The 72,089-nt window shown below is 40.3% G+C and overlaps 6 protein-coding genes across 6 annotated transcripts; 1 reads left to right on the forward strand and 5 right to left on the reverse strand.

Annotated features, from left to right (window-relative positions):
- Window positions 1-3,618: 3,618 nt before the first annotated feature.
- On the reverse strand, window positions 3,619-4,875 carry LOC131648683 (uncharacterized). The gene has a single exon (XM_058918421.1). It carries the CDS (start codon window positions 4,873-4,875, stop codon window positions 3,619-3,621), a length of 1,257 nt encoding a protein of 418 aa, XP_058774404.1.
- A 1,323-nt stretch (window positions 4,876-6,198) lies between these two features.
- Window positions 6,199-7,260, reverse strand: LOC131648688 (uncharacterized). The gene has a single exon (XM_058918426.1). The coding sequence runs from the start codon at window positions 7,258-7,260 to the stop codon at window positions 6,199-6,201; it is 1,062 nt and encodes a 353-aa protein (XP_058774409.1).
- A 20,518-nt stretch (window positions 7,261-27,778) lies between these two features.
- LOC131648696 (uncharacterized) lies at window positions 27,779-29,050 on the reverse strand. Its single transcript, XM_058918434.1, has one exon. It carries the CDS (start codon window positions 29,048-29,050, stop codon window positions 27,779-27,781), a length of 1,272 nt encoding a protein of 423 aa, XP_058774417.1.
- A 16,363-nt stretch (window positions 29,051-45,413) lies between these two features.
- Window positions 45,414-46,685, reverse strand: LOC131648701 (uncharacterized). The gene has a single exon (XM_058918436.1). The coding sequence runs from the start codon at window positions 46,683-46,685 to the stop codon at window positions 45,414-45,416; it is 1,272 nt and encodes a 423-aa protein (XP_058774419.1).
- A 7,632-nt stretch (window positions 46,686-54,317) lies between these two features.
- On the forward strand, window positions 54,318-54,792 carry LOC131648706 (uncharacterized). Its single transcript, XM_058918439.1, has 2 exons — window positions 54,318-54,452; window positions 54,547-54,792. Exons 1-2 carry the CDS (start codon window positions 54,318-54,320, stop codon window positions 54,790-54,792), a joined length of 381 nt encoding a protein of 126 aa, XP_058774422.1.
- A 7,522-nt stretch (window positions 54,793-62,314) lies between these two features.
- LOC131648711 (uncharacterized) lies at window positions 62,315-64,539 on the reverse strand. The gene is made up of 5 exons (XM_058918447.1): window positions 64,502-64,539; window positions 63,437-63,635; window positions 63,290-63,394; window positions 62,856-63,194; window positions 62,315-62,752 (listed from the first exon to the last, which is right to left on the reverse strand). The coding sequence occupies exons 1-5, from the start codon at window positions 64,537-64,539 to the stop codon at window positions 62,315-62,317; spliced, it is 1,119 nt and encodes a 372-aa protein (XP_058774430.1).
- Between the last annotated feature and the right edge of the window lie 7,550 nt (window positions 64,540-72,089).

A 72,089-nucleotide genomic window follows, 5' to 3' on the forward strand; every position in this document is an offset into this window, starting at 1 on the left:
CGACATCGGCCTCAAAGCATAACGCTGGCTCATCCAACCTGTTGATGATGATGTTAGGCGCTTCATTGGCCCATTTCACTTTGAACATGGAAGCCAAAGTAGCGAGAGCATCTGCAAGATTATTCTCTTCTCTAGAAATATGCTCGAATGTGATCTCATCAAAGTATGGAATGAGTCTCATCACATGCTCCCTGTATGGAATCAGATTTTGATGGCGAGTTTCCCAATCTCCATTGATCTGGCTAATGACAAGATTGGAATCCCCATAAACTTTCAAGTACTTGATTCGCAGATCGATCGCAGCTTCGATACCATAGATACAAGCTTCATACTCAGCCATATTATTAGTGCAATCAAAACAGATTCTGGCTGTAAATGGAATATGAAAACCTGAAGGAGAAGTAATCACAGCTCCGACACCATTCCCAAGTGCATTAGAGGCACCATCGAACACGAGTGTCCATCGCGATCCTGGTTTGGGTCCTTCCTCTGGTCCGGGAATATTACAATCTCTGATGTACAAGACATCCTCATCGGGAAATTCGAAATTCATCGATTCATAATCTTCGACCGGCTGATGCGCAAGATAATCTGCCAACATACTACCTTTGATGGCTTTCTGGGTAGTATACTGGATATCATATTCAGTCAAGATCATTTGCCATCTCGCTACTCTTCCGGAAAGAGTGGGCTTCTCAAAGACATATTTGATAGGATCCATCTTGGAAATCAATAAGGTGGTGTGAACTAACATATACTGCCTCAGCCGGCGAGCAGCCCACACCAAAGCACAATAAGTTTTCTCGAGCAGTGAGTATCGGGATTCACAGTCGGTAAACTTTTTGCTAAGGTAGTATATTGCATGCTCTTTTCGGCCAGACTCGTCATGTTGACCCAGCACACATCCCATTGAATTTTCAAGAACTGTGAGGTACATAATCAAAGGCCTTCCTGGAACTGGAGGCATTAGTATCGGAGGTTCCTGCAGATACTCTTTCACTTTTTCGAATGCTTTTTGACAATCATTACCACCTGGCCGTTTGATCTTTTCTTAATAATTTGAATATTGGTTCACAAGTGGTCGTAAGATGAGAGATGAATCTAGCAATGTAGTTCAATCTCCCTAAGAAACCACGAACCTCTTTTTCTGTTCTCGGCTCAGGCATCTCTTGTATCGCTTTTATTTTTGCAGGATCGACCTCAATACCTTTCCCACTAACAACAAAGCCCAACAACTTTCCGGATCGCACTCCGAAAGTGCATTTGTTTGGATTCAACCTCAGTCTAAATTCCCGAAGCCTTTCAAACAACTTCTGCAAGTGAACCAAGTGCTCTTCTTCAGTGTGAGACTTTGCAATCATGTCGTCGACATACACTTCAATCTCTTTGTGAATCATGTCGTGAAAAAGAGTCACCATGGCGCGCTGATACGTTGCCCCTGCGTTTTTCAACCCAAAAGGCATGACTTTATAGCAGAAAGTTCCCCACGGTGTGATAAACGTTGTTTTCTCCATATCTTCTGGTGCCATCTTGATTTGATTATACCCAGAGAAGCCATCCATGAAGGAAAACACTTTGAAAGGAGCAGTATTATCCACCAACACATCAATGTGAGGAAGAGGAAAATCATCTTTCAGACTCGCCCTATTCAGATCTCTGTAATCAACACACATCCTGACCTTTCCGTCCTTCTTAGGCACAGGAACAATATTAGCGACCCATGGCAGGTAATTCACAACTTGCAGAAAGCCAGCATCAAACTGTTTCTCAACCTCTTTCTTAATCTTCTCAGACATATCTGGGCGAGTCCTTCGAAGCTTTTGCTTGACAGGAGGACTACCTTCCTTGAGAGGTAGACGGTGTACCACAATATTTGTATCAAGACCTGGCATATCCTCATAAGACCAAGCAAAGATATCCGCATACTCTTTCAACATATCAATAAGCCTTTGCTTCACACTATTCTCAAGCGCAGCCCCTATCTTGACTTCTCTGACTTTCTCTTTAGTGCCAACATTTACCATCTCAATTGCCTCTTGATGCGGATGAATCGCTTTCTTTTCCTGTTTCAACAATCTGTCCAACTCGTCGGGTAGGTCACAATCTTCATAAGCTTCCTCCTCGGCTTGGTAGATCGGATTGTCAAAATCATAATAAGCAATAGCGGAACTGTTACCAATGGAATCCGTGGTGGTGGAACATCTTCATGATTGATGTTTTCATTTTAGTTTTATTTTTAAGCTATGTGCAAGTGTGTGCGAAAACGTTGCCATTTAAAGGAAAAAGTTAAAAAGAAAGACAAAGAGCAAAACATTTGAATGCAAAAACGTCCTTTTATTTCATGATTAACTTTGAAAATGCGAACTGCATGGCCCTACAAATGATTCACTACGCCTTGGGCAGAGCGTAGGAATTATAGCATGATAAGAAAAGTAAAAACAAGGAATTTACTCCTGAGTTTGTGTAACTTGAATGACATCTTCGATCGTCCAGTTGCTGATCTTCTCTCCAAGAGCACTTGGTCGAATCCAGCTATCAAGAACACAGTCACTATCCACCTCTTCACCATTGATAATGGCATTAACCTGACCATCTTGAATGACACCACCACTCACAAACTTGATCGGGCTAAGGATATTAGGCTTTGGCGATGCATTCTGCTTCCTAGGGCTGAAACCAAGACCATTCTTGTCAAATTTGGGACGCACGTCAATTACTTGCCCCCAACCTTCCACCTTTCCAGTTTCAACAACAACCTGTGCGTCTTTCAGGGAAGACATAACCGTTTCTGGCTTCGTTATCTCATAAGGAGGAGTTCTCACAGCATTTACAGCTTCAAACGCTTGGAATGGCGTCTCATGTATTTCACCTTCGATCTCTACATAGCGGAAAGAGGACAAGTGACTCACGATATAATCTTCTTCACCACAAACCGTCACCACTTTACCGTCAACCGGATACTTCAACTTCTGATGAAGAGTGGATGTCACAGCACCAGCTTTGTGAATCCACGGTCGTCCCAACAGACAACAGTAAGCAGGTTGAATATCCATTACGTAAAAGGTTGTGGTAAAGACCTGGGGACCAACCTGGATTGGTAGATCTACCTCTCCGAACACAGACCTCCTTGAACCGTCAAACGTGCGCACCACCAATTCACTAGGCCTTAACTCCACACCAGCATAGTCAATTCTCATTAGAGCTTGGGAAGCACGTTTAAAGAAGACCCAGTATCAACCAAAATACGGGACAAAGTCGTCCCCTTACACTCAATTGAAATATGCAAAGCCTTGTTATGGTTTCTCCCTTCTGGAGGAAGATCATGATCCGTAAATCCCAAACCGTTCCTAGCGGAGATATTATTGGCTACCGCCTCTAGCTGATTCACAGATATTTCATGCGGGACGTAAGCACCATTCAGAATTCTCAAGAGAGCATCTCTATGACCTTTTGAACACATCAGCAGTTGCAAGATGGAGATCTTTGACTGGGTCTGACCCAATTGCTCAACAACTTTGTAATCAGATTTCCTGATAATTCTGAACAATTCTTCCACATCCTTGGAAGGCACAGCACTATCAGGTGGTCCATTCTGAATCGGAGAATTCTGGACATCAGTCACCACTTGTTTGCCTTTGGCCTTAGCCAAAGCATCTGCATTGTTTGAACACGCTGAGGGGAGAACACCCTACCACTGCGAGTGATTCTACCAGTACCAGCGAAATTATCGGCGTTTGCAACTGCAGTTTCCACAAACTTCTCTTTAGATGGCTCGCCCTCCTTCTTCGTGTCATAGTAATACACGTCTGAACCATAATGCCAAGGGATGGTCTTCTCACTCTCATATGGAATTGGCCCTGGCACGGTAATCATCAATGCCGCTGGTTGTTCCTCATATGGAATACTGACAGGTATCTGAATAGGCACTTGGATACATATTGGAACAACAGGCTCATAAGGAATTGAAATCACTGCCACTTCACCATCCTTATTTTTCGCACCCCTCAACCTTCGATAAAACTGAAGAGGACCCTCGTCAATCAGCTTTTGTACCATACTTTTCAAATCATCACATCCTTCGGGTTGACTCCTGCAATTCTCACAATCAACACCACAGCCCGGGAAGATGCTGCTATTAACCAGATGTTGCTTCACAGACACAAGAGGAAAGGTCAAACAGCCCACATCAGATACAACACTTATCTCTTCTCTCTCAATGGCATTCACACCCGAACCTCCGTGAGTAGGCATCGGATTATTGACAATATTGGGTGTAGGAGTGAACTTGATTATCTTTTGATCCAACAAGTCATGGACTTTGTTCTTCAACGCAATACACCTCTCTGTATCATGTCCAGCGGCACCCGAGTGGAAAGCACATCGTGCATTTGCATTGTAATTCGGAGACTGTGTGTCCGGAGCATTTGGAGCATCTCTCAAAGTAATCTTTTCAAACTTGAGCAAATGTTGTAGCACTTGAGCATGAGTCATAGGAATTGGATCAATCTTTCTGTAAGGCCTAGTCCTGGGAGGATAGCGATTATTATTGGAATGTTGTCCCTGCTGATGCTGTTGTTGTTGCAGCGACACTGGGATCATGACAGCATTAACCTGTGAATTGTTTCTTCCTGAACCCCTTCTTCCATATATGGCATCCGCATTTCCTTCCTTCCTTCTAGCATAACCCTCAGCTCGTTTCTTACCACTAGGAGTATTAGAAGAAGCTCCTAACTGAATTTTTCCCATCTTTAGACCCATTTCAACACGTTCGCCATATCTCACCATTTCAGAAAAGTTGGCTGAAGCACTAAAGGCCAAGTAATAGTGTCCAGACAAGGTACTGGTGAACATGTCAATCATCTCACGCTCAGTCATTAGTGGCTGAACCCTTGCAGCTAACTCAGGGCCATTTCTGAGCGTACTCTTTGAAAGACTCTTTAGACCCCTGAACCAAGCTCTGCAACTGAGTCCTATTGGGTGCCATATCAACATTGTACTGATAGTGCTTAATGAAAGCTTCCACAAGATCTCTCCAAGAATGGGTATGAGTGCTATCAAGTTGCACATACCATTCCAAGGAAGCTCCAGCCAAGCTATCCTGGAAGAAATGCAACAGAAAGCCCTCATCCTCAGAGTATACCGACATCTTGCGATAATAAGCCTTGACATGTGTCATAGGGCAGGTCGCCCCATTGTATTTGTCAAAATATGGAACTTTGAATTTCGGTGGAATACTCACACCAGGGACCAACCCCAAGTCATTGATATCCATGCCTAACACCCCTTTGCCTTCAACAGCTCTGAGACGTTCTTCAATCAGACGATACCTTTCAACTTCATCATGTGCACCCTCAGCACTATGCCTCGATACCTGATCAAAGTTTTCAACATTGAAATCCAAATTACCACGGTTCTGATTATCTCTCCTTCCCAACAGACGAGATGGAGGTGGAGGTGGAAACCCGTGATGCTGATTGAAAGGATTATAGTGCCCTCCCACGTGGTCAAACTCATTCAGATCATGGTGATCATCAATCCTACCAGACACATCGTCAAACAGCCCTGGATGTCCTCCATTCTCAACCCTTCTGGAGTTCTCGACGAGAACCCGCAAGTCATCCTGCCCCTTGGTCACATTAGTCAATGCTTCCATAAACTGTGCCATCTGCGCATTCATATGCTCTGTCAGTTAAGCTCTCATCTCTGCCATTTGTTCCCGAATTTGTTCCATAGGCCTTCTTTGATTGCTCCTAGTCGGATACAGGTGATTAGCCGTCTTAGAACTCCTTCTGGTAACAAAACAGCGAGACATAAGATATAAGCCCTGCAAAACCTGCAAATATATGACATGTATGATATATGAATGATATGCATGAAATGTTTGTCAATTTTCAGGTATCCAAGAGTTCATCCCACTTTCAGATAGGACATAGAAACCCTGATACCGAATATATCTGAACAGCAATCCACACACGAGAATAATTCATCAAACTGAGCATATTTCATTCAAACATAACTGAGAATTTGAGTTCATACAAACAAAACACATAACCGTGTCACCATGTGCTCATAAGGCATACAAAAGAAATCCAGAATATCAAAATGCCACCCCATCCAATAATCCTGGATATGGGCGACAAACATCAAAAATAAATAGCAATTCGCCCATAGGCCAAACAAGTCCACTCCACAGCAGCACTAGGACCGTCTGATAACAGAGTGAGCTCCTCCAACTCCTCTCCGTTGGGCTCGGAGTCTTACGAGCTCTTCTTCAAGTCGAGCTGACTTGGCTTTTTCTTCCCTGAATTGCTTTTTTGAATCCTGCACCTTTCTCTTGCTATTGTTTTCAGACCTTCGCAACTTCGCACATTCCTGCTGTTTTCGGTACAAGCTTTCCTCCATCAAGTCATGAGATCGCCTTTGAGCACGTGTCATGTTTGAACCTTCACCTTGCGCATGCTTGAGCTTACGAGCCAATTCCGCCTTTTCGTGATCTTGAAAATACCTCTCCAAGCCAACCTCTTTGTCTTTTGCTTTTAGCTTGATATTGTCCGCTTCGGCTTGAATATAGAGTTCAGCCGCAACTGTATCAGATAAAGCCACAGGAGGTTGCTCGTACAATGGACATGACCTTGCAAATGGCAGCAACAGATTTGCCACTCTTGTCTCAACCCACTTCCTCCTGTAAGGACCCATAGCAATAGGAACGTTCTTGCTCAAAGTAGTCTGATCTCTCTTGTGAAATTTAGTCCAAGCATACGCTATCTTTTCTAGCTCCAGAGGATCTTTACCATCGGCAAAATACACTGATTCAAATGCTTCTACATGCTTCTGAGACCCTTCCATTGTATACCCCAATTGACGGTAGGCGAGCGTGGGATTATAACTAATACAACCTCTGGTTCCCATGAGAGGAACATTGGAATATTGACCGCAACTAGTGATGATGTTCCAAACCTTCCCCACACAATAGTTCCACCTGATGTCATAAGATGTGAGGTTGACAATCCTATCGGACCACTTAAGGGAACTCTTCTTGAGCATAAAAGGTCCTCTCACCGGCAAATGCAACATGAACCACTGATACAACAACGGAAGGCAAGAACCAACAACATATCCTCCCTTCTTACTTCTCGAATGGATCGAAAAATAAGCATCTGCAAGCAACATTGACACGGGGTTTTTGTTCATGAAGACACAAATCGCCGCCAAACTCACAAAGTTCTCTCTTGATGGGAATAAGACAATGCCATAGATCATGATATCAAGTAAACGACTAAAATCAACTCAATGCTCTCTCCTAGCCGCATCCTCAGCCTTACCAATCAAAAAGCAAAGATAGAAACCAGAAACACCGCCCGATGACTTCCAATTTCTTTCCACCTCCTTTATACCCATGTGAAGAGCTTCAACTATTTTTTCAAATCTCACAACCTTGGGAACTCGAACAAAAGGTACATCATCAGTGATTCGGATGTTGAGTATGTAAGAAAATTCCTCGAGCGTTGGGACCAATTGATAGTCCTGAAATGTAAAACATCTCAACTGCGGATCATAGAACTGAAACAGGGTGATCAAAGCCATCGGATCAAAAGATGTATTGAGGATGGAGAGCAAATTGCCATAAACATGATTGAAGTCACAGAGAACTTCCCCTTCCAACCGAGAACTCAAACCTATCAACCCCGAAACATCAATATCTGGAATCTTGTAAGCGTTGGTATGCCTCGTACGTTCTTTGATGGTATCAGTGGGAATGTCCATCTTCAACTTGGGCGAACTCCTGAATATCCCTGAAAATATGACATGCAAATGCTTGTTATTATATACATTTTTTTTTTGCGTTTCTTTTGGGAAATAAATATGCTATGATGCAAAGTGGTGGGACTTGTTGCCGCCCACCAGGCATTCTGGACTGTCGGTAACACACATAATACAGAGCCAAAGGTTCGGTCCCAAATGGTATACCATGCGGAACATAGAATCTCAATTCACGGAACCAACACCCATAGTCAACAACACACTGGAATATAACACAGATCACCACTCGAACAAGAACCATAGTACCCCACGAACTAGAACCAATAGTACACTCGAACGAGAACAGCGGTGACCCATGAACGAGAACAGCGGTAACCCACGAACAAGAACCAAAGTCACCATCAATGTACCTGTTAAGAAATGATTGATTCCCGCCCCACTCACGGGTAAATCTAGGCCAGGGTAGGTCAAAAAGCCAACAGAGGATCGAATGTAGGCGTTATCATACGATATTGCCTCATTCCACCAAGCTCTGCCCGTGGATACGCGATCAGATCAATCAGGCATACGCCTTCTGTCCGTCACAACCACTCTAGTCCTAGTTCCTATGGTATCACTCATGACCTGGGTATTGGGTCTTTTACCTCTTGAAACACCCACCCAACAGACAGAAATCCAGACAGTCCAGAATAAGATGCAGAAAAGTAAAAGCGCACATAGAATGCAATGCAAACAGGCAAATATGCAAAGCAATAAAACACCCAAAGATAAACACACAAGCGCTAGGATCGACTCGCTAAGTCTGGACCCGCAATAGGTCGAGACGTCCCCAGCAGAGTCGCCAGCTGTAGGTCCTACCGGGAGAATTAACAGAGTCACCACTAACATATTTATCCTGAAAAGGAAGGGAATGCCAGCAAAACACAAAACAAAACAACAGTCTCACGACCATAGAAAAAGGGTAAGGGAGTCGGTTACGCGAGGGGAAGTTATTAGCACCCCTCGCGCCCATCGTACTCGATGGTATCCACGCTAGTGTCTAAATCTATGGGTGTGTAACAAATCTACGCTAATTTGGACTAAAATGAATGCAGAATGTAGGGAAAAGAAAGGATTGTGCTCGCACGGGCCCTACCCCGCTGCCTACGTATCTGTTTTGCAGAATCAGAGCTACCGTAGCTCGGCTAACTAGTTTCTGTTTGTTTTGTGTCTTTTAGGTGAACGAGTTACATTCACACTCCGCTGCTCGACCTTTGGAGACTTATGCTGGGAATGGAGCGGAGATAACAAGCTCTTAAGAAAAGAAAAAAAACAAAGAGTGTGGTTTGTGTTTTAAAGAATGCATGAGTAAAACCTAAACCAAGGGGGAAAGCTTGCTACCTAATGTTATCATACAAAGGGTAAAAGTCTAAGCTAAACTAGCAACCTACGGGAAAGAGGGAAGGCAAACAAAGATAGCACACAAACGAGCTCCGCTTGTAAAGCAAACAAAACCAACGGTACTGACCGAGTGGTAGAAAAGCGGTCCCGCCATAGCCAACGGGAGCAACTCAACCCAAGTCAACCAAGCATTAGACCTCGCGAAAATGATCGGGCCATAGACAAGAGGAGCGAATCCCTCTCAGCAACCAAGTCGTCACGGATCTGAAAGGAAAACGGTGCGTGCGTACACCGAGCATCAACGTCGAGCGACGCACACTATAAGAAAGGCGGGGGTCCGGCTACATGAACCCTTTTCCTGACATACTCGATAACAAGATCTTGTGCATGTTCGGAAGTGAGCGACGCGTAGCGTGCGCATACCGAACGGACTCGATGAGACTAGGGGGGGTTGATCGCTAACCCTTTCCGCATGCCTACCATGAGGACTTAACGGAGTGCCATCTAGGACTTATTACACCGTGACTCCCTGCCGCGAAGCACAAATGTAAACACACCAAAAAAAATAGAGCCTCTTTCGAGGACTTGGCCAGATGTATGTCTAAGTCCTACTTCTCATGTTATAGGATGATGCGGAAAGCGATAAAGTGCGAGAAAAATAAAATGAAACGGGATCAATACCAAACGGATGATGATCCGTAAACTAAAGAGAAGAGATCAAGGAAACTAGAATCCCGCGAGCGAGCTAGCAAAGCAAAAGCAAATAGTCAACACACCGATTAGCCATGAAAGCACACAAAGGTCGGCATGCGCGTCGAGCATAATCACAATACACCTGCAAGAGGAACAAGTAAACCAAACAAGCAGATATAAAGTAATAGAATCGTGTCTCCAAGACGAGAGCATGATGCGAATGAAGGAAATCGTGTCCCACAAATAAAGCGGCACACTCAAGCAATGAGCGCCGGTCGGTGACTATCCAAAAGCCTTGCACACTAGCACACAAGTTAGAGATAACAAACACTGCAATCGGAATTGCGTTATTGCTATAAACCAAAAGAAAATGGACAAGTAATGCATACATGTGATAAACAACAAATGTCAAAGGGAAAACAAACATGAATAACCTAACAATCAATCAATAACAATCATCTCATGAGATAGCACGTTTCACAAGCTTTCAAACGATATAAAGAACGTGCAAATCAGAGTTACGAGCAAAAAGTTATGAAAGATTAAAGTTAACAAAGAAAACACAAAAGTAACACACAGGAACCGGTTCCTGCACAGGACAACCCGGTTCCTGGTACAAAAAACCAGAGGCAGAAAACTGGGAACCGGTTCCCACCTAGGGACAACCCCGTTCCTGGTACTAAATCACAGAGGCAAACATATATCAAATACTGGGAACCGGTTCCCGCATAGGACAACCTGGTTCCTGGCGCACAAACCAGAAGGCAAAAACAACGCAGGAACCGGTTCCCACCTAGGGACAACCCGGTTCCTGGTACTAAAATACAGGGAGACAACAATTTTGGATTGAGTGGGAACCGGTTTCCGCCTGGGACAACCCGGTTCCTGCTGTGGAAAAATAGGTTTTTATGCATTTTTAAAGCCTTGGAGCCATTCGCACTCAATCCAAAACCGTTCCATATGCAGTCATCACACGCAAACATTCAATTATGAATTAAGCACGAGTCTACAAGTCAAACGAGCCTAATTATGCAAAGTGCGACGCGTCAAGCAAGGCAAATATCAAGCAAAAGTGCTACACATGCATTCGTACAAACACTTTGAGTGCGACACAAGTAACATTCATGAACATCAACAATTATGCACGTAAAATCAACACCGAATCATGGATTCAAACACGAACATCGCAATTCATCATCAACGGACATCAATTATATGCAACAAACATTAAATCCAACCGCAATTCACATGAACACGACTAATTCGAGCAAAAGATGCACAAATTCACTGATCAATCATCACCAATCATCCATTAATCAAGAACAAGAGGTAGATCTAGGTTCGAATTCACATAATCATCAACAATTAAGCACTTAATTCAAGATCCGAAGGCTTACCGGATGAAGATCTAAACTGAAGTACGAACACGAACATGATATGAACGCGAACACGACACGAACGCGACACGAACGTGAAAGCGAAATCCGAAGGGAGAGAGAGGGAGGGCGCGCGAGATCTAGTGAGGAGAGGAGAAGAAATTCGAACTCTGAATCTTGAATCTTCAATCCATGTTCTTGATCTTGATGAAGATTGATGAGTTTTGATGAAAGCTTTATGTAATTTGTGGTTTTGATCCAAGAGAATTAAGAGAAAGTGTTTATGAATTTTTGGGTGAAGTGAAATTATGAGAGTTCTCTCTTGATTTGTGAAGAGCAAAATGTTTATATATTGTCAACGCGAAATGTCCAAATTGCCCTCGGTGCGTCTAATTTTGCCTCGTTTTTAAGGAAACTCGGTTCGGCTCTAAATTCCGAAACGAAACCAACGCCATTGTGAAGATGACCAAATTCTTGACTCATTGCCGCGAGAATCGTCTCAATCCGATAAGCGATGAAGAAAATACGCCCGTTTGAATGACGAGAAACGTCGATTCATCTGGTGCGACTGTGCAGAATTTTGTGCGTGCCGCTCAAAGAACTCGATAAAACTCCATCTTCGGCTAAAAATCTGAACAGGCGTGTGTGATGAAGAATCAAAGCTAACGAAATTTCCGAGAAAATGCCGCCGGAATGGACTTCATACGATAAAATTCGAAGGAGTTATGAATTTTCGAACTCGACGCGACATACTCGAAAACACACTTTTTACCGAAAGATTGCGCCGTTCTTGAAAATGCTGGGAGTTTTCAGTGCATAATCAGCCGACGGTCCGAACATATGAAATCTTGGTAATGATGGTACGGAGTTTCAGTTAAATTTTCAAGCGAATCCGACAAGCGGATTGTGAGATATGAATTTTCCGAGGCCCGAAACCCTACATTCAGCACCGTTTTCACTGCGAAACCTCAAGTAATTTGCAAATTTGACAACCTTCCTCAAAGAATTGGCTTCTAATCCGAACACGAAAGTTGTAGATATCATCGAAACGGTGGGGGAACCGCGGGAACTTAGCTCCTATCACCTTCCAGATAGTGTCGCACGCTCGCGAAAAATGAACAGAGTCGCCACCAATATATTTATCCCATAAGGGAAAGGAATATCAGAAAACCTAACAAAGGAAGGAACAGGGTCTTACGACCAGAGAATCAAGGTACGGGAGTCGGTTACGCAAGGGGAAGGTATTAGCACCCCTCGCGCCCATCGTACTCGATGGTATCCACCTATGTTTGTTTCTATCTAAAGGGTGTGTATCTATGTCTATGTCTATATATGAATGAATGCAAAAGAAATACGGGGAAAAGAAGGAATTATTTACAAATGTGCTCGTTCAAGCCCCGCGACTTGATGCCTACGTATCCTTTTCAGGAATCAGAGCGCCGTAGTTCGGCTCACATGTTTCTGTTTGTTTTTGTGTTTTTTAGTTGGGCGGAGTTAACGCTCGCGCTCTTGCATAAGGGGACAGCCTAGGATGCAATGGAGCGGAAATAACGGTGCCCTTAAGAAAGCGAGAGAAGAGAGAGAGAGTTTGAGTGTTTCGAGGAAATCCCTTAAGCAAGGGAAACTCGAGTTACTCTTTGGTTTGTGTTTTTTAGAAGTCGGGAACTTACGCCTGAATGGAACCCTTAAGCAAGGGAGCCACAAGCACTCGAACATCCCTTAAGCAAGAGAAGTTACAAGCTTCCATTCCCTTTTTTATTAGTCAAAGTATTTATTAGTCATTTTTTATGAGTTTTCTTGGTATTTTTTAATGGGAGTTTGTTCTGATATTTTTAGATGTTTTAATGTTGAAAAAGAAAAAAAGAGACTAGCCTAAGTATGAAGGGAATTTCTACCTAATGTTATCATGGTTTCAACCTAAGGGTTAGGAATAAAGGAACATGAAAAATAAAGCACTAAGTAGAATATTGAAAATAGCATAAAAAGAACAAGTCAAAAATATAGCACCAAAGTGAATTAAAAAAATACTACTATTTTTATTGATTTTTATGAAAGAAATGAGTCTAGTAAAAGACTAAAAAACAAATAGCCTAAAACTGATACTCTTTATGGATTATTTTCTATGTCAAAAATTGTGTCAAAAGTCTAAAAAGAAAATCATCAACTTGTATTTTTATTACCTAAAATGAAAAAATAGAAAAATCTAATTAATCTAAATTCTAGCAATAAAAGGAAACAGGGTGCAAAGCGAAAACAGGGGTTGTAAATAGCGGCAGAGCGTATGGCCCATAGAGCTTAAGGCCCAGGGGCGTTTTTGTTCAATTTCTCAGCATAACAAAAAAGGTGTGATGGGCCACATGGGGTGTAGAAAATAGCAATTCGTGTGGCCCAGGCTTATTGGTGATCCACTTCAGTTATCAGATTTTTGGTTTTCACGTTTTCATATCAATTAAAACAAAAATGAATTAAAAGAAAATAAAAAAAAAACAAAACGGTGCGTTTCACGTGTAAGAGATTTCAGAGTCAAGAGTGTGACTCTTCACATTTCTCTTCTTACTCTCGAGCCCCTTCCTTCACCGGAGAGATTTCCGGCAGATCCTCCGCCGCTCTCGCCGTTCCCAATCCCCTTCCATCAACGCAGCCTAAACATCAATCTAACCTAAAACCAAGCTTCGAAACCTATTCCTTCAACCGATTACACAAAAAAAAAAACTCTTCACTTGGCCGGATCGAACTCCACTATGAAACCCTAGGTTCTAATTATCATGGATTCAAGCAAGATTTTCAGAAATTGAAGCAAGAAGACTTCTAGTCGGAGGAAAACACGTAGAGAGGAGTTAGAAGATGTGTCGAACATACCTGTGTGGCGACCTTAGCTTCCGGTACGGTGGCGGTGAAGATGAGTTTTCCGGCGAATTCGAACTGGTGAATATCTCTTGTACCTTTCTCTTCTTCTTTTCGCTTCGTTCTTCCTCTTCTCTATTTTTGTAATTTCTGTGCTGTGAGTGATTGAGAGTTGAGGGATGATGATGGAGGTTTAGCTCGCTGCTTAGAACTTCAGATGTTGAAGCTCTAAGAGTGGTTGTTTTGAGCGTATGGTGAGGGTGGCAGTGAGAGTGTTTGAACTGAGGCTTTTCACTTCTTTCTTCAAAGTCTACAAGCGAGACAATGATGAAAGCTGATAGTGCTTAGGTGTCCTTTATTGAATGGTGGCACTGACTTTTATACAGTAATGATTGGGTAATCATTAGGAGTTCTTAGATGTGGGACTCAGCATTATAGCTTGCAAAGTGTTTTTTTCAGTTTCTTGAATGTGGGACTGATAGGGTTGCAGCATGGTTTTGACTCTTTGAATGTGGGACTAACACGTTTTCCTTTTTTGTTTGATGCAGGGTTTGTTTTATTTGATTCGTAGACACGGCTGCCAGTGGCTGGATGTGATCGGTGGGACGAAACGAGCTGAATGAGGTATTGCCGGTGTAACAAAGGTAATTTGTGTAGAACACGGCTTGGATATTGGTTTTTTGTGGTTTATGAATATGGTTAAATGGACTGTTAGGTTATTTTTGTATGATGGGAAGATACGGTTTGAATTTGAATGTAGCTTTTTGTGTGTATTTTGATGAGTGTAGTGGGCTGTTAGGGATGTTAGCTGGACAGTGCACTGACAGTAGGTTGTTTTTGGCAGTTTATTGTCAATTGATGTTATAGTGTGGACTGATGTTAATTTTGGGATTGATGCAGGATTTTGGTGATTGAATTGAATGCAGTAGGTTTTTTCCTTTGGTTTTTTTGTGAATGCAGGATTTGACGGTTTGAATCAATTCAGAAAAGTGTAGGTATGCTGCAGATTATTTTGTTGGGGAAATTATGGGGCTGGTTAGTAATTAGTTATGATGTTAATGAGGCTGTGACTGTTAGTGTAACCGTTATAGTGATGAGTGCAGGTGCTAGGTAATTTCAATGCATCGTGTGTATGCGGTATGAGTGTGAAATGCAGGGCTAGTTAATAAGACTTGAAGTTAGGATTGGAACTAGAAGGTTAAGGTAGAAGATTGTTTTCTGTTCTGAATGAGACGGAAATTACAGGGCTGTCTATGTGAAGCTGAGTTGGATTTGAATTCTAGATACTCAGTGCTTGGTGTTGTTTATTTTTGTACAGGTCTGGCAGTTGGTTCTTGGTAATAATGGATTGAATGCGAACTGGAATTGAATGTGATGTAGACTGTTTTTTCTGAACTTGAATCAATGATTTTATGTGCAAGATATTTGAGGACCAGTTTGGGTTTTGATTTAATATGTATGCAGAATTGGTGGAGGCTGAATACTACAAGTGAGGTCGACTCATTCGAAGGCTTTGAATTCGTTTGGCACTGCAGCATGTTCAGGTATGGATATGGAGCGGCTGTTAGTTTTATGTTTTGATGAGGTTAGTATGAATGTTAGCTCATGGTTTGAATTGTTTTCATGGATGCAAGTATGGAAGAGAGTTTAGATTGTTTTGTGAAGCTTGTATGCGTAAGTGTTTGGTATGAAACTGATATGTTGGTTACAAGTTGCTAGTGTAAAAGCTGTTAGTAGACCGTTATGTGAATGAATGTTAGTTAAGAATGTGGTTAGAATTAGATTGGGCTGTTAATGAGGTGATCTCTGTTAGTTAGAACTTCTGTTAGTTATAGGAGTTGGTTAGGGTGCTAGTTGTGAAGAAGTTAGTTACAAGCTTGCTTTTCTGTTTCAGTTAGTAATTGGGGTTAGGGAAAAAGTTAGTATGAGCAGTTAACATTAGTTAAAAGGAACTAGTTCAAACTGAAACTGAGTTTAGATAAAACTGTTTAGATTTGGAACTAGATGAAATTAATGGTGAGGGACTGGAATTTGAATGTGTATTGGAATGTGATTATTTCTTTTTCTTCTGGCTGGATTATCTTTTTCAATGCAGGGCTTGTTTGGTATATGCAGTTAGTTTAGATGGTATGATCTTGGTGATTGGTTGAAACTGAATGGAACTGATATAAGTATTTAGGAATATGTACTGAGTTATTCATTTTCTGAATTCTGTTAAGCTATAGTTAGGATTAGGTATGTTTGAATGAAGGTAGGGATATGAATTTTGGTGGGTGATGTCGAATGTATGCATTGCGATAAACTTGCGGTGATGACTGAACTGTTTTAGAATCTTTTCTGGATTGTGCGGAAGTTTAGTAGTGTATGCAGGTTATGTAGATTCTGAACTATGCTGAAACTTTGTAATATGTGCATGGCTGGTAGGTTGGTTTATGTATTGTGTGGCAGTAGGCTGGTATAAAATCGGAAACTATTAGAACAATGATTAAAAGGAATGTTAGGTTGATGTTAGCCTTTGAACGAACCTAAGTATGGATTGTATAGGGATTGTTTTGGTTTTTGTTAATGTGGTCATTTGGATGTGTGGGCTTTTGTTTAGAACTGATGGTGAAATTTTGTAATGTGTGCAGGTTCATGTGGTAATGTTGGAAGTGGCGAGGCCTGGCTTGAAGATAGCAAGGATATAACAAGAGTCTTTTTTCTTTTTAGAATATTAGGGTTTTATTTATTTTTGTAATGGATCTGTATAATGGATTGGACATGGTTTGGAATTTTGAAGCTTGAAACTAGGATGAATGATGTTTATATATGATGTATTGTATTTGATGAATTGTAGAGTTCTCAAGAGAAAAATGTTTGGATGGTTCATGGATTAATGTTGAAACTAGGAGTGTTCTGGATGTTTTGTAATGAGATGTCTATGAATGGTGGATGATATTCAAGCCATGTTGGCAAATTATGCCTTGAACGATGTGTGCCTCTTGTATTTGAATAACTTTGAACAAATTACGAACAATGGAACCATTTGAACCCATGCCTTGAATCCACCCTGCTCAAGTTCTTAGCAATTTGATTCCTAAGTATGAAAGACCCTTAGTCCGCTGCCTTCTATTGATAATAACAAGCCTATATGATAAGTGAACCCCGATCTTTAATAGATGCACCATGTCTTGACCAAATAATGAACACAAGCATATGAAAAGTTAGTCACATATAGGTCCTTATATCTTCATTCACCTTTTGAACCCTTGTGAAGACAACACATGACCATGTTCTAAAGGAAACCCTTAGCCTGCTCCATAACCCTTGATTCAATGCAAAGTTATTGATTAATGATGCATGAAGTATCAAATGACCTGATGGATATATGCAAATGAGATGCAAAAGTCTAAGCCAGATGAAAGTAAAGGGGTAGGACAAATTTGGGGTATGACAGCTGCCCGTATTTAATCGTCTTAAACCTGAAGGTGAGATCGGCGCTAGCCTTTCGAACATTCAAGGTAGAAGAAGATTAAATATCAAGACCTGAAATTTGTCCTGAAGAGATGGTGTAGATGTTATCCTTATTATTATTTTGATATCTGCTGGGGAAAGAGAAATTTTTGTTTTTCTGGTGGATATATTTACAGTGAACAATGGATTTGGATGGAGATAGCTTATAACGCGGTAGCGGTGCCGACACGGGGTTTTCAAAGAGAATGGTTGCATGAAACAATGACTGAAAGGAAATAGATCTCGTGCGATCTACGACTCAATGTCAGGACTGAAAGGAATAAGATCTCGTGGCGATCTATGACTCAACATCGAAAGAAGATCTCGTGCGATCCTCTACACTTTGGAAGGAATAAGATCTCGTGGCGATCTATGACTCAACATCGAAAGAAGATCTCGTGCGATCCTCTACACTTTGGAAGGAATAAGATCTCGTGGCGATCTATGACTCAACATCGAGAGAAGATCTCGTGCGATCCTCTACACTTTGGAAGGAATAAGATCTCGTGGCGATCTATGACTCAACATCGAAAGAAGATCTCGTGCGATCCTCTACACTTTGGAAGGAATAAGATCTCGTGGCGATCTATGACTCAACATCGAGAGAAGATCTCGTGCGATCCTCTACACTTTGGAAGGAATAAGATCTCGTGGCGATCTATGACTCAACATCGAAAGAAGATCTCGTGCGATCCTCTACACTTTGGAAGGAATAAGATCTCGTGGCGATCTATGACTCAACATCGAGAGAAGATCTCGTGCGATCCTCTACACTTTGGAAGGAATAAGATCTCGTGGCGATCTATGACTCAACATCGAAAGAAGATCCCGTGCGATCCTCTACACTTTGGAAGGAATAAGATCTCGTGGCGATCTATGACTCAACATCGAGAGAAGATCTCGTGCGATCCTCTACACTTTGGAAGGAATAAGATCTCGTGGCGATCTATGACTCGACATCAGGGGACAAAAGAAGACATTGTGTCAGACGCTCATCAGAAACTGAGGATACCTCGTATCGGCACCGTGGCTTAAAAGTGTTTGTAGTGTGGTAGCAGATATCAGGCAAAGTTTGTACAGGTAACAACTTTGAGGGGATGGGTCATTGTTCTGATTCAACATTAGCCCCTATTATCTGGCTCATGCTTTGTATGCATGTTTGAGTTTTTTATGGCGCAATGATCCATTGTGATGGATATGCTACGCTTTCGAGGATGCAAATGCTATATGCAATGGATTCTATATGCAAAGGGTGCCAAATAAAGGCCCTTGGTGGAACAGAAGAGTAGGATCATTGGGGTCCGTTGCCTTGTGATCTTGAACCATCATTGTGAATTGATATCGGAACCCTACAGTACCAAAGATTATTGGTAACTGCGTTGAGGGTTGGAGCATAGCCCTGCTGGGGATGAAATGACCTTACTCGACTTTCCTTACATCCTAAGCTGCTCGGGGAATCACGAGTCTGGAGAGACCGCTCTTCGTCTGTCATATGGAGGAGGGATATGGACCTTTTCAAGTGCCCCATGCTTACCAGTACTGGTGAATTATACTCTGGAACTTTCGCGTGGGATGGTGATGACCTTTGTGACATATCATGAGCCAAGATGACGGCAAGAACCTGCAACCTGCACAGAAAACAACGTTTGGATGCAACTGGTGCCGCTTAGAGCACTTTTATGTTTATGTAACATCATGTTTCGTTTTGATTTTGTGATTATTATTCCCCATGCTTTCAATGCAATGTTTAATAACGAATTAAATCACATCTTGCATGCGAAAAGGAAAGAAAGAGGGCTTTTGCATCAAAAGATCATTTTATTGATGGAATGCCTGTGAATAGGCTTCTGTACAAGGAAGCAACTCCTAAATGAGGTAGTTGCGAAAAAGAAAATAAAAATGCAAAGAGCAAAATGGCAAAGAGAAATGCTCGGATTTCCATTAAAACTGATATTGCTACAGTTCCCATATCCTCGATCCTCTCAATGCTTTGCTTCAGAAGAGCAATAGTTGGACTGATCCGTCTGTTCTGCCAAGGGCGTATAGTGGTCTTTGTGAAGGATATTCAGACTGCAGCCTCTCGCTTTTGATCCTTAACTTTTGCCTGGATCGCCCTTTCGGGTTTTCAATCCAACGGGATGCCCCTTTTTGCCTAAGTCGCCCTTTCGGGTTTTCAACTTAGCGGGTTATTCTTTTTTGTTTTATCCCTAATTTTTGCCCAAACCCTTTTGGTTTGCCGGGATGCCCTTATTTTTTCCTAGGTACGTCGACCTAGCGGGTCTTTTATGCGTAGTATTTTTTGACTGAGTCTGAATTGACTGGAAGCGGAACGTCTTCCCCATCCATCTTTGTCAGGATTAAAGCACCACCTGAAAATGCTTTCTTCACAATGTATGGTCCCTCATAGTTGGGAGTCCATTTGCCCATTGGATCGGTATGAATTGGCAAGATCTTCCTTACAACTAGGTCACCTGGGTGGAATTCTCGAGGCCGAATTTTCTTGTCATACGCTTTTTTGATCCTTTTTTGGTACAACTGGCCATGGCAGATAGCAGATAAGCGTTCCTCCTCAATTAGATTGAGATGATCAAGCCTCGTTTGAACCCATTCTGTTTCATCGAGTTTGGCGTCCATCAAGACTCTCAACGAAGGGATTTCCACTTCGACAGGTAGTACGGCCTCCATACCGTAGACGAGAGAGAAGGGAGTTGCCCCAGTTGAAGTACGAACCGAAGTTCTATAGCCATGCAAAGCAAATGGCAACATCTCATGCCAGTCTTTATACGTTCTAACCATCTTCTGGACGATCTTCTTTATATTCTTGTTGGCAGCTTCGACTGCGCCATTCATCTTTGGCCGATAGGGTGATGAATTGTGATGTTCAATCTTGAACTCTTCACACAACTCTGCCATCATCTTGTTATTAAGATTGGACCCATTATCAGTGATGATCTTGTTTGGAACTCCATATCGGCATATGATCTCTTTCTTGATGAAGCGAGTAACGACTTGCTTGGTTACGTTCTTGTAAGAAGCAGCTTCAACCCATTTGGTGAAGTAGTCGATAGCAACAAGAATAAATCTGTGCCCATTTGAAGCTTGTGGCTCAATTCGTCCAATCATGTCTATGCCCCACATAGCAAAGGGCCAAGGCGATGTCAGGACATTCAGAGGAGTCGGAGGAACATGAATTCTGTCAGCATACACTTGGCATTTGTGACACTTCTTCACGTATACATAACAATCACTTTCAATCGTCATCCAATAATATCCTGCTCGCAAGATTTTTTTGGCCATAGAATGCCCACTGGAATGAGTTCCAAAAGATCCTTCATGAATTTCCCGCATGATCAATTCTGCTTCGTGTCTATCCACGCATCTGAGCAAAACTGAATCATAGTTTCTTTTGTACAGGACTCTTGCTTCTCAACGTACCTCTTGAATCATAGTTTCTTTTGTACAGGACTCTTGAATCATAGTTTCTTCGAAGTGTTCGCTTATCACCAATCGTAGCATCTTCGGGATACTCTTGCTTCTCAACGTACCTCTTGATGTCGTAATACCATGGCTTTTCATCGTACACATCTTCAGTAGTGAGACAATGAGCGGGGAATGCATGGGCAGGCTCTTTGTAACGGAGGATCGTTATGTCTGGCACTTCCTTAGGGGAGCTAACTCTGAACATAGCCGCCAGAGTAGCCAAAGCATCTGCCAATTGATTTTCTTCTCGGGGGATGTGATTGAAAGTGATCTCCTCGAAAGCGGGCAACAACTCCAAGATATAGTCCCTATAAGGAACTAAATTGGGGTGTCGTGTTTCCCAATCACCTCTTACTTGATGTATAACCAAGGCGGAATCCCCATAAACCTCAAGGATCTTGATTCTCATATCAATGGCTGCTTCGAGACCCATTATGCAAGCTTCGTATTCTGCGACATTGTTTGTGCAATCAAAGCATATTCTAGCTGTGAAAGGGATGTGAGTTTGACGAGGAGAAGTCAAAACTGCCCCAATACCATGGCCCATAGCATTTGATGCACCATCGAACGTGAGAGTCCATCGCTCTCCTGGTTCGGGTCCTTCCTTATCATCCAGTTTCATGATATCTTCATCAGGAAAGTCAAACTTCATTGACTGATACTCTTCTAATGGCTGATGAGCAAGATGATCTGCAAGGACACTTCCTTTGATGGCCTTCTGTGTGACATACTGGATATCATATTCTGATAAAAGCATTTGCCACCGGGCTAGTCTTCCTGTAAGGGCCGGTTTTTCAAAGATGTACTTTATCGGGTCCATTTTGGAGATCAATAGAGTGGTGTGAGTCAACATATACTGCCTCAGCCGGCGATCAGCCCATACCAAAGCACAGCAAGTTTTCTCGAGTAGTGAGTAACGGGATTCACAATCGGTAAACTTTTTGCTTAGGTAATAAATGGCGCACTCTTTTCGACCAGACTCGTCATGTTGGCCCAGCACACACCCCATAGATCCTTCAAGCACAGTTAAGTACATAAGGAGCGGCCTTCCGGGAACCGGAGGCATGAGAATTGGTGGCTCTTGGAGATACTGCTTGATCTTTTCGAAGGCTTCCTGACAATGATCATCCCAACGAATATCTTGATTCTTGCGCAACAACTTAAAGATGGGTTCACAAGTGTCAGTGAGATGAGAAATGAACCTGGCTATGTAATTCAGTCTCCCAAGGAACCCTCGAACTTCTTTTTCATTCTTCGGTGCTGGCATGTTCTGTATTGCTCTTACTTTATCAGGGTCGACCTCAATCCCTCGTTGGCTCACAATGAATCCAAGTAACTTTCCAGATCGCACTCCAAAAGTGCACTTGTTTGGATTAAGCCTTAACTTGAATTTACGCAAACGAGCAAACAGTTTCTCAAGATATACCAAGTGTTCCTCCTCAGTTTGGGATTTTGCAATCATATCATCGACGTACACCTCAATCTCTTTATGGATCATGTCATGGAAAAGAGTCACCATTGCTCGTTAATATGTTGCACCAGCATTCTTAAGACCAAAAGGCATCACCTTATAGCAATATGTACCCCACGGAGTGGTAAAAGTAGTCTTAGTCATATCTTCAGGAGCCATCTTTATTTGATTATAGCCAGAAAAACCATCCATGAAGGAGAACACCGAATACTGAGCAGTGTTGTCGACTAACACATCAATATGAGGCAGGGGAAAATCATCCTTCGGACTTGCCCTATTCAAATCTCGGTAGTCAACACACATGCGTACCTTTCCGTCCTTCTTAGGAACAGGTACTATGTTTGCAATCCAAGGAGGATACTCACACACAGATAAGAAACCAGCCTTCAACTGTTTTTCGACTTCCTCCTTGATTTTCAAAGCCATATCAGGTCGAGTTCTTCGTGGTTTCTGCTTTACAGGCGGACATTCTGGTTTGAGCGGTAACCTGTGCATAACTATATCCGTGTCTAAACCAGGCATGTCTTCATATGACCAGGCGAAGATATCAACATACTCTCGAAGCAACTCAATCAACCTTCTCTTTACATCACTTTGCAAAGCGGCCCCTATCTTGACTTCTCTCTTTGCTTCTTCTGTGCCGAGGTTGATGATTTCTATGGCTTCTTGATGTGGCTGAATAGATTTCTCCTCTTGTCTCAAAAGTCTTGCCAATTCCTCAGGGACTTCACAATCTTCCCCATTATCCTCATCAGCTTGGTCAATTGGATTCTCAAGGATATTAAGACGCGGAACTGTAACATTATCATTTTTGATGGAATTCGAGCCGGATCTGCACGATGGATGATTTATGCCTTAGAATGCAACACATAAAGAAGGAAAAAAAAGAAAAAAACTTTGCCATTTTTGAAAAAAAGTTTTTTTTAAAGTAAAGACGAAAATGAAAGAAATGGAACAGTAATTGCATGCAAAGATATGGTTTTCATTCAATATTAAACAAAATGAAACAACATGGGGGCCCTTCTTTATACAAGCGGTCAAAATGCTTAGGGCGAAGCATATGACTTATCGAAACAAGAAAATTACATCTCCATAAAAGTGACTCTGGGGATGTCCAAGATGGTCCAATTGTTGAGCTCCTGTCCAAGCGCAGCATGGCAAACGAATCTGGAGAGATCTTCTTCATCATCATCATCCACGGCGAGAACTTGACTTCCAGAACTGGTGCTTGCACTGACGAACACTTGAGAAATGGGGGGAATCACCTTCTTTCCAGGAATTATGCTGAGCTGAGTAGAAGAGGATGGTTGATACCCAAGGCCATACTTGTCTCGCTTCTCATGAACATCAATCAGCTTGCCCCAGGCACTATGGGGAGTACCAGCTTCTAAGAAGGCCTTAGCATCATTTAGAGACGAGAGGGGTGCTCCAAGTTCCTTCTTATTCTCAACCACGGGGAGTTTATCAACCGACACAATCTCTAATGCCTGAAAAGGCGTCTCTTGTATCTCTCCCTCCACTTCAACATAACGGTATGACGCCAGATTATTGACAATCAAATCCTCTTCACCAGTGATCACAACAATCTTGTCATTCACAACAAATTTCAAACACTGATGAAGGGTAGATGTCACAGCCCCAGCAGCATGGATCCAAGGACGACCCAAGAGGCAGGTGTATGAAGGACTTATATCCATGACATAGAAGGCAATATAGAACATGTGAGGGCCAATCAAAACAGGCAGATCAATTTCCCCTTCTACGGACCTTCTAGAGCCGTCAAACGCTCTGACACTCATAGTGCATGGTCTCATCATAATCCCATCCATACTCAGCTTAAACAAAGTGGTCTTGGGCATCACATTAAGAGAAGAACCTGTATCAATCAGAACTCGAGACAACACAGCATCCAGACACTTGACTGAGATATGCAACGCTTTGTTGTGTGCTCTACCCTCAGGTGGAAGCTCGTCATCAGAAAAACCCAAACAATTACCAGCAGCAATGTTGGTCACAACCCCTTCAAACTGAGGCACGGTAATTTCTTGAGTTACGTGAGCGGAAGCCAGAACTTTCATCAGAGCATCACGATGAGCTTCAGAATGCACCAAGAGAGACAAGATAGAGATCTTGGCTTGGGTCTGATCAAGTTGGTCAATCACTTTGTAATCACTCTTCTTAATGATCTTCAAGAGTTGCTCGGCATCTTGTGCATTACGTGTTACAGGAGGATCAACAGCAACTTGCTTTCCTTTTGCTTGTGCACTAGCCTCTTTATTGGTCTCTTTAGGAGGCGGAGGAGGGGCAGCAAAGATCCGACCACTACGGGTAATACCACTAGTGCCAGTAATATTTGTGATACTCGAAGTACCCACTGGAGGACAGTCAAACTTCTTCCCTCGAATATACACGGCATTATAACTCCAAGGAACAGCTTTAGAATTATTCACAGGAGAGGGAACAAGAGGCGAGGTTGAAGGAGTCGAAGGAACACTTGGAACCTGAATAACCATCGGAATTCTCGGAGCCTGAATGACCAAAGGAGTACTCGGAGCATGAATGACCAAAGGGGTGCTTTGATTCTTCGACACCTCAACAGGATAGTAAGGTATCTCTAGAGTAGCCACATCTTCGACAGGAATGACCCTTTCCACTCTAAGAACACCTTCATCCATTAGTTTCTGGATTTCCTCTTTCAACCTAGTGCATTCCTCAGGGTTAGAAGAACATTGCAAACAGTAGTCATGTAGTTCACACAAAACCTTTTGTTGCATAAGATACTCTCTGACAACTGCTAGCGGCATCCTAACCTCATTAACATCATTTACCAGGATCTGATCATCACATAACTCAATAGCATTGGTCGTACCAGTATGAGGAGGCATAGGATTATTCTGCACATTGGGACCAGTGGGGGCGAATGAGATAAGCTTGTCGTCAAGGAGATCCTGAACCTTCAATTTGAATGCCCTACACTTTTCAATAGTATGGCCTGGAGCCCCTGAATGAAATTCACATCGAGCATTAACATCATAACCAGGAGGGAGAGGACTAGGCGGAGGCCCAAGCTCACGGAGTTGTACCAATTGGCCAGCAAGCAACTGAGGGAGGAGTTGGGCATATGACATCGGAACCGGATCAATACGCCTATCTTGGAATCTTGTTCTTTGTGGGCCCCTTTGACCTTGAGGTCTAGGGTTCTGTTGACGATTCTGAGGAGCAGCAGCTTGTTGTTGTGGTACGAAAGGCTGTTGGGGTGCCATCCATGGTTGTGGGAGAGCGGCAGCATATGCCTGAGGGACATATGGACCAGGAACAGCATAAGGCATCGGATAATAAGGAGGTGGAACAACAGAATATGCAGGAGCTCGGCTTTGGTCAACAGAGGCAGTGCTAGTCTCACCTTCCTTCTTCTTCACAAACCCAGAATACGGCTTCTTACCATTACCACTTGAGGTGCTAGGACTAGTGACACCTTGAATGGTACCAGCTTTGACACAGTTCTCAACCCTCTCACCAATGATGACCACATCCGAAAAGGAAGGAGAAGTATTACTAACCATGTGCTGAAGATACGGCCCCTTCAGAGTTCCCATAAACAGATCAATCAACTCACGGTCCAGGAGAGGAGGTTGGACACGAGCAGCAAGCTCACGCCACCTCTGGGCGTATTCCTTAAAGGACTCTTCAGATTTCTGTGACATATTTTGCAGCTGTGCACGGCTGGGAGCCATAGCAGTATTGTAGTGGTATTGTTTCAAGAAGGCATCAACAAGTTCTCCCCAAGTACTAACATTAGACCTATCGAGCTTCATATACCACTCTAACGGGGCTCCAGTGAGACTATCCTGGAAGAAGTGCATAAGCAGAGGTTCGTTCTCAGCGTGAGCGGCCATCTTACGACAGTAGGAACGAATGTGAGTCTCTGGACAAGTAACTCCCTTGTACTTATCAAAATCTGGCACCTTGAACTTCAGGGGAATAACAATCCCAGGTACCAAGCACATAGCAGCGGTGTCGAAACTCGAAGTTTTAGCAACCTCGACGGCCTTAAGGCGTTCTTCGAGAGCTTGGTACATCTTAGCAGTCTCAGTTAACTCAGCAGTAAGATCATGTTCAAGGTCAATAACCTCGTGGTGGTCATCCACTACCTTCGGTATCCCCTCAGCAGGAATCTCCTTAGTTTTCACCCCTCCATCAGCAGAATTGGTAGGAGTATCTTTGATCAGCCCCACAACGCTCTTTCTGAGCTCTTCTTGCCCTTGGACAACGACATGAAGAGTCTCCATAAGTTGGGTCATTCTTTCCCCCATAACATCCATATCCCTACGGAGGGCGGCTTGATTCTGTTCAAATTGTTCCATGATTCTCTCGTTACTCCTGGTGCGGTAAGGATGTAAGAAAGTCAGCTTCGTCGTCGGGAAAGAAATCTGTGTGAGAGGGACCCCAATTAGTTTCTTGTACAATAACCTGAAAATGCAATGTGACAATGTGAATGCATGAGTGCATGGGTGCATGTGTGCATGTTATATTATTTTCAAGAATTTTTGGCTTTGTCTCGAACCAACACTACAAGATAATGAGAAATAACGAAGCGCAACCAAGATAAACAACCATAATCCATTAATTCCACAACCACGTTTGAAGTACAAAATATTCTGCTCTCATGAGCCAACAATACAGAAAATGGAAATAAGAACCCCATCCAACAAGACTGGTGGTGATTCTATAACAAAAACCAATACTAAGCAGGATCTCCCATGTCCAAATGACGAAGTGGACTATCTCCAATGTTCTTATAGCTCCAAGCCTTCATTTCTTCAAACAACTTTTTGGTCTCAGCATGGGTTGGTCTTTTAACAACTTCTTGAATCAATAGGTCTTTTCTGAAATGCATGGTCTCCAAGTAACAGCTTCTCAATTCCCAACCTCTGGCTTCCTCTTGAGCTTGAGTATCATTTTGGCCCTTTTCCTCCACTCGACTCTTCAACTTGCGAATCTCTTCATAACACCCCTCAATCCTCGCCTGACGTTCCAGAAGGAGCTTGTCTGCTTTCTTTCGACGGGCTTTCTCTGATTTGGCTATATCAGTCTGGATTTGGAGCCTCTTTGTCAATTCCGCCAACTGATCCTCATAATGCTCTTTGATCTTCCTCTCTTGAATCTTAGTGGACTTGGGATCGGCAACTACTCTCGGCCTCTTCTGAGAAGTACTTCCCTTGGCGTACAACTCTTCAAGCTCTATTTCTCTCATTTTCAACTTATGAAGGGCAGAAAGCTTCTATTGCCTATCAGTATTCATCTTAACTTGCATCGTCTCCATTTGTTCAGTCAATTTCCGATTCTGCTCAACAGTCTGATTATAACGAGGCATGGAGACAATGTTGGGTTGTGCGCCAACAGGAGGGTACAAAGGATCCTTAATAGGGAAAGGCATCCCTTGGGTATTAGCCACAGTTTCGACCCACTTAGTATAGTCTTCATAAGTCGCACAGTCCCTTTGACCAAAATGCTTCTTGTCTCTCCAACAAATACTCTTCCAGGCTTGTACAGCTTCTGCCATCTGCCCATTGTCGGTGACCACATGATAGAAAATGTTCTCAGCTATTTCAGATTGCTCAGGAGGATTGACGAAAGCATATCCATAAGTTCTCCTAGCCAAGACGGGATTATAATTGATCCCACCTCTAACACCCATGAGGGGCACATTGTTGAACTTCCCACAACTCATGATAACCTCCTTGTCTTCCAAAGATTTGTTATACCATACAATGTCTTTGGCTCTAAGTCCCATAATCCTTTCAGCCCATTTAGAGGCGTGCCTACTATCAACGAAAGCTCCACGTTCAGGCAAATGTGATCTGAACCAACGGTATAGCAAAGGAGCAAAACATCTGACCAAACCCTTCTTTTGACGATTCTTTTGATGAACTGAATGATAAACATCCCCCAAAAGTGTAGGAACAGGATTCTGCAGAATGAACAAATGGATTGCACTCATATCAACCAAATCAGGCACGTTCGGGAACATTAGGATACCATAGATACTTAGAGCCAGGATAGCCCTAAGAGTGTCCCATTCTTTCGCTTCAGCAGCATCACACCCTCTTTTGACCAGGAACTCCATATGAAAACCCTGAGATCTTCCTCTCTCGGAAAGATTTGCATCAACAACTGACTTGCTCAAATAAAGAGCCTTGGAGATTTCAATAGAAGTGGGAGCCTCCATGGTGCTATAGTACGGAACTTCTCCCTTCTTGATCGGAACACCAAGGAAAAGAGAATATTCTTCCAATGTGGGAACCAGAAGGGAGTCAGGGAACGTGAAGCAACGGAGAGAAGGGTTGTAGAACTGAAGCAAGGTATGAACTCCTTCTTGCTCGTATTTGGTGAACGGCATCTTGAGAAGACTCAGAATATACCCATACTTTTCACGGAACCTGGTTGTTTCATCCGGCGTGATCTTCTTAACCAAACAGTCGAGAGAATCCAGATTCGGATTTAGAAATGTGTAGGAGATGTTGCGACTACCAGTCTTCAATGGAGGAGCCATGAGTTGGTCGGAGACAAAGCCAAATGTTCCTGAAAATAAATAAACATGCATGTTAAATGATATGGCGGAATGCATTTCATCAGGAGAATCCTAAAGTCCATTCGTAATTGCATATTTTCTTTTCTTTTCTTTTTGTGAAGTAAAATATTCTCTTTTTCTTTTCATTTTCTTTTTCTTTTCTTCTTATTTTTTGAAGTGGACTTTAGAATTCTCCTCAAATGAAGTGAGGTGGACGCAATAACATGATGTGTCATGGTGCAATGTGGTGAGAGACTGAGTGCCTCTCGCAATTCTGAATGTCTGAGTAACACTGGGTATGACAAGTTCAAAGTTTCGGCTTCAGATTGCAATGTGAAAATCCGGGTATGATGAAGGCTAGTATCCTGTCCCTCCCCAAACTCACGGGTATGAATTCTAGACACGGACAGGTGGTCCCTAATGGTCACCAGGGTCTACAGTTCCCATGGGGTACAAAGTGTTTGAGGCAACAAGCGTGCCAGACACAGTGTTCCATGAAAGAACCTCGCCCAGTTGTGGTACCCCATATTGAACTCATCCATAGCAAGCGCTACGGTAGTCAACATGAGCATCCACGCTAATCCTATGTGTCACTTGGCCTGGGTAGTGGGCCTTTTACCTCACACAAACCCCCCACCTGCAAAACAGAACAGAAGACCCCAAGGAACACAAAATATAATCCATATGTATAATGTGCGAACAGAAATAAACATGATATGCAAGCAAAGAATAAGCATGCAAACATATATACAAGGTATAGACATAAAACAAATAAACACCCAGTAAATAAACAAACAAACGCAGGCTAGGATCGACTCACTAAGGATGGACCAGCAACAGGTCTAGCAACATCCCCAGCAGAGTCGCCAGCTGTCGCACGCTCGCGAAAAATGAACAGAGTCGCCACCAATATATTTATCCCATAAGGGAAAGGAATATCAGAAAACCTAACAAAGGAAGGAACAGGGTCTTACGACCAGAGAATCAAGGTACGGGAGTCGGTTACGCAAGGGGAAGGTATTAGCACCCCTCGCGCCCATCGTACTCGATGGTATCCACCTATGTTTGTTTCTATCTAAAGGGTGTGTATCTATGTCTATGTCTATATATGAATGAATGCAAAAGAAATACGGGGAAAAGAAGGAATTATTTACAAATGTGCTCGTTCAAGCCCCGCGACTTGATGCCTACGTATCCTTTTCAGGAATCAGAGCGCCGTAGTTCGGCTCACATGTTTCTGTTTGTTTTTGTGTTTTTTAGTTGGGCGGAGTTAACGCTCGCGCTCTTGCATAAAGGGACAGCCTAGGATGCAATGGAGCGGAAATAACGGTGCCCTTAAGAAAGCGAGAGAAGAGAGAGAGAGTTTGAGTGTTTCGAGGAAATCCCTTAAGCAAGGGAAACTCGAGTTACTCTTTGGTTTGTGTTTTTTAGAAGTCGGGAACTTACGCCTGAATGGAACCCTTAAGCAAGGGAGCCACAAGCACTCGAACATCCCTTAAGCAAGAGAAGTTACAAGCTTCCATTCCCTTTTTTATTAGTCAAAGTATTTATTAGTCATTTTTTATGAGTTTTCTTGGTATTTTTTAATGGGAGTTTGTTCTGATATTTTTAGATGTTTTAATGTTGAAAAAGAAAAAAAGAGACTAGCCTAAGTATGAAGGGAATTTCTACCTAATGTTATCATGGTTTCAACCTAAGGGTTAGGAATAAAGGAACATGAAAAATAAAGCACTAAGTAGAATATTGAAAATAGCATAAAAAGAACAAGTCAAAAATATAGCACCAAAGTGAATTAAAAAAATACTACTATTTTTATTGATTTTTATGAAAGAAATGAGTCTAGTAAAAGACTAAAAAACAAATAGCCTAAAACTGATACTCTTTATGGATTATTTTCTATGTCAAAAATTGTGTCAAAAGTCTAAAAAGAAAATCATCAACTTGTATTTTTATTACCTAAAATGAAAAAATAGAAAAATCTAATTAATCTAAATTCTAGCAATAAAAGGAAACAGGGTGCAAAGCGAAAACAGGGGTTGTAAATAGCGGCAGAGCGTATGGCCCATAGAGCTTAAGGCCCAGGGGCGTTTTTGTTCAATTTCTCAGCATAACAAAAAAGGTGTGATGGGCCACATGGGGTGTAGAAAATAGCAATTCGTGTGGCCCAGGCTTATTGGTGATCCACTTCAGTTATCAGATTTTTGGTTTTCACGTTTTCATATCAATTAAAACAAAAATGAATTAAAAGAAAATTAAAAAAAAACAAAACGGTGCGTTTCACGTGTAAGAGATTTCAGAGTCAAGAGTGTGACTCTTCACATTTCTCTTCTTACTCTCGAGCCCCTTCCTTCACCGGAGAGATTTCCGGCAGATCCTCCGCCGCTCTCGCCGTTCCCAATCCCCTTCCATCAACGCAGCCTAAACATCAATCTAACCTAAAACCAAGCTTCGAAACCTATTCCTTCAACCGATTACACAAAAAAAAAAAACTCTTCACTTGGCCGGATCGAACTCCACTATGAAACCCTAGGTTCTAATTATCATGGATTCAAGCAAGATTTTCAGAAATTGAAGCAAGAAGACTTCTAGTCGGAGGAAAACACGTAGAGAGGAGTTAGAAGATGTGTCGAACATACCTGTGTGGCGACCTTAGCTTCCGGTACGGTGGCGGTGAAGATGAGTTTTCCGGCGAATTCGAACTGGTGAATATCTCTTGTACCTTTCTCTTCTTCTTTTCGCTTCGTTCTTCCTCTTCTCTATTTTTGTAATTTCTGTGCTGTGAGTGATTGAGAGTTGAGGGATGATGATGGAGGTTTAGCTCGCTGCTTAGAACTTCAGATGTTGAAGCTCTAAGAGTGGTTGTTTTGAGCGTATGGTGAGGGTGGCAGTGAGAGTGTTTGAACTGAGGCTTTTCACTTCTTTCTTCAAAGTCTACAAGCGAGACAATGATGAAAGCTGATAGTGCTTAGGTGTCCTTTATTGAATGGTGGCACTGACTTTTATACAGTAATGATTGGGTAATCATTAGGAGTTCTTAGATGTGGGACTCAGCATTATAGCTTGCAAAGTGTTTTTTTCAGTTTCTTGAATGTGGGACTGATAGGGTTGCAGCATGGTTTTGACTCTTTGAATGTGGGACTAACACGTTTTCCTTTTTTGTTTGATGCAGGGTTTGTTTTATTTGATTCGTAGACACGGCTGCCAGTGGCTGGATGTGATCGGTGGGACGAAACGAGCTGAATGAGGTATTGCCGGTGTAACAAAGGTAATTTGTGTAGAACACGGCTTGGATATTGGTTTTTTGTGGTTTATGAATATGGTTAAATGGACTGTTAGGTTATTTTTGTATGATGGGAAGATACGGTTTGAATTTGAATGTAGCTTTTTGTGTGTATTTTGATGAGTGTAGTGGGCTGTTAGGGATGTTAGCTGGACAGTGCACTGACAGTAGGTTGTTTTTGGCAGTTTATTGTCAATTGATGTTATAGTGTGGACTGATGTTAATTTTGGGATTGATGCAGGATTTTGGTGATTGAATTGAATGCAGTAGGTTTTTTCCTTTGGTTTTTTTGTGAATGCAGGATTTGACGGTTTGAATCAATTCAGAAAAGTGTAGGTATGCTGCAGATTATTTTGTTGGGGAAATTATGGGGCTGGTTAGTAATTAGTTATGATGTTAATGAGGCTGTGACTGTTAGTGTAACCGTTATAGTGATGAGTGCAGGTGCTAGGTAATTTCAATGCATCGTGTGTATGCGGTATGAGTGTGAAATGCAGGGCTAGTTAATAAGACTTGAAGTTAGGATTGGAACTAGAAGGTTAAGGTAGAAGATTGTTTTCTGTTCTGAATGAGACGGAAATTACAGGGCTGTCTATGTGAAGCTGAGTTGGATTTGAATTCTAGATACTCAGTGCTTGGTGTTGTTTATTTTTGTACAGGTCTGGCAGTTGGTTCTTGGTAATAATGGATTGAATGCGAACTGGAATTGAATGTGATGTAGACTGTTTTTTCTGAACTTGAATCAATGATTTTATGTGCAAGATATTTGAGGACCAGTTTGGGTTTTGATTTAATATGTATGCAGAATTGGTGGAGGCTGAATACTACAAGTGAGGTCGACTCATTCGAAGGCTTTGAATTCGTTTGGCACTGCAGCATGTTCAGGTATGGATATGGAGCGGCTGTTAGTTTTATGTTTTGATGAGGTTAGTATGAATGTTAGCTCATGGTTTGAATTGTTTTCATGGATGCAAGTATGGAAGAGAGTTTAGATTGTTTTGTGAAGCTTGTATGCGTAAGTGTTTGGTATGAAACTGATATGTTGGTTACAAGTTGCTAGTGTAAAAGCTGTTAGTAGACCGTTATGTGAATGAATGTTAGTTAAGAATGTGGTTAGAATTAGATTGGGCTGTTAATGAGGTGATCTCTGTTAGTTAGAACTTCTGTTAGTTATAGGAGTTGGTTAGGGTGCTAGTTGTGAAGAAGTTAGTTACAAGCTTGCTTTTCTGTTTCAGTTAGTAATTGGGGTTAGGGAAAAAGTTAGTATGAGCAGTTAACATTAGTTAAAAGGAACTAGTTCAAACTGAAACTGAGTTTAGATAAAACTGTTTAGATTTGGAACTAGATGAAATTAATGGTGAGGGACTGGAATTTGAATGTGTATTGGAATGTGATTATTTCTTTTTCTTCTGGCTGGATTATCTTTTTCAATGCAGGGCTTGTTTGGTATATGCAGTTAGTTTAGATGGTATGATCTTGGTGATTGGTTGAAACTGAATGGAACTGATATAAGTATTTAGGAATATGTACTGAGTTATTCATTTTCTGAATTCTGTTAAGCTATAGTTAGGATTAGGTATGTTTGAATGAAGGTAGGGATATGAATTTTGGTGGGTGATGTCGAATGTATGCATTGCGATAAACTTGCGGTGATGACTGAACTGTTTTAGAATCTTTTCTGGATTGTGCGGAAGTTTAGTAGTGTATGCAGGTTATGTAGATTCTGAACTATGCTGAAACTTTGTAATATGTGCATGGCTGGTAGGTTGGTTTATGTATTGTGTGGCAGTAGGCTGGTATAAAATCGGAAACTATTAGAACAATGATTAAAAGGAATGTTAGGTTGATGTTAGCCTTTGAACGAACCTAAGTATGGATTGTATAGGGATTGTTTTGGTTTTTGTTAATGTGGTCATTTGGATGTGTGGGCTTTTGTTTAGAACTGATGGTGAAATTTTGTAATGTGTGCAGGTTCATGTGGTAATGTTGGAAGTGGCGAGGCCTGGCTTGAAGATAGCAAGGATATAACAAGAGTCTTTTTTCTTTTTAGAATATTAGGGTTTTATTTATTTTTGTAATGGATCTGTATAATGGATTGGACATGGTTTGGAATTTTGAAGCTTGAAACTAGGATGAATGATGTTTATATATGATGTATTGTATTTGATGAATTGTAGAGTTCTCAAGAGAAAAATGTTTGGATGGTTCATGGATTAATGTTGAAACTAGGAGTGTTCTGGATGTTTTGTAATGAGATGTCTATGAATGGTGGATGATATTCAAGCCATGTTGGCAAATTATGCCTTGAACGATGTGTGCCTCTTGTATTTGAATAACTTTGAACAAATTACGAACAATGGAACCATTTGAACCCATGCCTTGAATCCACCCTGCTCAAGTTCTTAGCAATTTGATTCCTAAGTATGAAAGACCCTTAGTCCGCTGCCTTCTATTGATAATAACAAGCCTATATGATAAGTGAACCCCGATCTTTAATAGATGCACCATGTCTTGACCAAATAATGAACACAGGCATATGAAAAGTTAGTCACATATAGGTCCTTATATCTTCATTCACCTTTTGAACCCTTGTGAAGACAACACATGACCATGTTCTAAAGGAAACCCTTAGCCTGCTCCATAACCCTTGATTCAATGCAAAGTTATTGATTAATGATGCATGAAGTATCAAATGACCTGATGGATATATGCAAATGAGATGCAAAAGTCTAAGCCAGATGAAAGTAAAGGGGTAGGACAAATTTGGGGTATGACAGCTGCCCCTATTTAATCGTCTTAAACCTGAAGGTGAGATCGGCGCTAGCCTTTCGAACATTCAAGGTAGAAGAAGATTAAATATCAAGACCTGAAATTTGTCCTGAAGAGATGGTGTAGATGTTATCCTTATTATTATTTTGATATCTGCTGGGGAAAGAGAAATTTTTGTTTTTCTGGTGGATATATTTACAGTGAACAATGGATTTGGATGGAGATAGCTTATAACGCGGTAGCGGTGCCGACACGGGGTTTTCAAAGAGAATGGTTGCATGAAACAATGACTGAAAGGAAATAGATCTCGTGCGATCTACGACTCAATGTCAGGACTGAAAGGAATAAGATCTCGTGGCGATCTATGACTCAACATCGAAAGAAGATCTCGTGCGATCCTCTACACTTTGGAAGGAATAAGATCTCGTGGCGATCTATGACTCAACATCGAAAGAAGATCTCGTGCGATCCTCTACACTTTGGAAGGAATAAGATCTCGTGGCGATCTATGACTCAACATCGAGAGAAGATCTCGTGCGATCCTCTACACTTTGGAAGGAATAAGATCTCGTGGCGATCTATGACTCAACATCGAAAGAAGATCTCGTGCGATCCTCTACACTTTGGAAGGAATAAGATCTCGTGGCGATCTATGACTCAACATCGAGAGAAGATCTCGTGCGATCCTCTACACTTTGGAAGGAATAAGATCTCGTGGCGATCTATGACTCAACATCGAAAGAAGATCTCGTGCGATCCTCTACACTTTGGAAGGAATAAGATCTCGTGGCGATCTATGACTCAACATCGAGAGAAGATCTCGTGCGATCCTCTACACTTTGGAAGGAATAAGATCTCGTGGCGATCTATGACTCAACATCGAAAGAAGATCCCGTGCGATCCTCTACACTTTGGAAGGAATAAGATCTCGTGGCGATCTATGACTCAACATCGAGAGAAGATCTCGTGCGATCCTCTACACTTTGGAAGGAATAAGATCTCGTGGCGATCTATGACTCGACATCAGGGGACAAAAGAAGACATTGTGTCAGACGCTCATCAGAAACTGAGGATACCTCGTATCGGCACCGTGGCTTAAAAGTGTTTGTAGTGTGGTAGCAGATATCAGGCAAAGTTTGTACAGGTAACAACTTTGAGGGGATGGGTCATTGTTCTGATTCAACATTAGCCCCTATTATCTGGCTCATGCTTTGTATGCATGTTTGAGTTTTTTATGGCGCAATGATCCATTGTGATGGATATGCTACGCTTTCGAGGATGCAAATGCTATATGCAATGGATTCTATATGCAAAGGGTGCCAAATAAAGGCCCTTGGTGGAACAGAAGAGTAGGATCATTGGGGTCCGTTGCCTTGTGATCTTGAACCATCATTGTGAATTGATATCGGAACCCTACAGTACCAAAGATTATTGGTAACTGCGTTGAGGGTTGGAGCATAGCCCTGCTGGGGATGAAATGACCTTACTCGACTTTCCTTACATCCTAAGCTGCTCGGGGAATCACGAGTCTGGAGAGACCGCTCTTCGTCTGTCATATGGAGGAGGGATATGGACCTTTTCAAGTGCCCCATGCTTACCAGTACTGGTGAATTATACTCTGGAACTTTCGCGTGGGATGGTGATGACCTTTGTGACATATCATGAGCCAAGATGACGGCAAGAACCTGCAACCTGCACAGAAAACAACGTTTGGATGCAACTGGTGCCGCTTAGAGCACTTTTATGTTTATGTAACATCATGTTTCGTTTTGATTTTGTGATTATTATTCCCCATGCTTTCAATGCAATGTTTAATAACGAATTAAATCACATCTTGCATGCGAAAAGGAAAGAAAGAGGGCTTTTGCATCAAAAGATCATTTTATTGATGGAATGCCTGTGAATAGGCTTCTGTACAAGGAAGCAACTCCTAGATGAGGTAGTTGCGAAAAAGAAAATAAAAATGCAAAGAGCAAAATGGCAAAGAGAAATGCTCGGATTTCCATTAAAACTGATATTGCTACAGTTCCCATATCCTCGATCCTCTCAATGCTTTGCTTCAGAAGAGCAATAGTTGGACTGATCCGTCTGTTCTGCCAAGGGCGTATAGTGGTCTTTGTGAAGGATATTCAGACTGCAGCCTCTCGCTTTTGATCCCTAACTTTTGCCTGGATCGCCCTTTCGGGTTTTCAATCCAACGGGATGCCCCTTTTTGCCTAAGTCGCCCTTTCGGGTTTTCAACTTAGCGGGTTATTCTTTTTTGTTTTATCCCTAATTTTTGCCCAAACCCTTTTGGTTTGCCGGGATGCCCTTATTTTTGCCTAGGTACGTCGACCTAGCGGGTCTTTTATGCGTAGTATTTTTTGACTGAGTCTGAATTGACTGGAAGCGGAACGTCTTCCCCATCCATCTTTGTCAGGATTAAAGCACCACCTGAAAATGCTTTCTTCACAATGTATGGTCCCTCATAGTTGGGAGTCCATTTGCCCATTGGATCGGTATGAATTGGCAAGATCTTCCTTACAACTAGGTCACCTGGGTGGAATTCTCGAGGCCGAATTTTCTTGTCATACGCTTTTTTGATCCTTTTTTGGTACAACTGGCCATGGCAGATAGCAGATAAGCGTTCCTCCTCAATTAGATTGAGATGATCAAGCCTCGTTTGAACCCATTCTGTTTCATCGAGTTTGGCGTCCATCAAGACTCTCAACGAAGGGATTTCCACTTCGACAGGTAGTACGGCCTCCATACCGTAGACGAGAGAGAAGGGAGTTGCCCCAGTTGAAGTACGAACCGAAGTTCTATAGCCATGCAAAGCAAATGGCAACATCTCATGCCAGTCTTTATACGTTCTAACCATCTTCTGGACGATCTTCTTTATATTCTTGTTGGCAGCTTCGACTGCGCCATTCATCTTTGGCCGATAGGGTGATGAATTGTGATGTTCAATCTTGAACTCTTCACACAACTCTGCCATCATCTTGTTATTAAGATTGGACCCATTATCAGTGATGATCTTGTTTGGAACTCCATATCGGCATATGATCTCTTTCTTGATGAAGCGAGTAACGACTTGCTTGGTTACGTTCTTGTAAGAAGCAGCTTCAACCCATTTGGTGAAGTAGTCGATAGCAACAAGAATAAATCTGTGCCCATTTGAAGCTTGTGGCTCAATTCGTCCAATCATGTCTATGCCCCACATAGCAAAGGGCCAAGGCGATGTCAGGACATTCAGAGGAGTCGGAGGAACATGAATTCTGTCAGCATACACTTGGCATTTGTGACACTTCTTCACGTATACATAACAATCACTTTCAATCGTCATCCAATAATATCCTGCTCGCAAGATTTTTTTGGCCATAGAATGCCCACTGGAATGAGTTCCAAAAGATCCTTCATGAATTTCCCGCATGATCAATTCTGCTTCGTGTCTATCCACGCATCTGAGCAAAACTGAATCATAGTTTCTTTTGTACAGGACTCTTGCTTCTCAACGTACCTCTTGAATCATAGTTTCTTTTGTACAGGACTCTTGAATCATAGTTTCTTCGAAGTGTTCGCTTATCACCAATCGTAGCATCTTCGGGATACTCTTGCTTCTCAACGTACCTCTTGATGTCGTAATACCATGGCTTTTCATCGTACACATCTTCAGTAGTGAGACAATGAGCGGGGAATGCATGGGCAGGCTCTTTGTAACGGAGGATCGTTATGTCTGGCACTTCCTTAGGGGAGCTAACTCTGAACATAGCCGCCAGAGTAGCCAAAGCATCTGCCAATTGATTTTCTTCTCGGGGGATGTGATTGAAAGTGATCTCCTCGAAAGCGGGAAACAACTCCAAGATATAGTCCCTATAAGGAACTAAATTGGGGTGTCGTGTTTCCCAATCACCTCTTACTTGATGTATAACCAAGGCGGAATCCCCATAAACCTCAAGGATCTTGATTCTCATATCAATGGCTGCTTCGAGACCCATTATGCAAGCTTCGTATTCTGCGACATTGTTTGTGCAATCAAAGCATATTCTAGCTGTGAAAGGGATGTGAGTTTGACGAGGAGAAGTCAAAACTGCCCCAATACCATGGCCCATAGCATTTGATGCACCATCGAACGTGAGAGTCCATCGCTCTCCTGGTTCGGGTCCTTCCTTATCATCCAGTTTCATGATATCTTCATCAGGAAAGTCAAACTTCATTGACTGATACTCTTCTAATGGCTGATGAGCAAGATGATCTGCAAGGACACTTCCTTTGATGGCCTTCTGTGTGACATACTGGATATCATATTCTGATAAAAGCATTTGCCACCGGGCTAGTCTTCCTGTAAGGGCCGGTTTTTCAAAGATGTACTTTATCGGGTCCATTTTGGAGATCAATAGAGTGGTGTGAGTCAACATATACTGCCTCAGCCGGCGATCAGCCCATACCAAAGCACAGCAAGTTTTCTCGAGTAGTGAGTAACGGGATTCACAATCGGTAAACTTTTTGCTTAGGTAATAAATGGCGCACTCTTTTCGACCAGACTCGTCATGTTGGCCCAGCACACACCCCATAGATCCTTCAAGCACAGTTAAGTACATAAGGAGCGGCCTTCCGGGAACCGGAGGCATGAGAATTGGTGGCTCTTGGAGATACTGCTTGATCTTTTCGAAGGCTTCCTGACAATGATCATCCCAACGAATATCTTGATTCTTGCGCAACAACTTAAAGATGGGTTCACAAGTGTCAGTGAGATGAGAAATGAACCTGGCTATGTAATTCAGTCTCCCAAGGAACCCTCGAACTTCTTTTTCATTCTTCGGTGCTGGCATGTTCTGTATTGCTCTTACTTTATCAGGGTCGACCTCAATCCCTCGTTGGCTCACAATGAATCCAAGTAACTTTCCAGATCGCACTCCAAAAGTGCACTTGTTTGGATTAAGCCTTAACTTGAATTTACGCAAACGAGCAAACAGTTTCTCAAGATATACCAAGTGTTCCTCCTCAGTTTGGGATTTTGCAATCATATCATCGACGTACACCTCAATCTCTTTATGGATCATGTCATGGAAAAGAGTCACCATTGCTCGTTAATATGTTGCACCAGCATTCTTAAGACCAAAAGGCATCACCTTATAGCAATATGTACCCCACGGAGTGGTAAAAGTAGTCTTAGTCATATCTTCAGGAGCCATCTTTATTTGATTATAGCCAGAAAAACCATCCATGAAGGAGAACACCGAATACTGAGCAGTGTTGTCGACTAACACATCAATATGAGGCAGGGGAAAATCATCCTTCGGACTTGCCCTATTCAAATCTCGGTAGTCAACACACATGCGTACCTTTCCGTCCTTCTTAGGAACAGGTACTATGTTTGCAATCCAAGGAGGATACTCACACACAGATAAGAAACCAGCCTTCAACTGTTTTTCGACTTCCTCCTTGATTTTCAAAGCCATATCAGGTCGAGTTCTTCGTGGTTTCTGCTTTACAGGCGGACATTCTGGTTTGAGCGGTAACCTGTGCATAACTATATCCGTGTCTAAACCAGGCATGTCTTCATATGACCAGGCGAAGATATCAACATACTCTCGAAGCAACTCAATCAACCTTCTCTTTACATCACTTTGCAAAGCGGCCCCTATCTTGACTTCTCTCTTTGCTTCTTCTGTGCCGAGGTTGATGATTTCTATGGCTTCTTGATGTGGCTGAATAGATTTCTCCTCTTGTCTCAAAAGTCTTGCCAATTCCTCAGGGACTTCACAATCTTCCCCATTATCCTCATCAGCTTGGTCAATTGGATTCTCAAGGATATTAAGACGCGGAACTGTAACATTATCATTTTTGATGGAATTCGAGCCGGATCTGCACGATGGATGATTTATGCCTTAGAATGCAACACATAAAGAAGGAAAAAAAAGAAAAAAACTTTGCCATTTTTGAAAAAAAGTTTTTTTTAAAGTAAAGACGAAAATGAAAGAAATGGAACAGTAATTGCATGCAAAGATATGGTTTTCATTCAATATTAAACAAAATGAAACAACATGGGGGCCCTTCTTTATACAAGCGGTCAAAATGCTTAGGGCGAAGCATATGACTTATCGAAACAAGAAAATTACATCTCCATAAAAGTGACTCTGGGGATGTCCAAGATGGTCCAATTGTTGAGCTCCTGTCCAAGCGCAGCATGGCAAACGAATCTGGAGAGATCTTCTTCATCATCATCATCCACGGCGAGAACTTGACTTCCAGAACTGGTGCTTGCACTGACGAACACTTGAGAAATGGGGGGAATCACCTTCTTTCCAGGAATTATGCTGAGCTGAGTAGAAGAGGATGGTTGATACCCAAGGCCATACTTGTCTCGCTTCTCATGAACATCAATCAGCTTGCCCCAGGCACTATGGGGAGTACCAGCTTCTAAGAAGGCCTTAGCATCATTTAGAGACGAGAGGGGTGCTCCAAGTTCCTTCTTATTCTCAACCACGGGGAGTTTATCAACCGACACAATCTCTAATGCCTGAAAAGGCGTCTCTTGTATCTCTCCCTCCACTTCAACATAACGGTATGACGCCAGATTATTGACAATCAAATCCTCTTCACCAGTGATCACAACAATCTTGTCATTCACAACAAATTTCAAACACTGATGAAGGGTAGATGTCACAGCCCCAGCAGCATGGATCCAAGGACGACCCAAGAGGCAGGTGTATGAAGGACTTATATCCATGACATAGAAGGCAATATAGAACATGTGAGGGCCAATCAAAACAGGCAGATCAATTTCCCCTTCTACGGACCTTCTAGAGCCGTCAAACGCTCTGACACTCATAGTGCATGGTCTCATCATAATCCCATCCATACTCAGCTTAAACAAAGTGGTCTTGGGCATCACATTAAGAGAAGAACCTGTATCAATCAGAACTCGAGACAACACAGCATCCAGACACTTGACTGAGATATGCAACGCTTTGTTGTGTGCTCTACCCTCAGGTGGAAGCTCGTCATCAGAAAAACCCAAACAATTACCAGCAGCAATGTTGGTCACAACCCCTTCAAACTGAGGCACGGTAATTTCTTGAGTTACGTGAGCGGAAGCCAGAACTTTCATCAGAGCATCACGATGAGCTTCAGAATGCACCAAGAGAGACAAGATAGAGATCTTGGCTTGGGTCTGATCAAGTTGGTCAATCACTTTGTAATCACTCTTCTTAATGATCTTCAAGAGTTGCTCGGCATCTTGTGCATTACGTGTTACAGGAGGATCAACAGCAACTTGCTTTCCTTTTGCTTGTGCACTAGCCTCTTTATTGGTCTCTTTAGGAGGCGGAGGAGGGGCAGCAAAGATCCGACCACTACGGGTAATACCACTAGTGCCAGTAATATTTGTGATACTCGAAGTACCCACTGGAGGACAGTCAAACTTCTTCCCTCGAATATACACGGCATTATAACTCCAAGGAACAGCTTTAGAATTATTCACAGGAGAGGGAACAAGAGGCGAGGTTGAAGGAGTCGAAGGAACACTTGGAACCTGAATAACCATCGGAATTCTCGGAGCCTGAATGACCAAAGGAGTACTCGGAGCATGAATGACCAAAGGGGTGCTTTGATTCTTCGACACCTCAACAGGATAGTAAGGTATCTCTAGAGTAGCCACATCTTCGACAGGAATGACCCTTTCCACTCTAAGAACACCTTCATCCATTAGTTTCTGGATTTCCTCTTTCAACCTAGTGCATTCCTCAGGGTTAGAAGAACATTGCAAACAGTAGTCATGTAGTTCACACAAAACCTTTTGTTGCATAAGATACTCTCTGACAACTGCTAGCGGCATCCTAACCTCATTAACATCATTTACCAGGATCTGATCATCACATAACTCAATAGCATTGGTCGTACCAGTATGAGGAGGCATAGGATTATTCTGCACATTGGGACCAGTGGGGGCGAATGAGATAAGCTTGTCGTCAAGGAGATCCTGAACCTTCAATTTGAATGCCCTACACTTTTCAATAGTATGGCCTGGAGCCCCTGAATGAAATTCACATCGAGCATTAACATCATAACCAGGAGGGAGAGGACTAGGCGGAGGCCCAAGCTCACGGAGTTGTACCAATTGGCCAGCAAGCAACTGAGGGAGGAGTTGGGCATATGACATCGGAACCGGATCAATACGCCTATCTTGGAATCTTGTTCTTTGTGGGCCCCTTTGACCTTGAGGTCTAGGGTTCTGTTGACGATTCTGAGGAGCAGCAGCTTGTTGTTGTGGTACGAAAGGCTGTTGGGGTGCCATCCATGGTTGTGGGAGAGCGGCAGCATATGCCTGAGGGACATATGGACCAGGAACAGCATAAGGCATCGGATAATAAGGAGGTGGAACAACAGAATATGCAGGAGCTCGGCTTTGGTCAACAGAGGCAGTGCTAGTCTCACCTTCCTTCTTCTTCACAAACCCAGAATACGGCTTCTTACCATTACCACTTGAGGTGCTAGGACTAGTGACACCTTGAATGGTACCAGCTTTGACACAGTTCTCAACCCTCTCACCAATGATGACCACATCCGAAAAGGAAGGAGAAGTATTACTAACCATGTGCTGAAGATACGGCCCCTTCAGAGTTCCCATAAACAGATCAATCAACTCACGGTCCAGGAGAGGAGGTTGGACACGAGCAGCAAGCTCACGCCACCTCTGGGCGTATTCCTTAAAGGACTCTTCAGATTTCTGTGACATATTTTGCAGCTGTGCACGGCTGGGAGCCATAGCAGTATTGTAGTGGTATTGTTTCAAGAAGGCATCAACAAGTTCTCCCCAAGTACTAACATTAGACCTATCGAGCTTCATATACCACTCTAACGGGGCTCCAGTGAGACTATCCTGGAAGAAGTGCATAAGCAGAGGTTCGTTCTCAGCGTGAGCGGCCATCTTACGACAGTAGGAACGAATGTGAGTCTCTGGACAAGTAACTCCCTTGTACTTATCAAAATCTGGCACCTTGAACTTCGGGGGAATAACAATCCCAGGTACCAAGCACATAGCAGCGGTGTCGAAACTCGAAGTTTTAGCAACCTCGACGGCCTTAAGGCGTTCTTCGAGAGCTTGGTACATCTTAGCAGTCTCAGTTAACTCAGCAGTAAGATCATGTTCAAGGTCAATAACCTCGTGGTGGTCATCCACTACCTTCGGTATCCCCTCAGCAGGAATCTCCTTAGTTTTCACCCCTCCATCAGCAGAATTGGTAGGAGTATCTTTGATCAGCCCCGCAACGCTCTTTCTGAGCTCTTCTTGCCCTTGGACAACGACACGAAGAGTCTCCATAAGTTGGGTCATTCTTTCCCCCATAACATCCATATCCCTACGGAGGGCGGCTTGATTCTGTTCAAATTGTTCCATGATTCTCTCGTTACTCCTGGTGCGGTAAGGATGTAAGAAAGTCAGCTTCGTCGTCGGGAAAGAAATCTGTGTGAGAGGGACCCCAATTAGTTTCTTGTACAATAACCTGAAAATGCAATGTGACAATGTGAATGCATGAGTGCATGGGTGCATGTGTGCATGTTATATTATTTTCAAGAATTTTTGGCTTTGTCTCGAACCAACACTACAAGATAATGAGAAATAACGAAGCGCAACCAAGATAAACAACCATAATCCATTAATTCCACAACCACGTTTGAAGTACAAAATATTCTGCTCTCATGAGCCAACAATACAGAAAATGGAAATAAGAACCCCATCCAACAAGACTGGTGGTGATTCTATAACAAAAACCAATACTAAGCAGGATCTCCCATGTCCAAATGACGAAGTGGACTATCTCCAATGTTCTTATAGCTCCAAGCCTTCATTTCTTCAAACAACTTTTTGGTCTCAGCATGGGTTGGTCTTTTAACAACTTCTTGAATCAATAGGTCTTTTCTGAAATGCATGGTCTCCAAGTAACGGCTTCTCAATTCCCAACCGCTGGCTTCCTCTTGAGCTTGAGTATCATTTTGGCCCTTTTCCTCCACTCGACTCTTCAACTTGCGAATCTCTTCATAACACCCCTCAATCCTTGCCAGACGTTCCAGAAGGAGCTTGTCTGCTTTCTTTCGACGGGCTTTCTCTGATTTGGCTATATCAGTCTGGATTTGGAGCCTCTTTGTCAATTCCGCCAACTGATCCTCATAATGCTCTTTGATCTTCCTCTCTTGAATCTTAGTGGACTTGGGATCGGCAACTACTCTCGGCCTCTTCTGAGAAGTACTTCCCTTGGCGTACAACTCTTCAAGCTCTATTTCTCTCATTTTCAACTTATGAAGGGCAGAAAGCTTCTATTGCCTATCAGTATTCATCTTAACTTGCATCGTCTCCATTTGTTCAGTCAATTTCCGATTCTGCTCAACAGTCTGATTATAACGAGGCATGGAGACAATGTTGGGTTGTGCGCCAACAGGAGGGTACAAAGGATCCTTAATAGGGAAAGGCATCCCTTGGGTATTAGCCACAGTTTCGACCCACTTAGTATAGTCTTCATAAGTCGCACAGTCCCTTTGACCAAAATGCTTCTTGTCTCTCCAACAAATACTCTTCCAGGCTTGTACAGCTTCTGCCATCTGCCCATTGTCGGTGACCACATGATAGAAAATGTTCTCAGCTATCTCAGATTGCTCAGGAGGATTGACGAAAGCATATCCATAAGTTCTCCTAGCCAAGACGGGATTATAATTGATCCCACCTCTAACACCTATGAGGGGCACATTGTTGAACTTCCCACAACTCATGATAACCTCCTTGTCTTCCAAAGATTTGTTATACCATACAATGTCTTTGGCTCTAAGTCCCATAATCCTTTCAGCCCATTTAGAGGCGTGCCTACTATCAACGAAAGCTCCACGTTCAGGCAAATGTGATCTGAACCAACGGTATAGCAAAGGAGCAAAACATCTGACCAAACCCTTCTTTTGACGATTCTTTTGATGAACTGAATGATAAACATCCCCCAAAAGTGTAGGAACAGGATTCTGCAGAATGAACAAATGGATTGCACTCATATCAACAAAATCAGGCACGTTCGGGAACATTAGGATACCATAAATACTTAGAGCCAGGATAGCCCTAAGAGTGTCCCATTCTTTCGCTTCAGCAGCATCACACCCTCTTTTGACCAGGAACTCCATATGAAAACCCTGAGATCTTCCTCTCTCGGAAAGATTTGCATCAACAACTGACTTGCTCAAATAAAGAGCCTTGGAGATTTCAATAGAAGTGGGAGCCTCCATGGTGCTATAGTACGGAACTTCTCCCTTCTTGATCGGAACACCAAGGAAAAGAGAATATTCTTCCAATGTGGGAACCAGAAGGGAGTCAGGGAACGTGAAGCAACGGAGAGAAGGGTTGTAGAACTGAAGCAAGGTATGAACTCCTTCTTGCTCGTATTTGGTGAACGGCATCTTGAGAAGACTCAGAATATACCCATACTTTTCACGGAACCTGGTTGTTTCATCCGGCGTGATCTTCTTAACCAAACAGTCGAGAGAATCCAGATTCGGATTTAGAAATGTGTAGGAGATGTTGCGACTACCAGTCTTCAATGGAGGAGCCATGAGTTGGTCGGAGACAAAGCCAAATGTTCCTGAAAATAAATAAACATGCATGTTAAATGATATGGCGGAATGCATTTCATCGGGAGAATCCTAAAGTCCATTCGTAATTGCATATTTTCTTTTCTTTTCTTTTTGTGAAGTAAAATATTCTCTTTTTCTTTTCATTTTCTTTTTCTTTTCTTCTTATTTTTTGAAGTGGACTTTAGAATTCTCCTCAAATGAAGTGAGGTGGACGCAATAACATGATGTGTCATGGTGCAATGTGGTGAGAGACTGAGTGCCTCTCGCAATTCTGAATGTCTGAGTAACACTGGGTATGACAAGTTCAAAGTTTCGGCTTCAGATTGCAATGTGAAAATCCGGGTATGATGAAGGCTAGTATCCTGTCCCTCCCCAAACTCACGGGTATGAATTCTAGACACGGACAGGTGGTCCCTAATGGTCACCAGGGTCTACAGTTCCCATGGGGTACAAAGTGTTTGAGGCAACAAGCGTGCCAGACACAGTGTTCCATGAAAGAACCTCGCCCAGTTGTGGTACCCCATATTGAACTCATCCATAGCAAGCGCTACGGTAGTCAACATGAGCATCCACGCTAATCCTATGTGTCACTTGGCCTGGGTAGTGGGCCTTTTACCTCACACAAACCCCCCACCTGCAAAACAGAACAGAAGACCCCAAGGAACACAAAATATAATCCATATGTATAATGTGCGAACAGAAATAAACATGATATGCAAGCAAAGAATAAGCATGCAAACATATATACAAGGTATAGACATAAAACAAATAAACACCCAGTAAATAAACAAACAAACGCAGGCTAGGATCGACTCACTAAGGATGGACCAGCAACAGGTCTAGCAACATCCCCAGCAGAGTCGCCAGCTGTCGCACGCTCGCGAAAAATGAACAGAGTCGCCACCAATATATTTATCCCATAAGGGAAAGGAATATCAGAAAACCTAACAAAGGAAGGAACAGGGTCTTACGACCAGAGAATCAAGGTACGGGAGTCGGTTACGCAAGGGGAAGGTATTAGCACCCCTCGCGCCCATCGTACTCGATGGTATCCACCTATGTTTGTTTCTATCTAAAGGGTGTGTATCTATGTCTATGTCTATATATGAATGAATGCAAAAGAAATACGGGGAAAAGAAGGAATTATTTACAAATGTGCTCGTTCAAGCCCCGCGACTTGATGCCTACGTATCCTTTTCAGGAATCAGAGCGCCGTAGTTCGGCTCACATGTTTCTGTTTGTTTTTGTGTTTTTTAGTTGGGCGGAGTTAACGCTCGCGCTCTTGCATAAAGGGACAGCCTAGGATGCAATGGAGCGGAAATAACGGTGCCCTTAAGAAAGCGAGAGAAGAGAGAGAGAGTTTGAGTGTTTCGAGGAAATCCCTTAAGCAAGGGAAACTCGAGTTACTCTTTGGTTTGTGTTTTTTAGAAGTCGGGAACTTACGCCTGAATGGAACCCTTAAGCAAGGGAGCCACAAGCACTCGAACATCCCTTAAGCAAGAGAAGTTACAAGCTTCCATTCCCTTTTTTATTAGTCAAAGTATTTATTAGTCATTTTTTATGAGTTTTCTTGGTATTTTTTAATGGGAGTTTGTTCTGATATTTTTAGATGTTTTAATGTTGAAAAAGAAAAAAAGAGACTAGCCTAAGTATGAAGGGAATTTCTACCTAATGTTATCATGGTTTCAACCTAAGGGTTAGGAATAAAGGAACATGAAAAATAAAGCACTAAGTAGAATATTGAAAATAGCATAAAAAGAACAAGTCAAAAATATAGCACCAAAGTGAATTAAAAAAATACTACTATTTTTATTGATTTTTATGAAAGAAATGAGTCTAGTAAAAGACTAAAAAACAAATAGCCTAAAACTGATACTCTTTATGGATTATTTTCTATGTCAAAAATTGTGTCAAAAGTCTAAAAAGAAAATCATCAACTTGTATTTTTATTACCTAAAATGAAAAAATAGAAAAATCTAATTAATCTAAATTCTAGCAATAAAAGGAAACAGGGTGCAAAGCGAAAACAGGGGTTGTAAATAGCGGCAGAGCGTATGGCCCATAGAGCTTAAGGCCCAGGGGCGTTTTTGTTCAATTTCTCAGCATAACAAAAAAGGTGTGATGGGCCACATGGGGTGTAGAAAATAGCAATTCGTGTGGCCCAGGCTTATTGGTGATCCACTTCAGTTATCAGATTTTTGGTTTTCACGTTTTCATATCAATTAAAACAAAAATGAATTAAAAGAAAATTAAAAAAAAACAAAACGGTGCGTTTCACGTGTAAGAGATTTCAGAGTCAAGAGTGTGACTCTTCACATTTCTCTTCTTACTCTCGAGCCCCTTCCTTCACCGGAGAGATTTCCGGCAGATCCTCCGCCGCTCTCGCCGTTCCCAATCCCCTTCCATCAACGCAGCCTAAACATCAATCTAACCTAAAACCAAGCTTCGAAACCTATTCCTTCAACCGATTACACAAAAAAAAAACTCTTCACTTGGCCGGATCGAACTCCACTATGAAACCCTAGGTTCTAATTATCATGGATTCAAGCAAGATTTTCAGAAATTGAAGCAAGAAGACTTCTAGTCGGAGGAAAACACGTAGAGAGGAGTTAGAAGATGTGTCGAACATACCTGTGTGGCGACCTTAGCTTCCGGTACGGTGGCGGTGAAGATGAGTTTTCCGGCGAATTCGAACTGGTGAATATCTCTTGTACCTTTCTCTTCTTCTTTTCGCTTCGTTCTTCCTCTTCTCTATTTTTGTAATTTCTGTGCTGTGAGTGATTGAGAGTTGAGGGATGATGATGGAGGTTTAGCTCGCTGCTTAGAACTTCAGATGTTGAAGCTCTAAGAGTGGTTGTTTTGAGCGTATGGTGAGGGTGGCAGTGAGAGTGTTTGAACTGAGGCTTTTCACTTCTTTCTTCAAAGTCTACAAGCGAGACAATGATGAAAGCTGATAGTGCTTAGGTGTCCTTTATTGAATGGTGGCACTGACTTTTATACAGTAATGATTGGGTAATCATTAGGAGTTCTTAGATGTGGGACTCAGCATTATAGCTTGCAAAGTGTTTTTTTCAGTTTCTTGAATGTGGGACTGATAGGGTTGCAGCATGGTTTTGACTCTTTGAATGTGGGACTAACACGTTTTCCTTTTTTGTTTGATGCAGGGTTTGTTTTATTTGATTCGTAGACACGGCTGCCAGTGGCTGGATGTGATCGGTGGGACGAAACGAGCTGAATGAGGTATTGCCGGTGTAACAAAGGTAATTTGTGTAGAACACGGCTTGGATATTGGTTTTTTGTGGTTTATGAATATGGTTAAATGGACTGTTATGTTATTTTTGTATGATGGGAAGATACGGTTTGAATTTGAATGTGGCTTTTTGTGTGTATTTTGATGAGTGTAGTGGGCTGTTAGGGATGTTAGCTGGACAGTGCACTGACAGTAGGTTGTTTTTGGCAGTTTATTGTCAATTGATGTTATAGTGTGGACTGATGTTAATTTTGGGATTGATGCAGGATTTTGGTGATTGAATTGAATGCAGTAGGTTTTTTCCTTTGGTTTTTTTGTGAATGCAGGATTTGACGGTTTGAATCAATTCAGAAAAGTGTAGGTATGCTGCAGATTATTTTGTTGGGGAAATTATGGGGCTGGTTAGTAATTAGTTATGATGTTAATGAGGCTGTGACTGTTAGTGTAACCGTTATAGTGATGAGTGCAGGTGCTAGGTAATTTCAATGCATTGTGTGTATGCGGTATGAGTGTGAAATGCAGGGCTAGTTAATAAGACTTGAAGTTAGGATTGGAACTAGAAGGTTAAGGTAGAAGATTGTTTTCTGTTCTGAATGAGACGGAAATTACAGGGCTGTCTATGTGAAGCTGAGTTGGATTTGAATTCTAGATACTCAGTGTTTGGTGTTGTTTATTTTTGTACAGGTCTGGCAGTTGGTTCTTGGTAATAATGGATTGAATGCGAACTGGAATTGAATGTGATGGAGACTGTTTTTTCTGAACTTGAATCAATGATTTTATGTGCAAGATATTTGAGGACCAGTTTGGGTTTTGATTTAATATGTATGCAGAATTGGTGGAGGCTGAATACTACAAGTGAGGTCGACTCATTCGAAGGCTTTGAATTCGTTTGGCACTGCAGCATGTTCAGGTATGGATATGGAGCGGCTGTTAGTTTTATGTTTTGATGAGGTTAGTATGAATGTTAGCTCATGGTTTGAATTGTTTTCATGGATGCAAGTATGGAAGAGAGTTTAGATTGTTTTGTGAAGCTTGTATGCGTAAGTGTTTGGTATGAAACTGATATGTTGGTTACAAGTTGCTAGTGTAAAAGCTGCTAGTAGACCGTTATGTGAATGAATGTTAGTTAAGAATGTGGTTAGAATTAGATTGGGCTGTTAATGAGGTGATCTCTGTTAGTTAGAACTTCTGTTAGTTATAGGAGTTGGTTAGGGTGCTAGTTGTGAAGAAGTTAGTTACAAGCTTGCTTTTCTGTTTCAGTTAGTAATTGGGGTTAGGGAAAAAGTTAGTATGAGCAGTTAACATTAGTTAAAAGGAACTAGTTCAAACTGAAACTGAGTTTAGATAAAACTGTTTAGATTTGGAACTAGATGAAATGAATGGTGAGGGACTGGAATTTGAATGTGTATTGGAATGTGATTATTTCTTTTTCTTCTTGTTGGATTATCTTTTTCAATGCAGGGCTTGTTTGGTATATGCAGTTAGTTTAGATGGTATGATCTTGGTGATTGGTTGAAACTGAATGGAACTGATATAAGTATTTAGGAATATGTACTGAGTTATTCATTTTCTGAATTCTGTTAAGCTATAGTTAGGATTAGGTATGTTTGAATGAAGGTAGGGATATGAATTTTGGTGGGTGATGTCGAATGTATGCATTGCGATAAACTTGCGGTGATGACTGAATTGTTTTAGAATCTTTTCTGGATTGTGCGGAAGTTTAGTAGTGTATGCAGGTTATGTAGATTCTGAACTATGCTGAAACTTTGTAATATGTGCATGGCTGGTAGTTTGGTTTATGTATTGTGTGGCAGTAGGCTGGTATAAAATCGGAAACTATTAGAACAATGATTAAAAGGAATGTTAGGTTGATGTTAGCCTTTGAACGAACCTAAGTATGGATTGTATAGGGATTGTTTTGGTTTTTGTTAATGTGGTCATTTGGATGTGTGGGCTTTTGTTTAGAACTGATGGTGAAATTTTGTAATGTGTGCAGGTTCATGTGGTAATGTTGGAAGTGGCGAGGCCTGGCTTGAAGATAGCAAGGATATAACAAGAGTCTTTTTTCTTTTTAGAATATTAGGGTTTTATTTATTTTTGTAATGGATCTGTATAATGGATTGGACATGGTTTGGAATTTTGAAGCTTGAAACTAGGATGAATGATGTTTATATATGATGTATTGTATTTGATGAATTGTAGAGTTCTCAAGAGAAAAATGTTTGGATGGTTCATGGATTAATGTTGAAACTAGGAGTGTTCTGGATGTTTTGTAATGAGATGTCTATGAATGGTGGATGATATTCAAGCCATGTTGGCAAATTATGCCTTGAACGATGTGTGCCTCTTGTATTTGAATAATTTTGAACAAATTACGAACAATGGAACCATTTGAACCCATGCCTTGAATCCACCCTGCTCAAGTTCTTAGCAATTTGATTCCTAAGTATGAAAGACCCTTAGTCTGCTGCCTTCTATTGATAATAACAAGCCTATATGATAAGTGAACCCCGATCTTTAATAGATGCACCATGTCTTGACCAAATAATGAACACAGGCATATGAAAAGTTAGTCACATATAGGTCCTTATATCTTCATTCACCTTTTGAACCCTTGTGAAGACAACACATGACCATGTTCTAAAGGAAACCCTTAGCCTGCTCCATAACCCTTGATTCAATGCAAAGTTATTGATTAATGATGCATGAAGTATCAAATGACCTGATGGATATATGCAAATGAGATGCAAAAGTCTAAGCCAGATGAAAGTAAAGGGGTAGGACAAATTTGGGGTATGACAGATAGGACTTGTGAAATTTCTCGTATTTCCACTGTTTGAACTATTTTTCACACCTTATCTTCTTAAACCCATGAAAACTCTTTATTATTTTTCTTCAATTTCTGAATGACGAAATAAACCTCATTAATAACTTATAGCTCAGATTAAGAGGGCAAATTTTAAGGTGCAACAAGAAGAAATTGTTGGAAAAAAATTAAAAATTTATGAATAAAATGATGAAATTGTGAGAGAGAAATTTGAAATTGAAGAGAAAATAAAAGTGAGAGAAAATTGTGTTTGTAAACTTTTTCTAAAAACTATATTTATAATAAAAAATAAGTTGAAAAAAAGAAGAAGCAAATAGTCGTTGAACGAATAGTTTTAATATTTTAACATTGGTAAAAAAAATTTGCAGCCACGCTGGCGAACCATGATGAAAAATCTCCGTTGGAGGTGATCTAAGTTTTTGCGACAAATTTAGTGACAGATATTAGTGTTCTTTTTTCGTAAAATAAAATGAAAAGATGTGATACAGACCGGAAATCAAACTCTTGACCTCCACATATTTTAATAAAATTTTACCACTACACCACTTAATATATATTATTATATTTTATATTTAAACATATACACATATAAAAAAGAAATAAAAATTTCTAAAATTATGAAATAAAATTTAAAAAATCACTATATAAATTAGATTTTATTATGCAATTTCATTGCACACATAAAAATTGTATAATAAAAATTAAATTCACTTTTATGCAAATATAAACATAAAATGACATTAATTTTTATATAAATATATATTTTATTTGTTAAAACAATAAAAAGGTGTAAATTTTACTAATATTAATAAAATTATTTTTCTATCAATATTAATACAATTATTTTTCTATCTTCTTTAATTGTTTAATAGTTTAATGATTGTAATTAAGAAAATAATATAAAAATTTATTACAATTACATAAAATCTTTACAATATTTAAAGGAAAAACAATGCTGAATTTAAAAATATTAATAAATATTAAAATTAAATTAATTAAAAACTAATAAAAACATTAAAATAATAAAAAAACCAAAAAAATAAATGCACTTTTAGTCCCCCTATTTTGTTGTTTTTAACTTTTTAGTCCCCAAACTAAAAAAGCCAAGTTTCAGGTCCCCCATTTTAATTTTTGATGAATATTTGAAGGTCCCCCATCACTTAAGTGCAATTTTAATGACATGGCAAGGAATATTTGGTCCAGTCACTTGCCACATCACTATTTTTATTTTAATTTCATTTTTTAATTATTAACTTAATTAACTTAATATGTAATATTTTCGTAAAAGATTTTAATGTAATTATTATATGGATTAATTTGAACCCTTCATATTGGGTTGTCTTCTTCGTTCTTCAGCAAGGTTACACAGAACTAGGGCAAAAGCTTAATCAGAGATTCTTCATCATTCGCCTTCGCCTTCGCCCTCTTCTCTCGTTGTTTCGTTTCTACTCTTCTTCTTCTCTTCTTGTTTCGTTTCTTCCCTGCTTCTTCTCTTCTTGTTTCGTTTCGTTTTTCAGAGATGTCTCAATGCACGATGGCGAGTAGTATCGGGGCTACACGTTCATGTCAGTTTCGAAGCCAGTGCAGGTGTGGGCTTGAAGCTCCATTGATGACCTCATGGACTGATTCGAACCCAGGCAGACGTTTTTTTGGGTGTGGGATGTACAAGGTAACGTTACTTTCACTGTAACTGATAGTCTACAATTTCATCTCATGTGTAGCAGCAAAATTAATTTGTGATTCTTCATATGTTTGGTTTGCAGGTACAGGGGCGTAAAAGGTGTAGCCACTTTGTTTGGTACGACGATGAACTCTCATCAAGGGCCAAGGAAATTATCTACTCCCTGCAGAAAAAATTGGAGCATGAAAGGGCTAGATTGGATGAAGCTAATACAAGAGTAGCAGAAATGAAGACGAAGTTGAATGTAATGAACTTATTGATGAAATTCTCAGTTTCCATGACATTAGTTATGGTAGTAGGACTTGTGATGCTTAATGTAATGAAGTAGGGTTTATGTGATTTTAGGGCATTTGTGTTGTTAGTTCAGTTTCTTTGCAGCCTTGGTCTTTAATGTCAATTGTAATGGATGTTATCCCATTTGAAATCTAATGTAAACTTGTGTTTTGCCATAACATTCTGATATATAATTGAATTGGAAACTGAGAAATTCTGATATAGTTGGCTTGTAGCATATAGACAAGACATTGTTCTAACTTGTTCATGACAATAAACATTAAACATTGTTCTAACTTGTTCATAACGGATCTTGCCAAATAAATAACAGGATAGCTTAACAAAATAAACATCAAACACTTGTTCATGAACTTGTCAAAAAAGCTTAATCAAAATAAACATTACATAAAGGATAATCCTATAACTATTCTTGAGTAGGCTGTGTGGCAGGTGGTCCTTGTGATGATGAAGCAATGTCAGGTTCATTTGTCTTTGCCTTAGTAGCAGCAGCCTTAGTCTTTGCCTTAGCAGTAGCAGCCTTAGTCTTTGCCTTAGCAGTAGCATCCTTAGTCTTTGCCTTAGCAGTAGCAGCCTTAGTCTTTGCCTTAGCAGTAGCAGCCTTAGTCTTTGCCTTAGCAGTAGCAGCCTTAGTCTTTGCCTTAGCAGTAGCAGCCTCAGCCCTTGCCTTTTTGTTACCACCAACAGGTATGGATCTATCTGCAGCTCTTTTACCCTTGCAACTTCTAATGTTATGTCCAACAGCTCCACATTTCCTACATGAGACTGTTGACAAAGTCCTTGGCAGCACATTAGGGTTTCTTGGCTCATCATTTGACTTGTTCCTCATCTTTTTTGGGCGCCCAATAGCTCTTCTCATCAAGGGTGGGTTGACTGCAACTTCTCCAGCAATAACAGGCCACAGTTGTGGTCCATTAGTTGGATAAACTATGTTTCCATAACACTCCAAATATTTAGCAGTCCTACAAATAATAGCCATAACAAATTATTAAGTGTCCATAGTTAATTGTCCTACAAAAACAGCCATAACAAATTATTAAGTGTGCCATAATCTCTTACTTGTAATAATCATCAACATACTCTTCTGGAGATTTCTTCATTTGCCACATACATGAGATTGCATGGCTGCAAGGAATACCATTCAACATCCATTTCCTGCATGAACATGTCTTGTCTTTGAGGTTGATACAGAAAGTGTCCATCCCATTAGTAACTCCAAATATTGCCATGTCATCATCACCATGCCATGTAGGAGTCCAGCCATGAGCATTCTTCTTGTTCTTTTCAACAATTGCTTGGATATTAGGGCATATCACTCCATTGTACTTTTGCATCATTTCCTTGTGACTTGTAATCCTCTTGGTGATGTAATGTTTAATCCCCTCTAACAACCTTATAATGGGCTTGTCCCTATGTTCCAAAATAGCCCTATTAAATGCCTCACACCAATTATTAACTTGAAGATCACACTTAACATGTGTCTTGAAGTGTGACCTAGACCAAAATCTTGCAGGTATTTCATTAATATCTTTCCAAGCATCTTCATTCAAGGCTTTAAGCCTAATCATTGCTCTCTCCCATTCTGGAATGGTAGTAGCCCTTGCTGCACTCCAAAAGACCTCCTTCAAAACTAAACCTGAAAATTTCTTCTTCCAATTTCCATATAAATGTTTCACACACAGCCTCTGCTCAACATGTTCACTTACTCCTTGGACAGCTGGTACAAGTCCCTGAAAAACCATAAACCAAAATCCACAATTAATAGACCACAGTTAACATAACTTAAATATACCTCAATTACCATTTACCTTTTGTTGATCTGAGATAAAGGCATATGACACATTGTTCACTGATTGCAAGTCTTCTAAGAGAAGATTTATAAACCATTCCCATGAATCCTTGGTCTCAGCCTCTACAACAGCATATGCAATGGGAAATATTTGGTTATTCCCATCACTCCCAACAGCTGCCATCAGTTGTCCACCATAGTCACCTTTCAAAAAGCATGCATCCAGACCTATTAAAGGTCTACAGAATTTTGCAAAAGCAGTTTTACATGCATTCAAACATACATATACTCTTTCAAATACAGGCCCATTACTTGAATCACTACACTTTAAAATAACATTGCTATTGGGGTTAGACTTCAAGAGTTCTTGTGCATAGCTCCTAAGATGTGTGAACTGATCCCTCCCAGCACCTTGTAACAATTCCATAGCTTTTCTCTTAGCTCTATATGCCTGGTCAGTTGACAGCTTCACACCCCATCTTTCAATTGATATAGCTATCAACCCTGCTGGTTTCATATTAGGAGTATGCCTAAGAATGTGGACAAACTGCTTTGCCAACCACCCAGTCTTTGATTGCCTATTATAAGCAGTCCTAGCACAAGCATGTTCTTCATATAAGGAGGTGATTTGCCAAAATTGATTTCCAGCCCTCTTACTAAATCTCAAGTGATAATTGCAGCCTTCTTCACAATTGACCACCATCCTTTTTGCATCATTTTTTTTGAAGTACACATTTTTATTGTTAACCATTGCATACTCCTTGACAGCATCCTTAATGATATCCTTGTTGTTAAACACCAGCCCTAACTTGAACCCTTTATCTCCACAGCTTTGAAAATTTGAAAAATGTTGATACTCTTCTTCATCTTCACTACCAGGTGGAGTGTATAGCTGATCTGAGTCCTCATCCACAACATTCTCAGTTGGCATTGATGATGTATCTGTAGGTAACACTGTAGTCCAATCCACTTCTATAGACTCTTCATCAGTATCAGGTGCCCAGTCATCATCATCTGTATCACCAAACATATTGTTTTCAGCATCATTCATGTTATCACCCTGACCAACAACATTGTCCTCTACACCATCACCACCCTCACCATCAGCATTTGCCTCTACACCATCATCACCCTGACCACCAACATTGTCTTCTACACCATCACCCCCCTCACCATCAGCATTTGCCTCTACACCTTCATCACCCTCATTGTCCTCTACACCAGCATTGTCCTCTACACCATCAGCATTGTCCTCTACACCATCACCACCATCACCATTTACATTTGCCTCTACACCTTCATCACCCTCACCACCAGCATTGGCACCTTCAGTATTTTCCACTCCTACATTGGTACCATCCACATCCATTTCTACACCCTCATCAACTATTTCAGGAATATCAATGCCATGCTCGACATATATATTCACAACATCAAATCCTTCAACATCCTTGATAAACCTTAGTACATCCCTGTCATTTTCTATAGCTGTCAGACCCCTGGCAAAACTGAACCTAGGGTTCACATACCAAATACACTTCAAACTTTTATATCCCACCTCATGAATCAATTTCTCTAGTTCTATGTAGGATATATAATCAACATCCCATGCCCAATTCAATTCTGTAACTATCCCATCTAGGTACCATTTAACAGGACTATGCACAAGGGAACCACGATGGTGAATCCTTAGCCTAATTCTATGAGCAATAGCTGGCCTGAATAAGAAAAATTTAGGGTTAGGTTTTTACATTAAACAACATTTCATTTTCATTCGTAGGGACCACAATCAATACATATAAAATTAGGGTTTCTAATACCTGGGACCACAGACAATATAAAACACATTGAGACCACAGACAAAGATGTTCAGATACGTACCTGAAGCAAAACTTTGCATCTTCTTTCAACTTTGATGAAAGTGGAACTGGGAACTCTTCTGACATTGCAACGAAGGTGGATGCACAACGGAGATGAACAAGGTTGAGCAGAAGTTACGCGAAGGAGATGAACAAGGATGAACAAGGTTGAGCAGAAGTTACGCAAAGGAGATGAACAAGGATGAACAAGGTTGAAGAAGAATCAGAATGAAAATGAAATGAGGAAGACGAGGAGAAACCCAGAATGCTTAAGTATATGAAGGGTTCAAATTAATCCATATAATAATTACATTAAAATCTTTTATGAAAATATTACATATTAAGTTAATTAAGTTAATAATTAAAAAATGAAATTAAAATAAAAATAGTGATGTGGCAAGTGACTGGACCAAATATTCCTTGCCATGTCATTAAAATTGCACTTAAGTGATGGGGGACCTTCAAATATTCATCAAAAATTAAAATGGGGGACCTGAAACTTGGCTTTTTTAGTTTGGGGACTAAAAAGTTAAAAACACCAAAATAGGGGGACTAAAAGTGCATTTAAGCCAAAATAATAAAATATTCATCCACTCTGTTAATGGATGGCCGGGCATCTAAAGAAAAAAATTCAACATGTGCTCGCCTAATAGATGGCCGAGCGTGTTCACGAAATGGGAGTAATCTAAAAAAATTTGATTTTAAAGTGTGGCATTTTGGAACTATAATTTCAAAAGTGTGGCAGTAGAATAAGAAAAATAACCCGAAAAAAGTTTAGTACAATTCAACCTTAAAAATTTTAAAATTATGAGATGTAGCTTACTTTAAACACACTCAAAATCAAATCTAATACTTATAATAGAAAATTTCATCTTTTTTAGTTTAAAAAAATAATTAATCTCTTTGTTCAGAAACTCAATATAAAGATTGTGTGAGATGAAAAAAATGTCAACTGAAAATACATATTATCAAAGAATAATGGAGCCTAGGACCAACTTTCGGAAGCTACGTGGGGCAGTAATCCTCTCGGATGAATTAGTCGGTACGGAAGAAAGGAGACCACTCTATAAAAAAAATTAATTGTATCAAAATTATATAAATATGCTAAACATATAAATTATTTATTCAATTCGATTCACAATGATCAATTACTTAAGAGAGAACTACTTTTTAATCTACTATCAATCAAGAGTGTCAACAAGAGATTAAAAACAAAAAACAAAAAAATTCATTCAAACAAGTTCATAAGAATAACTTTTAATGTTGACATCCTATGTCCTCTTCCATATGAATATGAATACACTGACAAAATTTATTTTAGAGAAAGAATCTCTTCAATTTTTCTAAAATACATGCCTCTTCTTCTTCATCAACAACTTTGTTCTCTTAATACCATGCATTAATCATGTTTCAGATCCATAAAATAAGAAAAATCGCTTTAAATTCAAGGGAAGCATGCAAACTTAATGGAAAGTTTCTCTCTTCTGTGATCATTGCAGCACGTATAATAAAAGAAATCGCTTTAAATTCAAAATTTTCCCACTGTCACTCTTTCCTCACAAGCAAAAGTAACATGACTCCCTCTCTCTATTGGGCTAACACATTTGTTCTCTGTCATCTCTCTTAAACCAGTTTCAAAATAAGCCAAAGGATAACTGATGCTAAATATGCTAAACCTAAGACAGTTACAAGTTCATATGGGTCAGGATGCTTGGAGTTGAAATAGGGAAAAAAAACATCAAATAAAACTAGAGTTTTTTTTTCATAAACAACTCTTATATAAAGATTAGGAGTACTATGGGTACTCCAACCCTTACAAGAAAGATATAAGATTCAGCTCTATGTTACAATACATCATACACATAATAGAGGGTTCTAAAACCACTCATAGAAATTGCATTTGATGCTTCCTTTAGAACCTGAAGCAATCCACCACCCAAGAGTACCACAGTATCATATAAAATAGCTCCTTAATATCCAATTTTGCATTGTTAAAAATTATGTCATTTCTCATCTTCCAAATACACCAGCAAGTTGTTAGTTAACCATATATTTGCAGCCCTGTTGCTTTTCATTTTGCCCTTCAATTGATCAACCCAATTCAACATATTTCCACAGCAGTCCAATACAATTGGCAATTGAATATCAATCCATATTAAAATTCTACTCTTCAATGGAGCCATATTAAAATTCTACTCTTCAATGGAGCTAGCTTAGAACAATGCAAAAATACATGGTCTGAATCTTAAACTTGTAAGTCACAGAATACACACAAAGCTTCGTGTTGATGAGCTATGATATTTCTTCTATGAAGTTGTCTCCGTGTTGGAAGCCTGTCTCTTAGCAACCTCCATCCAAATATCTGGATTTTGAAAGACACAACTTCTCCCCAAATGATGCTCAAACACTCTTTCAATCCAACAGCTGTAATTGTATCTACTTGTTGGTTGATCCTCTCATAACACACGATTTCACCATAAAAAGATTAGTGTTGTCATATGGCCATATGAATACATCTTTAGCGAGTTTGACAAGTCTGATCCCAAACAGCAAAACTTACAATTCTCCATCTTCCCTAAAAGCTTCTCTCTCCAAAACTTCTTCACCTTTAATCAGAAACCAGCCCCACGATTCTCCATTCCACTTTCCATAATTGTAAACAAGGTCATCTTTAAATGACACTTCCTTATAAAGACAAGGAAATTGGTCAGCCAAATTCCTGTCCCTAACCATCTATTCTTCCAAAACATAATGTTTTTCCATCTCCTATTCTAGTTGTGATTTTTTTCATGACTCCCTCTTCCTCTTCACACAGCTCCATGATATCCCTCCACCAAATGGACTCCTTAGATTTTGAAATAGTTTCATCACAGCCCCACATTCTGTTTCTCACATTCCCATACCTACCTTCCATCACACCACTCCAAATAGCATTTTCCTCAGTCAAAAATCTCCATGGCCACTTGGACAATAATGCCTTATTAAATCTTCCTACATGTTTAACACCCAGTCCTCCTTCTTCTTTTGGTTTGCATACCTCCTCCCAACTTACCCAAGCTATCGCATTCTTATCCCCGATTCCACATAAAGTTTCTCTAAATAGCTACAATCTCTTTCATCACTTTCCTTGGTACTTTGTAGAACGAAAATTGGTAGCTTGGCATATTCGTGAGAATACTGTTAATCAAAATCACTCTACCTCCAATTGATACAAATCTACCCTTTCATGAAGATAGTTTTTCTTTCAATGATTTAACTACCGACTTTCAAAAATCTGCCCTATTTTGGTTCCCACCTACTGTAAATCCCAAGAATTTGAATGGGATTCTATCTATCTTGCAGCCCAAAAAAGAAGAACAAGCTTCCAAGTAATCAACATTATTTCCTATTCCATATATATTACTTTTGTTCAGAATGATTATCAAGCCAGAAACAATTTTGAATCCTCTCAATAGAGCCTTAAGAGTCCACATATTAGACTATGATCCATCACCAAATATTATCGTGTCGTCTTCAAATTGTAATAAATTATACTCCACTGAATCATTTATCTTGAATCCCTTGTACATCCATCTGTCTATAGCCTTCCTCATCATTCCTTCCAGCCCTTCTGCTACAATTGTAAACAAAAACGCAGATAAAGGATCTCCCTGCCTTAAGCCTCTTGTCACTTGAAAATCTGTCGTTGGACTCCCGTTAATTAAAACTGACATCGAGCTTGTAAAAACCGCAGCTTCCATCCAATTCATCCATCTATCTCCAAATCCCATACTTCTTAGCATTAGCCTCATATAATTCCAATCAACCCAGTCATAGGCTTGTGCAAATTCTACTTTGAAAATCAAACACTCCTTTTTGTTTCTCTTTGCATAGTCAAGAATTTCGTTTGTAACCAACACACCATCGAGAATTTATCTTCCCGGTACAAATGTCGTCTGATTATTCGATATCAATTTGCCTATGACATTCCTCATTCTCGCAGTTAGTATAAGTGATATGAGTTTAAGTAATCTACTTATTAAGCAAATTGTCCTATAATCTTCAAGGTTTAATGGATTTTCACATTTAGGAATTAGAGCTAGAAAAGAGGCAGTTACAACTTTTGGAAGCTTACCTCCTTTGTGGAATTCTTGAATGAACAACACAATCAAATCCCCCACGATGTCCCAACACTTCTTCATAAATTCCAAGTTGAATCCATCAGGCCCTGGACTCTTATCTCCGTCACCTTCAAACACTGCTTGCTTTATTTCATCCACCGTAAATGGCTCTTCCAAACTCCTACTCTCTTGCATACTTAACATGTGTAACATTGAAGTTTGGAACCGAATTTGGGCTCCTGAATTTAGCTGCAAAATATTCCTTAGTAACTTCTTTTACTTCCTTAACCAAATCTATAATCAACCCTACAGTATTTTTAACCGACCCAACGTATTTTCTCCTATGTCTAACCTTCATTGTCGCGTGAAACAACCTAGTGTTATTGTCACCTTCCTTTGCCCACTTATGACTTGATTTTTGATTGATGATGCCCTCTTTTATATGTAGTTTATGCCAAAAAGACTCCTGATAAATCCTTCTGCTTGCAAAATCAGCCTCTGTTAGATTCGCATTTGGGTGAAACAATTTATCTTCCAATGGATTCAATTCATCCACGATCTCTTCAATCTTCAGCTCCACCTTTCCAAACACATTAAGATTCCACCATCTTAGTCTTCCTCTGAGGAAACTCAATTTTTCCTTGATGATAAAAGCTGGACTTCCTTTAATTACGATTGAATTCCACTCCTTCTGTATGAAAGTTTTAAACTCCTTATGTTCATACCAACACCTAAGCACTTTAAAACTTTTAGCCCCCAATCCACTTTGCTTGTTTTTATCCAAACTGGTTTATGATCTGAAACGTCCCTCTTCCCCACATCTTGAGCAACCACATCCCATTTAGATATCAGCCCACCAGAAAGGAGAATGCGGTCTAGTCTACTTTCTGCCTTTCCATTAGGTTTTATTCAAGTAAACAAGCTGCCAGTAACTTGCATATCAATAAGCTCCATATTTTCAATAAAACACTTGAATTCTTCCATTTCTATACCTCTTCTATGATTTTCCTTGCCCCTCCTCTCCTCCCTTTTTTTAACTGAGTTGAAATCTCCCCGAACCACCCACTCACCAACATCCAGCTTGTTCTTCCAATAAATGAGTTCCATCCACAACTCCCTTTTGTCTGATAGACTACAGGGTGAATATACATTGATGAAAGAGTAAACCTGATCATTGATAATCAACTTTATCCTTAGGAATCCCTTGCCTGCAAACGCGTACTCTGGACAAATTACACATTTCCTCCAAATTGTTATGATTCCACCTGATCTCCCTTCTGCTTCTTAGTCGACCAGTCGCAATCCTTCGATCCCCACAACCTCCAAACCAACTGATCCGACATCTTTACTACCTTAGTTTCTTGTAATAACATGACTTGTGGATTAATTTTCCTGATAATCTGGGAAATACGTTTTTGTTTCATCACATTTCCACACCCACATATATTGAATGTTCCAATAATCGTTGGAATTCCAACTCTTGCTCCTTCGCGCCTCCTGTACACCTTCTTCCTTTTTCCTCCATATCACGAACGATAGCTTCAAATAATTCATCATATTCATCTCCATCTACCCCTAACTCCTTTATAGTATTCTACACCTTCTTCGGGACACTTTCAATTGACTGCATTTTCTTATTTCCTACTTGAACACCAGAATCCATGATTGAATCCCCTAAATTATTCGAATTCTCCACCACACCCGCTGCCCCTGGTCCACACTCTCGACTCCTTAACATTGATTTGATAATAGATGGTGGTTTCAAATTAGGGTTTATTTGGGATTGTAAGAGGGCAGTAGGGCCTTCTTTATGTTTGGTTTGTTCACTTTTAATGGGCCTCTAAGGCCCATTTGCGTACAGGATATTGAATCTGAATGATCTTGACCCACGATTTCCAACCCTTTTTTCTCTTTCTCCCCTTAGTGGCCCCACACCCAATGATAACATCCGTCGTTGACTCTTTCCCTTTTTCCACCCAATCACCATTAATTTTTTACTTTTCCATGAAGTTATTGTCTACTTTTTCTGCCCCCATTTTCTGGGAACTCCCATTATCTTCTATTCTCTCAAAAATATCTGCCACCAAGATCTCATCCGCCGCTTTTGCCGTATCTTTTCCTTTGCTGTCGCCTTCTGCTTTTGATTGCACTGACAATGAAGCTTCCTTGTCCACACGTCCCTCTCCCCCTCAATCTAGTATTCCTCCTTTTCACTCCACGCGCTATCCTCCCCATCTTCTTCATCCATGTTTGAATCTTCAAGAAGATCAACTTTAATGGAGTCGTCTGTGATGACAATGCGTTTAGGACCATGCATGTCCTCCACCAACTTGATTCCATAAACATGATCATTGATTTCCACATTTATAGTTTCATTCAACACAAGAGAATATTTGGTCCTAACCAGAAATCTCGCAACATCCATTCTTTTGTGTTCACGTGTTTCATCATCTGAACAAACATAAACACCCACCATGCTTGAAATGAATTTAAACACTTTCGGGTTCCAAGCATGGCATGGTAATCCATAACATCTCATCCATGTTAACCTTTCATTGTCAACATCTTATGGAGACCATGGATGAATGTCTGAAAACCATTGTCCTACCCAGTCCTTAGCTTCCTCAATCAGTACTTTAATTTCACCCTCCTCATGTTCCTCCGACAGACAAAGGTTGGCCCACAAAGGTGTGGCTTTTACCTTAAAATAGCCTTCAGTATGAAATGCTTCTTGTATGTTATACGTCGTTCCCGCCGTTTCCACCATCCCAACATAAGTGTTTTCAAACCTTGTCATTTCTGTTATTTCTATGTTGATCTGAAGATGAGCAAATCTCGGCAGTTTCTCTCTTCCACACCATCCTAATTTATTTCTTTCCTTTTCTTGTTCCTTGTTCCCCTTCCCTTGTCCTTCCATAGCTCTTTCTTTCACCATATTGGCATATGACGTTTCTCCTCTTCTTGATGTGTTGTTCTTCATGTCTTTATGATAGGCACCCCCCTGTAAGTAACTTCCGCTGCCCCCTTCGTGTCCACCCCAACCTGATCAACCTTCACGTAATCCCTTATGTCTCTGTTAAACCAAGGGATGTTTGTAACACCCGTAATTTTGTAAATTAATTTAATTGAATTTTAATTTAATTAATTGGATTTATGTAATTATGTGGTGATTAAAATAATAAAATTGGAAATTTGGAGAATAATTGTAATGGGCCATTGTTGTAGTTAGTAAAAGGGAGGGTGCTAAAACTAAAGCCTTTACTAAAGTAATGTTGTGTTTTTCATAAAACAAGAGTTTTGGAAGAAGAGAAACACAAGTGCATTTGGGAGAACATAGAGAACGTGAAGTGCGAAAGAGCAAGGAAGAGGAAGAACCAAGATCAACCTTCGAGGCAAGTGGGGACTCTTCCGATTAACCTCTATTATCGGGTTATAGATGATAAGATTAAGATTTGTATGGTATTGATTCAATAGAGAAGTATGTTCTAGGTTGGGGTTTTGACTTTTAGGTTCAAATTGATAAATTATGTGTAAATGCTTGTTTGTGATGTTTGATTATGTTTGAATGTGTGGTTGAGGCATGAAATAACATGGAATATTTGGGAATTGATTCTGTTTTTCGTGTATGGTCGAAATGATTCGATTTGGTTTGTGTTGGATGGAAATAAGTTGATGTCAAAAGTGCTTTTTTGCTGTTACAGGTGATGTAACTGGTTACGGTCGGGCTTGTAACCGGTTACGGCTTTGGAAAATGGGGTTTTTGGGTTGGTTACGAGTTTGTAACCGGTTACGGTGTTGTTCGTAATCGGTTACGGTCAAGTAAAAATAATAGCGAATAGAGTTACGTCAAGCGTAACCGGTTACGGGTTCTTTGTAACCGGTTACGTCAAGCGTAACCGGTTACGGGTTCCTTGTAACCGGTTACGGCTGAAGCTGTTTTTGAAAAATTGTTTTCGTAACCCGTTACGCTTTTTCTGTAACCCGTTACGCTGTAGCTTTTGTGAAAAATAATTATTTTAAAAAATTCATATCTTTTGAATCGTAAATCCGTTTTGGGTGCCGTTTTTGGCGTTGAGTCGATAATTTCATTTTCTATCTATTGAAAAACTTAAAAAGCAGTAACTCATTTTGTTTTCTAAAAACCTGATATATTTTGTGGAGATGGCAAATTGTGGTGGATGTGTGTTTACGTGATATGGTGATGACGTAACTCCTTGTTGTTGTTGTGTTGGTTGTTGAACTTGGTACTCGATTGTGGATTGTGTGATTGTCATTATTTGTGTGATGAGTTGAATTTTGACAATGTTGTGCATATGATTAAATTGATGATTTGCATGTGATAGATGAAGCATGCATTTGTTTGAATCATATGTTGACTATATCCAGATGGAGAGGGATCAGTGGTAGCTAATTCCCATTGTGTGGAATTAGTGAGAGAAGTAGCCGTATCCTTGATGGTGGTGGATTAGCGACTTGTGCTGGGTGAGGATAACTCGTAGGGTTTCTTCGTTAGTTCGGTTATGTCGGTGTCATGCTCTGGTCTTGTAACACTGGGGGAACATTTATTTTAGTTATTCATTTATGGATTTTTCTTATGTTGGAATAATGTTTTGGTTGGTTTGAATCGGTGAATTTGGATGCGAATCTCGATGTTGTTTTAGTTATTCAGTTTGAGATGATTTCCGCTGTGTTAACATAATTACTGAATAATATGTGTTGATGTTCCCTAATTGCATGACATTGTTATGGTTTTAAGTATTTCGGAAGTTGTAATACCTTTCTTTTATGTTTTACTCTGATCTTTATTTGATTAATCCACGGGGTTTTAGAAGGGTGTTACAATATTTGCATAGAGTTTCCTTCCTCTGATGAATATGTTGTCTAGCTTGATTGCTAAGTTTATTTTGTTTTCCACCTTCCTAAATCTCACAAAGCCATATCTCCTTCCCTTGTTATCACTTTTTGGCGGTATTGCCACCTCCGACACCAAACCATATCCTTTGAAAATTTCAAAAAGATCCTTTGCATTCAGTTCATCTGGAAATTCAGTGATGAAGAAATTTGACACTTCTTCATTCATTTGTGCTTCTTTCCCTCTCCTTGCAGTCCAATAGGATCTTCTGTTGTTAACCCTCCTATGATTGTTGTTACAAACTACAATCCAACCTCCATTAACCATGATTATCTAGCTAGATGAAAGAAAGATTAAAAATTTTGAAAAAGGTTTCTAAGGACACACAATAAACCAGAAAAATAACACCAAAAGCCAATGCCCCTAACCCTAAGGTTAGGAATTTAAGCCGAAGATCTTAATGAGATAAAACTAGTTCATCATTGTGTGTTCATGATTGTTGTTTCGAGTGCACGAATTTGGTTTTTGGATGTGTTTAGGAGAAATATATAACTTAAAGTTTTGTTCATGATCGATCTCCACTCTCAATAATTTTTTTGACATATCAATAGATGAAAAAAGTGATGATCATGGATTAACTGAGTTGCAATTCGAGTATGATTTGGTGATGCTTACAATGTTTCTTGGTAAGGAAAGAACAAAGAAAGAATGGTAGAAACTAGTGATGAACCTATTATGTTTTTGAACCTAAAACCTCTGCAAATGGTTGTTTTTGTTGACATCTTAACAAAAGAAACAAAGAGTACTACCACCAAGAAGAAGTTATCATTTGAAAAGTCAGTACCACTGAAAAGGTATATTTTTTTAATGTTCATAACACTATTGAATTTGTGACTGTTAATAAGGAAGTTGTGCCCAAACCCATTGAGAAAATTATTGATCATGCTAAAACAAATGTTGAGGAACCTCATGTGGAAACATATGTTGAACCACATGATTCACATATTGAACCAAATGTTGAAGAATTTGTTCCAACATCTAGTTGCCCACAAGATAAACCCACTTTTGTACCAGTTGGTGAACCACCTGAATTCACTAGTGAGCAACAGATTAAAGAAAAGCCTAGTGTCAATTCTGTCATGGTTGATGGTCATCGTGTTAATACACCTGTCATTGACAAGTTTTTTGATGATATTTTCAATGATAATTATGTCTCTTCTGAAGATTCCGCTGATGATATCCTCAATGATAACCATCAAAATGTAGATACTGAAGTTCTAAGTAAGACTTCGGATGGAAATAATGAGTCCAATAAAGAAGTAAGGAATGTAGATCCCCAAATAGAAGAGGATGAGGGTCAAAAGGAAAGGAATGAAAATGCTGATGATAATGAGATTCCCATTGCTCATATCATCCTGAAGCTTATTGGTAATGTCTCCAAGCCTCAAGACAAAGACAATCAAGTAAACGTTAGAGAAGTAGTAAGTGTAGGTGAAGATCATACTAAATCATATGAACAACCATATATTAAAGTTAGGAAGAGTATAACCAAGTTTGTTATTGAAGGATTGAAAGAGAAGGAGAAAAATGTTCCTCTCAAAACCTCCCTGAAGAGCTCTGAAATTGAGAAGAAAAAGATAACTCCTCAAAGGTCTTTTGTGAGTAAGAGAAGAAAGGTTGAAGAGAAATTAGTTCTAAAAATTCTCTAAAGAGAAAGCTTGTTCAGTCAAGTGACTCTAAGATAGATATTGAAGCAAATGTCCATGACATTATATCCACCATCAAGTGGAAGGTTGATGGGAAAAGGATTTTAGTGAATTTTGTTGTTGTACCACTTGATAATGTATCATTCCATTATGAATCAACTATTTAGGTGTGAAAATTTGTTTATCAAAGAAGGATCTATATTGAAAGAGAACTGAGCAATAAGATCCTTGAGTGGAAAGAAGTTATAAATCTGCTGAAGGATACTGAACTGATGAAGACTGTTTTAGATATAAGACCTTGCTATGAAAAGTTGGTCAAAGAGATTATTGTGAACCTGCCACACAATTTTTGTGTTGAAGGACGTCGAGAGTATACAAAGGTTTATGATAGAGGGAAGTGTGTGAATTTTTCACCCTCCATTATTGATGCTTATTTGGAAGAAACAAGTCAACTGAATTTGAAAAATCTATTTCCATGGACAATATTGCAGAGGAAATCACTGCTGGTCAAGTGAAACAATGGCCCAACAAAGGGTTAAATTATAGTAAATTAAGTGTGAAATATGATGTAATGAACAAGATAGATGAAAAAAATTGGGCATCCACTAATCATAGTTCAAGCATCACTCCTGCCTTGGTCAAGCTGATTTTTCGAATTGGAACCAAGTGTAAGCTAAACTTTGGAGAGTATTTCTTCAACCAGACCATGAAGCATGTTGATTCTTTTGCAGTAAAGCTACCTATAGGTTTTCCATGCTTATTGATTGGAATAATTTTGAATCAACATCATGAAGTTTTGCATCCTCAAAAAACTCCAAACAAAAAGGTTGGGCCTCTGACCCTTGATAAGAATCTGTTTGAGATGACAGTGTAGTAGACATTATGGTAAATCATCAAGGTCAAATTGCTGGTATAACTTCTTCTCCAATCTCCAAAGCCACGAGAAAGTATGTGCTACAAGAACTAATGGAAGTGTCAAAGTCTCTAGAAGAGACAATAACTGCAAGTACCATTAGGAAAAAGAATGTGGATGAATTAATCAAGATGATGAACAAGGAGGAGAACACTGATGAAGAAACAACTAACAGTGAAGAGGAAGAGGAATAACCATTTGATAGTGATGGAGAACCTAGCAGCTTAGAATCCTCAAGTGAAGAAAACAAATTAAGCTCTGAACACTAATGTCATCAAGTTGTAGCTATTCTTTTTGGTCTTTTATTTAGGCCTTTTTGTGATTATGTAATAACCTTGTCTTATGATACTCCTATAGGTACTGTTTAATGTTCATGGTTTTGTTGCCACTAATAGTGTTAATGCTCTAACATCTTGTTTAACGTCTACGTTATTGGTTGAAGCTTGACTCATCCTAATCTATTATGTGTATGCGTTAACATACTAACCTCTATGATGATTGAATATTTTTTTGAGGATCACCTTTGCCAAATTATCGCAAAAGGGGGAATTATGGTGTTTAAGGGTATGTAGGATGGTATGTGTTGACTAGTGGCTGTGCTGACCTTGTGATATGTGTTGTTGATATGTTGCTGACAGATTTAGTATTGTTGACTGGTGCGTTTGGTACTAACTATTCTGGTTTTGTAATTGTGCACACATGTTGAAGCATCTGGCCTGACATCTGGCCCTGAACTGTGTGTGGTGATCTCTATGTTTGTGTTAGTAGTATTATACTGATTTTGACTTAACTACTAATTGTTGTGTGTTCATGCATGATTAATTGACTTCGTGATAGCATGAGTGACTATTATGAAGCATTGATATTGTGTAGTAACCATTCCACTTCTAACTATGCTACTAATTTGTGGTGCTGCTATTCTGAATTTTGTTGTTACTATTGTTTGCCCCGTGTGCTAGTATGTGGTGTTCTTAATGCTCAACTTATGTAGCACATCTTGGATTTTTTTTGAAGAATAATGTTTTGCCGAATTTTGTCAAAGGAGGTTATTATTGTTCCTTTTGGATTGGTGACATTATTCAAAACAATATGGTTTGTTCAAGTTGTTTCTGTGAAGAAGGACACATTTGGAAATATATGTCCCAGCATGTGTGCAATATCCGTCCCTCGTTTGCAAGATAAGGTTGTTGTGTGCGCGTGTTTTTTAGTTGATTAGAACATATTCTTCTCCTGTTGAACGCAAGAAGGATTGTTCCTATCTTTTAGCAATCTGATTTATTTGATTATTTAATTAGGTTAAATTTAAATCATGGATATTTAAATTTGATTTCCAATCAAATCTTTTTATTGGATCTATTTTGGAGAAACAAATCTTAAATGAATCTCCACCATATCTGGACGTGATCACTTCCTAAATCCAAGGAGAAAAGCCCAACTATTGATTTCTATATATAAAGACTCATTCCATGCCTTGAAGACCACAAGCTTGAGTGATAATTTGTGTTTTAGCTTGGGTCTTTGTTTTAGTTAATTCCACACCATGCTATTGATTCATTCATAGAGAATAGTAGTTGGTTTGTTTAGTTAAGTTGTAATTCAAAATTTATCATTGTGTATATTGACGTTGATCACTTGGGATTAGTGATTAAGAGAAAGTGAGACGGGGATCTCATATTAAGGGGGAGTCCAAAATAGAAATACACTAGGATAGAATTAAGAAGAGGGACATTGAACAAGGGGTTTGTTTATCTAAGACACTATGTACTAATTCTATAGAAGAGTGGATTTCTTTTCTTGGAATGGATGCTTCCTAGATATAGGTGTGGTTTGCACTGAACTGGGTTAGCAATTCTCTTGTTTTCTTTCTAGGTTTTGCCTTGATTTATTACTGCTTTAATACTGTGTTAAATCTGGTTTAACAGGTTGGCCAATTCGTCCCAGAAATCTGGTCAAACATCTGTCTTATGAAAAACATAATTTCATTGGACACCTTTATACCCACCTGCCCCATACCCACACAATACATATTTACATAATAATATAAAAATACATGTCTATTAACTTTGAAAAATACATCAATTTTAAATTATTATACATTTTAATATATGTGTTCGT

The sequence above is a fragment of the Vicia villosa genome, linkage group LG1, assembly GCF_029867415.1.
Source record: "Vicia villosa cultivar HV-30 ecotype Madison, WI linkage group LG1, Vvil1.0, whole genome shotgun sequence".
In the NCBI taxonomy this organism is placed as follows: domain Eukaryota; kingdom Viridiplantae; phylum Streptophyta; class Magnoliopsida; order Fabales; family Fabaceae; genus Vicia; species Vicia villosa.

What these genes read in the sequence shown, in the direction of transcription:
- LOC131648688 (XM_058918426.1), bottom strand. Translation starts at nt 7,260, where the DNA reads ATGATCTATGGCATTGTCTTATTCCCATCAAGAGAGAACTTTGTGAGT.
- LOC131648683 (XM_058918421.1), bottom strand. Translation starts at nt 4,875, where the DNA reads ATGACTGAGCGTGAGATGATTGACATGTTCACCAGTACCTTGTCTGGA.
- LOC131648706 (XM_058918439.1), top strand. Translation starts at nt 54,318, where the DNA reads ATGGCGAGTAGTATCGGGGCTACACGTTCATGTCAGTTTCGAAGCCAG. An exon ending in TTGGGTGTGGGATGTACAAG is followed by an intron (nt 54,453 to 54,546) that starts GTAACGTTACTT and finishes TTTGGTTTGCAG; the next exon opens with GTACAGGGGCGTAAAAGGTG.
- LOC131648701 (XM_058918436.1), bottom strand. Translation starts at nt 46,685, where the DNA reads ATGGCTCCTCCATTGAAGACTGGTAGTCGCAACATCTCCTACACATTT.
- LOC131648696 (XM_058918434.1), bottom strand. Translation starts at nt 29,050, where the DNA reads ATGGCTCCTCCATTGAAGACTGGTAGTCGCAACATCTCCTACACATTT.
- LOC131648711 (XM_058918447.1), bottom strand. Translation starts at nt 64,539, where the DNA reads ATGGGGGCAGAAAAAGTAGACAATAACTTCATGGAAAA. An exon ending in TGGAGCTTATTGATATGCAA is followed by an intron (nt 63,395 to 63,436) that starts GTTACTGGCAGC and finishes CCTAATGGAAAG; the next exon opens with GCAGAAAGTAGACTAGACCG. An exon ending in ACGTTTCAGATCATAAACCA is followed by an intron (nt 63,195 to 63,289) that starts GTTTGGATAAAA and finishes ACTTTCATACAG; the next exon opens with AAGGAGTGGAATTCAATCGT.